The following is a 61,703-nucleotide window of genomic DNA, read 5'->3' as shown; positions in this document are numbered from 1 at the left end:
CCCCCCCCCCCCCCCCATTTCAATTTAAATAATAGGCATTCAAAACAGACGTGTGTAAGTTTTTAGGTGAAACATTAATTAATGAGTATTAAAGAAGGATTTATGACTATGAACTAAGGTATTCGGACTATTTTTTTTTTTTGCATATTATAGAACAAAATGGATTGATTGACTTTGATACACTTTGTTATTTAATTTTTGATATAATGACCATAATTATAAGATTCTAAAAATTTTATGCTTGAAGTTTATTCAATAAAAACATGTGTATTTTTATCTTTTGCTTACATTTTCAGTTCTGTAAATTGGATTGATTAGGATTACAATATTTGTAGGGTTCATCGGAAGGTATGGTGGTGGTGAATAAAAAGAGCTGAAATCTCAATGATTTTAATATTAGAAAGCCTCTTAGAAGAGGAAAATTTAGTTATGTATATTTAGCCCGGAAGAAAAGGATAAGAGAATAAGATCTTGAGATATGAAGAGGGAAAAAGTTATGGTGTATCTTTCGCTTCTCCAATTCACCGGAGTTAGTAGTAAAGAAGACAAAATAGTTAACTGGTTTTGTGTTAAAAGAGGATGTGGGTTCTATATTAGACTAGATATACTTAAAAACTATTAAATGAGTGATTTCCTCCTTAAATTAATCATTTTAGTTACATTCCTTAATTAAACATGTATCTTGCTTTGTCAATTTCTTGAATACATGTATCTGTCGAGTTAAGCTATGTCACGCCCCGAGGCTACCCCCTAAACGTAACACGATACCTAGGATCACGAGTGACCCTAAGCTAACCCTGAGTCTGGCATATATAAAGCATAGTGAGAATAACTAAGTAAAACATGTATTATGCGGAAGTTAAAGCATCGGATATCTGAAAGTGGGGCAAAACCCAACTAGTCTGAATATAAAATAAAATAAGAGTTTAATACTGATTGAAACAACACTTAACAACTCGAGCTGAATCTACTACTATGTCTGAAAAGCCTCTAACTGAGTCGAGTTGCTGGGACATGCCCCAACTAACTCTAACAAAACTAGAAATAAATAAAGACTAAAATAGAAAGCATTTATTGGCCTCGAAGTATGAGGACTCACCACTGAAGCTGCTGGAGTTGAATCGAGAATCGATCTAAGGGTGATCTGGATGCTAAGTGACCGAACCTACATCATGAAATGATGTAGCGCAAAGTATGCGTCAGTACTTGGAATGTACTAAGCATGCAAGATATAGATATGTTAAGATGAACAAAGTATATAAGTTGAACAATGCATAACTAAGCAATGATATAATCTGAACAAGGATACATATATTTACTAAAGTATAACTGAAAGATAAACTGGATGCAATGACCAAGTACTAATCATCCAGATAACATATTGAACTGTATACTGAAGTAAATGTTGACAATCTGGTCAATGCAATAAGAGTCTGACTGTGAGAGCTACTATTAATCGACATAAACCATGTGAGCTAAACGTGAAGTCCAATGTATACGCCCCATCGAGAGGACCCAATATATCTTGCCATGGGTATAAAGGCATGACTGTGGCATGATCACTAAAATTGATGCCCAACAGAGAAAGCTTCTGAACCTACGTTACACGTAGTTCTAAGACTTTAAGGGTACACTGAACCCTAGTCCAACTCGATGCTAAGTCTACTCCCAACTGAATATTCACGAAGCTAAAATGCACTAAATACTGAATAGCTCAAAATTGACATGCTAACTAAGAATGCAACATTTATATACTGAGAATATAACATTCAAAATCTCAAGCATGAATTTCTGTCTAGTTGGCCTAGCAAGTATAATTCATGAACTAGGATAAATTTACACAAGCTAGGGTTCTGAGTGCTATGCATGGAATTACACTAAATTATCAAGAAACAAGTTATTTAGATCAAAGGAACCATAATCACAATAAATCTTGAAAATCTAGAAACCCTAGGTCTGAGCAGTTTATGAGAATCTGAAGAACTAACTGAATTCTAGGGATCTAATGGGTGAAAGGAACTCACTAGTGAAATCCTACATACCTAGTGACGAAATCTACGGAGAAGTCCTTTGGTTTCCGGGGCTGAACTTCGAAGAGCACCTCTGCTTGTTCTTGGAAGAAACTGACGACTTTTCCACTTCTTTTTGCTCTAAGTTGGGTGATTTTTGAAGAATGAGGGTTCTGGGTATGTATGACTAGGTTATTAGGCTTATACTGAGTAAAACGACGTAGTTTAAGCATCAAATGACGTAGTTAAGTGCCCAACGCATATGGGAAAATACAAAAACAACCCTGACTTAAAGCTGACGAAGTTCCACTCATAAGGGAACTGACAGGCCGTCGTTTGAACCACTGCCCGTCAATTGGGTCGTGGTTGTGGCCCTTCCCAATAGGGCTCTACTAAAATGAGCATAACTTTTTACTGCGAGCTTAGATTTTAGCAAACTTGATGGCGTTGGAAAGAGGACTCAATTATCTTTAATTTGATAGGTCATGGGCCACCTAATTCATTTTGTGTTAAAAGATATGACCATTTGAAGTTGACCCAAAAGACATTTCTTTCCAAATAACTGTCGACCCTCACCAACGGACAGACCTACGGTCCGTAAGTCTAACCACAGACCGTACTGGTCGGCTATGGGTGGGATTAAAGACCGTTAAATCTTGGACCCCAATGACGGGACCCCACCTACAGACCGTGGACCATTAACGGATCGTGGACCATGGTTGTAGGTCTCATCTCCCCAGGACCCGAGGTGTTACATTATCTCCCCTTTGGGAACATTCATCCTTGAATGAAGACTAAACAAGCTGAATATGGAGGGAAAGAGTTGCAATCCCTACCACTAAGTACTAGAAACTGATATCTAACTGAACTGAGTTCCATGAACATGCAAATATGCTGAAATGTAAGGATAATTGAGGGAACTGATATTGAGTCTGAGTTACACAATAGTAGATTGAGAGATTGGAGAGGAACTATTACCTCAAGCTGAAACTGAATCAGAAGGGAAGAGGTGAGGGTACTTGGCTCTCATGGTTGTTTCTACTTCCCTAGTAGCTCCCTATGATGACTGACTCCTCCACGAAACCTTTACTAAAACGACTTTCTTATTTCTCAACCTGCGAACTTGACAGTCAAGAATTTCAACTGGAACCTCTTCATAAGTGTGGCTATCTTTCAGAACCGCACTCTTTAAAGGTATTATCGATTCCGGATCACCCACACACTTCTTCAATAAGGAAATGTGGAAGACTGGATGAACCGATGCTAGTTCTACTGGCAACTCTAACTCATAAGCCACATTACCAACCCTTTTTAGGATTTTGTAAGGACCTACATATCTGGGATTGAGCTTTCCTTTCTTGCAAAATCTCATCACCCCCTTTATGGGTGACACCTTCATGAAAACCCGATCATCGATTTCAAACCCTAAGTCCCTTCTCCTCACATCTGTATGAGACTTCTAACGACTCTGAGCTGTCTTTAGTCTATCTTTGATGAGCTGAACTTTTTCCATAGCCTCATGAAGCGAATCTAGCCCAATCAAGGTTGATTCACCTACTTTAAACCAACCAACCAGAGACCTGTATCTACACCCATATAGTGCCTCATACGGGGCAATCTGGATACTGGAATGGAAGCTATTATTATAGGCAAACTCTATGAGAGGTAGGTGATCATCTCAAGTATCCTTGAAATCGATCATGCAAGCTCTCAACATGTCCTCTAAGGTCTGAATGGTACGCTCTGCTTGACCATCCATTTGCGGATGAAATGATGTACTGAGATTGACCTGAGTACCAAGACCTTTCTGAAATGATTTCCAGAAATGAGATGTAAATTGAAAACCTCTATCTGAGATGATAGACAAGGGAAACCCATACAACCTGACTATCTCATTGATGTAGAGTTCGGCGTAGTCCTCCGCTGAATCTGTAGTCTTGATAGCCAAAAAGTGAGCTGACTTATGACTCTGTCCACTATCACCCAAATGGAGTCATATTGTCTGCGAGTATGAGGTAAACTCGTAATGAAGTCCATGTTTATCACTTCCCACTTCCACGTGGGAATGTTCATCTCTTGAGTCACACCTCCTGGTTTCTGATGTTCTACTTTAACCTACTGACAGTTAGGAAACTTAGCCATAAAATCTGCGAAGTCCCTCTTCATACCGTTCCACTAATAGACTTCCCGTAGATCACGATACATCTTAGTGGCACCCGAATTAATAGAATACTAGAATTATGGGCTTCTGTAAGGATCTGCTACCTCAACTCACTCACATTTGGAACACATAACCGACCCTGGTAACAAAGTATACCATCTCCCCCATGGGAGAAAACCTCTACTCTCTGATGATGAACTGTACCTTTCAACTAAAGTAATATAGGACCGCTATCCTATTTTTCCGTAACCTCCGCTACCAATGAAGATTCTGATCCATTTTGAACTATTACACCACCATCTGATATGTACATAAGGAAAACTCCTAAGCGAGCAAGCCGGTGAACATCTTTAGCTAATTCTCTCTTCTCTTCCTCAACACGTGCTACACTACCCATGGACAGTCTGCTGAGGGCATCAACTACTACATTGGTCTTTCCGAATAGTAGAGCATATTCATGCCATAGTCTTTAAGCAATTCAAGCCATCTCCTCTGACGAAGATTCAATTCTTTCTAGGTGAACACATACTGGAGGCTCTTATGATCTGTGAACACATCAACAACAACGCTATACAAGTAATGTCTCCAAGTTTTTAGTGCAAACACTACGGCATATATATTTGTATATATGCCATATAATAGTATATATATGTGTATAATTTGTATTTGTATATGTATAAAAGAGGACAAGTGACGTAATCGAAGCTAAATTTAAGTTGCAAGCCGTAATTAATTCAAACTATAACTATATTAGTTAATTAACTAGTAAATGTTTGCTTTTTCCGTGTAATTTTCCCAACATAATTNATCAACAACAACGCTATACAAGTAATGTCTCCAAGTTTTTAGTGCAAACACTACGGCATATATATTTGTATATATGCCATATAATAGTATATATATGTGTATAATTTGTATTTGTATATGTATAAAAGATGACGTAATTGAAGCTAAATTTAAGTTGCGAGCCATAATTAATTCAAACTATAACTATATTAGTTAATTAACTAGTAAATGTTTGCTTTTTCCATGTAATTTTCCCAACATAATTTGTATTTAGAGTTTAATATTTAAAACTATAAATAGATATTGAGTTTGGACTCTTGTTATTTTTAATACTCTATTTTATTTTTATTTTTTAATTAATTTTTATTTGGCCCACGGGCTGACCCTACCCATATTTCTCAAGCCCCACCAAATCTGTAGGCTTATTCAGGCCGGGCTAAAAAACGTTTTTCTTAAGTGGGCTCCAAAAATCTTAGCCTAACCTTATCAAATTACGGATTAGGCCAGGCCGACCAATGGACCTAGACCATATTGACGGCTCTGCTTATGATGCTTTGTTTGAGATCCAGAATCCCAATATGCATTGTGGTCGATGAGGACAAATAGGCTCTTGCATACCTACCATATTATCACATAGCTACATCTCAAATTTTCATGATAATATTAATCTTTACTTTCTCCTATAAATAAAAGAAAAAATGCTCAAATATGTCATCGAACTTTCAGAAAAGATTCATCTATGCCATCAATTTAAAATTTGTCTCATCTATACAATTCCCATTTGAGAAAAGACTCATCCATGCCATTATTTGTTTACTGAAAAAATTTCAATCTTGTAAAACCATTTTTTACGATCAATTATGATTCGACCACATCATTAATTTAATCATTTAAAAAAAAAAACTCAAATATGTCATCAATCTTTAAGAAAAGGTTCATCCATACCATTTCAATCAACGAATAATGACATGGATGAACTTTTCTTGAATAGAAATGACATTTATGAGTCAAATTTTAACTGATGACATAAATGAACTTTTTCTCAAAGTTCGATGACATATTTGAGCTTTTTCATTAAATAAGAACCCAAATTATTAGTGCATTTCTCAAACCTTCCTTGTCTAGGTCAAAATTTATCAGCCTTCAAAAACTAACCACCTTGGTGATTAAAACTGCGACTTCATGTAAGCACTTTGAATTTTTAATTGTTCTAAAACAATCAGTTACAATTGGAGATACGTCTAAATAGTCATTCTCCTTCTAACTTTAGTGAAACAAAATCAGTCCTTTCGCGACAACAACGTGAAGCTAAGCCATGATTATGATAAGTGTTAGGACACCCAAAAATAAAATACAAGATTTGCAACTTTAGATAAGAGGTATCAACTACTGTTTTAATAGAAGATATCAGTCCAAAACGTCCACCAGACTGCTAGTAATCTCATAATCGGATCCTTTTCACATCATTTTCCGGCACATTTACATCGTTTCCAGTCCCTCTTTCTGGAATAACTGTTTGTCTTGGCACCTGCACATACAGCATAACATTCGGGATTACATTTCAGAAGACAAGGAAATCTGATGGTTGACCTCCGACTCATCGGGAAGAAAATGTGATTTCAAACTCAAAAGTTCAAATATTTCTCCCAACTAGAATCAAAATTGGCATTCCTTAACTAAGAAATCATTATACTACCCACAAACATATGCAGTTGCATGAACCAAATGTTAATCTAACCATGCACTGCACCAAATAGATTTTGATACACCTATTGCACAAATGGATAGTTTTAGAGAAAATAAACCAAGTCACCCCTAAACTTGTCTGCACTTTAACTTTACATAATTCCTTCCCGCCCTAATCTCATTTCAAGTGAATTATTATAATACAAGTCTCATAATGGCAAGTGCAATCCACACGCACCACATCAAATCCATGTCAAAGTTTATTTAAATTTTGATTTTTTAAATTCTTTTTTTTCTTTTTATTTATTCACAATTTTAGAAAGGAGAATAAATAGAAAAAAATGAGGATTAATCCAAGATTATAAAATTAAAAAAAATCTCAAAAAAAGAATCAAACTCCTTAGTTGAAAGATTGATCCAAGATTCTCAAAATCATCCTCACAAAAAAACATTCAAATTTCAAGACACATTTCCAATATAAATAAATAATAACAAGTGAAAATTAAAATTTGAGATGAAGAAATTATAGATTTTTCAAATAATTTAAGTTCATCCCAATCAACAAATTAACAAAGCCATAATTAGTGATCTTAAAGGGAATAATAGGCGTTAGCTTCCGGAATCAATGTTCTAATTAGTTGTTCCCCGTTAGCTTTTAGCTTTTCCATTTGTTCCCTGGTCATCCCAACCTTCTTTCATTTACTGATTATAAGGGAATATGGGTGGCAATGGCAATGTTTCGAAAAAGGACAAAGAAGGTGGTAGAGTTCGAAGAAGAAGAAAGGGGTGAGGCAGGAGGTGGCTGAGGGCGGCAAAGTTCAAAGAAGGAGAAAGGGGGTGGGGATGAGGGATTTCAAAGAAGGAGAAAGAGGGTGGGAAGTTCTAAGAAGAAGAAGAAGAAGAAGAAGGGGGTAGTGGCTAAGGGCGATGGGGTGGTGGAATGTGAGGAAGAAGAAGGGGTGGGGATGATGGTGGCTAAGGGCAGCGGGATGGTGGTGCGTGAGGAAGAAGGGAAGAAAACTTATTGGTTGAAAAGAAAAAAGGAGGCCCAGTTATTTTTTCTCAGCTTTTTTATTTTTATTTTTATTTGTCATGTCAACCTTTAAGGGTGCATTTAAATTCACTTCAAATAAGATTAGGAGGTAAATAAATGCTTGTGTACTTAAAGTGTTAAAGTAAGTTTTGTTGGCAAGTTCAAGGGTGATTTGGAGTATTTTCTCATAATTTTAATTGGACAACTTTAATACTCTTTTAGACCATTAGAGAAAATAAAGCTTGCTTAAATGGTGATCTTACGTTTTCATCTGGAACAACAGCATATCTCTCCGTAGGTGAAACCCAAGATTTTTCAGCTGAAAAATAGTTTAAAGAAAATATCAGATACATGGTATCATTAAACTCTGTGAAAGACAAACAGAGAGAGAGGGAAGGTGGAGCAGACGTAATACCTGTTGATGGGTCAAATGTTGAAGATCCGATTTGTTGTCCACTTGATCCATCAACACTTAACACTTCTATAATCCTTGGGACATACCTTCACATCTCAAAAAAATCACGAAGTTCAATTTTGAAAGTAGCATGAAAATGTGTTAGTTCACTAAAAGCAGAATGTTGAAAATGGAGAACAAATGCCATCATCCTTGGTGTTACTTTTACATATAGAATATTACTATATTTAATTCCTAGCTGGTGAGATTACACTATTTAGATGACACAAGGGTGTCAAATTTTTCAGAGGACTTCACTTTGTGATACTAAATACTTGGAAAATAAAAATAGTCGTCTACCAACTAAAGAACTTGAAATACACCAGGTGTACGATTTAGAAAAAAAATTATTTATGTGATTATGTCAACCCTGAAACACAAAAGAAAACTTAGTCCTTGGTTTGGATCATTTACAAACACAATATAATCGTACTTTTTGTAATGTTGTGGCTCTCAAAAACCACAAACTAGAATACATTTGAATATACCTGACCCAGAAACTACATTGTCTAAGTTAATTATTTTACAAGTAAAATCAAAAATAGCAATGGAAGTCAATATGTACCGGATTTAATGAAGTTTAGGACCAATGAATGCCTTAAATGTTACTTCCTCCATTTCAATATGTTTGCTTTCTTTCCTTTTTAGTCCGTTTCAAAACGAATGTCCCTTCCCCTTTTTGGCAACACTTTAATTCCAACATTTCACATGGTATGTTTAAGACCACAAGATTAAAGGGTATTTTGAAACATTTCACATATCTTTAATTTAAGACCACAAGATTTAAATCTCTATCAATGACTCTAATACTGGATATGTCTGCAGTTATTACCTATCAACAGACTCCCCATGACCTAGCTGACCATTTGTACCTCTTCCCCAGGAAAAGACATTCTGCCTTTCTGTAACAGCCAGTGTGTGCCTCCAACCGCATGAAATCAGAATTACTTTCTGCCATTTTAGTAAAAGTAAAATGTCAATTGTTTGTTCCCCCCAAGATCTCTCAAGTAAGACGCTAATGACAACACAGAAGGCAAAGACTAGTGCTCATTTCCGCTGAGAACTAGCATACCAGTACCTGGTCATGTGGAAATTTTACTTGAACAGGTGAACAGTGATCACAATTGTCATCAACACCAACTTGTCCGAACTGTTCATGATGCAAAACAAGACACCAACTCAATAGATAAACCAACATGAAGCTCTATCTGATACTAAAAGGATGTTTGCATCAAGCAACAAGCCACTGAATACTGCCTTATGCAAAGGATATGTATGATAGAGAAAAACTGAATTGAGGATCAAGTGAAAATGATTATGAAGCATATAAACAGATCTTCTCAATTCAATCAAGTTGATTACCAGATAAGAAAACAGGCGGTGACAATAGTAAAATTATGTTGGCCAAGTAAAACTATGTTGGCCATCTCTAGCAAATAAAAGTCTGATAAGACAAAACAGATTTGAATGTGAAATGGTGTCTTACACAAAGGCTTTATCGCTATAGTCAAATAAAGCTGGTTGAAGGGAAGCAACAAAGGGTACATGCCAAAGGCAGAAAAATCACAGAGGAAATAAAGCAATCAAGATGCCTGAAATGCAGTATAAAGTATTATAACAGCAGTGTTGACATTGGATAATGAGATTCCAAATTAGTAGCGATGTTAATGTACGAAGGATATAGAATTGCAAAGGTTAAGAGCACTGATATTCTGGAAATACACCCTTTGAGTTTTCTCATTCATTTTTCTACATAGGTTGAAACCCCTTTGGGTGCCTTCCTAGTTACACATTTACCATTCAATTATCCAACTGTCTGCAGCAAGCCAATTGTGGAGAACAGTTTCTCTACAAAACATCATAGCTGTGAGTCGAGTTCATTTAAATAAAAAGGCTAACCAGCTACAGTTGCTTAAAATTCCATATAAGCACAAGGAACCAAAATGGCATGAAGGAAATTACAAAATTATCTTCTGATAAAAAAAATTGTACCAAAAATTTGCATGACAGCACTAATATTACATGTTGAAGATGTGTGTACAAACACTATAAGATATGTCCAACAATGCACCAAGCGAAGGCCCTGAGTGAATTATTTTGACCAACTTGTAAGAAAGAATGACTACATTTCTGATATGAATGAAAACAGACAGCAAAGTGCAGACACAGGCAGGTAGTGCATTAAAGTTGAACATAGTTGCATTGGACATGAGTTTTTTTCAACTACAAGGCTAATGAAACAAGAACCAAACCTTGTTCCAACCCCAACCATAAAGTTTTCCATCAGAAGTAAGTGCCATGGTATGTCTCCAACCACCTGATATCTGGAAAATGACAACTCTTACAATATTTAGATATATAGGAGTACATAATACATGTGTTATATCACCCCTCAATGAAAAAGCTTTTAGAAATACTATAGGGATTGTCATCCCATCTCTTTAATAATTGGATCCGTGGAAATAATAACCAAAAGCCTAAATAATTAAATGCAAAACGTATCTAGATCCTTAGTATTCCCTCGGTTGCAAAACATGTCCTATTTCCTTCTAGTAAGTACTAGAATGATGTCAACATAAAAGATATCTTTTAGAACAGTATGTAAGATGAGAATATGAACAAGTTTACTCGATAAATATAAATATAAAGCAACTTACATTATCAATGTTCTCTTACTATCCACATCAAGTCAAAATGGACTATAAGTTAGGGAAGAGGGAATAATTATTTGTTGCACAGTTGACTCACATCATCTTAACCAGTGTAATTACACCGAACAAAACAAAAGATTCACAAGACATTCAGATATGAACAACTTCACCCAATAAATATAAAACGACTTACATTATCAAGGCTCTCTTAGTATCCCCTTCTACTAAAAATGGATTATAAGTGCGGAAGAGGCAGTAATTATTCACAGTTGACTCACATCATCTTCATCAGTGTAATTACCCCCCACCCCCGGAAAAAAAAAAGATCCACAACACATTATTTTTTGTAAGATATGATTTTCTTGAAGACAGTATCAAGATGATACTATGAGATTACAATGAAAAAGCTAACTTGATTACATTAAAATCCTGGAGTCTTGGACTAACAGATTATGAAATCCATAACAAAATTTCCATCTTTCCAGCAGTACAGATAATGTAGACAACTATATTTCACATATCAAAGCATCATGGATGAAATGGAGGCTTGCCTCTGGTGACTTGTGTGATAAGAAGGTACCACCTCAACTTATAGATAAGTTCAACAGAGTAGTGGTTAGTCAAGAACTCACTTGTTCAGAAGATACATGTTGCGGAGATGAGGATGCTGAGATGGATGTGTGGGCATACTATGAGTGACAAGATTAAGAATGAGGTTATCCGAGAGAAGGTGGGAGTGGCCTTTGTGGCAGACAAGATGAGGGAAACGAGATTGCGATGGTTTGGACATGAAGAGGAGGTACACTGACGCCCCAATGAGGGGGTGCGAGAGGCTGGTTGTAGGGAGTGCGCGGAGGGGTAGAGGTAGGCCAAAAAAGTATTGGGGAGAGGTGAATAGAGAGGACATGGTGCAACTTCATATTACCGATGACATGATTTTAAATAGGAAGAAGTGGAGGTCGAGTATTAGGGTAGAAACTAAAGTAGAGGTAGAGTGTTGTCTTGCCTTGCGAAGGTTTTGGCTTGTTAGTGCCTATCGTGGTGCTAGTCGCACTCTTGTAGTTCTTGTCATATGTTACTTATTGAATTTTGATTATCACACTATTTTGTTGTTGTGATTGTTTATTTCTTGTAGACTTTACACTACTTTGATTATTAACTGCTATGCTTTCTTCAATGTGTTCGTCTTCTTTTACTTGAATTTGATGCACTTAAGCTGAGGGTCTTTCGTAAACAACCCCCACTTCGTGGTAAAGTCTGTGTACACTATACCCTCCCCAAACCCCACTTTGTGAGATTTCACTGGGTATGTTGTTGTATATTTCACAGATTGTAGCTGCTCTCCTTTGCCTTCAAAATGTTTCTTCTTTCAATATAGTCCAAGCTACGCATAGAGGGATTGCTCTCCACATTTTCTGTAGGGATGCTTCTGCACATGCAGATTCCAAACTTTCCACTACATTCCTGAATTTCATTGGACTTGCCTATTGGATTCCAAAATTTTCCATGAACATGGAACAGACCTGCCAGGTAAAATCACAGTGCATAAAAATATAATCCACCGATTCACATGATTAGGCAATCTTTTTTTTCTAGAATTAACTTAACAGATTGCATCTTTTGAATAAATACATGAACTTCCCACGTCTCCCTGTCAAGAAAATTCCTTCTAAATTCAAAGTTCCATCCAATATCAGAGAATATATCTGCTAGGAGGACTTCAGAACTGTTGTCAAGTCAATATAAGTTGGGGGATTGGTCTTTCAGCAAACCAGAACCATCCCAATTATCCATCCAAAAATTTGATCTTTTTCCCATTTCCCAACCTCAAGCCAACATACTTCTTGAATTCCTCCCAAAGGCAGCAAAACTGTCTCCATACGGAGTCTTAACTGCTTTAGGTTCACAGAAACCTTGTCTCCCAAATTTGACATCTTACCACTGCTTTTTAGTCCCATCATTTAACCTCCAAAGCCATTGACATAACAAGCTCCGATTGTGAGCTCTGAAGTTTCTAATTTCCTACCCCCTTCCTTCTTATATTTAGTCATAATATTTCATCTTACTAAATAATACTTTCTCCTTTCTGCATTACCTTCTCATAGGAACTGCCTTCTAATTTTATCAATTTTCTTTTCCAAGAACTCTATTGGATAATGTCTGATTAGTAAACTAGGATGGTAATTTTGGAAGTCTTTAGAGGATCCTGTCATGTGTCTATTCACACTAAAATCAACAATCCAAGAACTAAGGTGAGCAGTAAAGACAATACCCGATTACAAACAATTAGATGTGGCAACAGAAGGTAAGCCAAGTTTGATTAGGAGTCGGCGAAAATGTTGAATTCCATCCTAAAGCGGTTTTTCCTGAAGGCGTTTCCCTGAGTGTATCCCCATTTTATGCAATATCAGTCAGATCCCTTGCTGGACCTACATGTTTTCCCCCATGACCTCTTGTTGGCCAGACTCACAGCCCCTTTCTTCATGGAAGATAGGTCTAAGCTTGGACAGAAAGAAGATTCCCTCGCCCGGTCTGCCATGTAGTTCCCAGCATGTCTCCTTTGTATGCCTTGGCTTTCCACAATAATCACAGATATATTAGAAGTGATCACCATTGGTTGTTCATCAGAGACACTTAAGCGGTTAAGCCAGGCTTCTTGGTTGGAGCCTGATAAAGCATGACACCTCATCTACTCTCTCCCTATTAAACATACGAGTATGTATCCTCAAGAGAAGGAACAAGAACTTTACCAAGAACTTGAACCCTAATCTTGTCATACTTTTGGTTCAAACTGGCCAGAAAGTCATGCATCCATTGCTATTCAACTAATTCTTGAAATAGGAGTGCATCCTCAGACCTCAGTACTGCTCTTAGAGACTGATAATAGTATATCTCCTTCTATAACCCACTCATTCAGAAAAAGAATCACTGATGGTCATTCAAAGATTTATGCGTCATCTCCCTAGCGAGAGTTGGTATGTTTGGTTGAATTCCAGATTTTCAGTTGTGTCAAGCTATAAATGCTATCTGGAAAATCATGGGTGCAGAGTGTTCAAAAGTCATGTCATAACAAGTGAATTCTCAAAATCTCATTGACCAATATCACATGCAGTAGGTTGTTTCTCCTCTCCATTAATATACCCAAGCAATTTTCTAGATTTTGTATAGAAAGCAAACAAGACCTTGACCAGGCAAACTGAAGAAAAGTCTATTGTCTTCGTGTCCCCCCTAGTTTGAGTAAACTCTAAAGCAAGAAGTTACAGAATCTGAAACAAAAAAGGAACCAAACTTAAACCTGTTACACCATCACGTAAAGTAAACTCTACTCAAGTTTATTACAAAACAAAATATCAAAACACAAGTTCAACATAAAGAAAAAATATAAACCTAGCTAGATGAACACAGAAGAGACAGAAAAGAAACTAGGGAAGAAATGAATTGCAGTAACTTTTTAAAAAAGTTGAAAGTGCCTATTGTGAGTCATGCCTGTAGCTTCAGGTCAAGGATTATATTCACACCCAAATACTAGTTTTTAAATGGCACTGGAAAAAAAGAAGATATAAACTAATGATTTTAGGTTATAATTTACCCTAAAACTTATGTCCTAAAGCTAATCCAGGTTATGTAAGAAATATCCAAAAGTGTTGAAGTGCTAAAGAAGTATAGATCCTTAAACCAAACATTTTAAATAAAACTCAAGAATGATACAGTTGAAAGGGCGCATGCAGCAAGCCCAAAACCCGTCCCATTGCCATCCACCCATCCCTACTTATCAGAAAAGGCAAACAGAGGACAGCGCAGAGGACATCTAGTCACTATTAAAAGACTATATGAACTAGTGAATACTGATGAAGGAATGTTACATCACTGCCAGTATTGCCCTTCAAGGAAATGAAAATCAGAAGAGGATGACGACATGGACCTCAAAATTATTTTGTAAAAAAAAAGACACGTATTAAGAACTCGAATAAAAAATTCATCAGTGACATAAAGAAGGAGCTGAAGAAACTCACCATTAAAAGAAAACACGTTTCAGAATCTAGTCTTATCATGAACATCAAATGAAAAATGTCCCTTACAAGTGTAAAGCAGGAATCTTGACAACCAAAAAAAATGAAGAAAAGTTGTTCTAGAATTCTCCATTTGGAAAAGTGAGTTATGTAATTCCTTATAAGGATAATAAATGAAGGAGAGCACAATTCAAGCTATTTCTAGTCTAGTTCGTATTGTCCATGTTTTACATCTTCATGCAGAACCAACGGACATCTCCACGCATAAAGTTACTTTGTTAACCGGCTCGTTCTAAAAGATCAATAATGATGATGGGATTGATATTTTGGAAGTCATATTTTAAGCACTTCTTACCTAATCAATTTAAGAGTCTTTCAAATTTTAAACTCTTGATTTTTACACAACCCAGAGTAGATCAAGTACTTCCTGATAAGGGGGAGTACATTATGAATACATTGAGAGCGCAACAAAATATATCCATGGAAAATAATTTTCCTTAAAACAGTTGTTCCAGAGTGCGAATTGGGACATGTTAGGCATGTAAGCAATGACAAAAATCACCTGTTTTCAGATTTTGGCTCCCACATCTCAAGCATGCACAGAAAAGACCAAATAAAATCCTACTATGTAAGCAAATTATGGACACATCTTTCTATTCACGTCTTTCATTGGTAAACTCCTCAAGTATATGTAGTCAACAAAGTGTCTCTTCTTGGAATGCAGGTCATGATTTCATTGGACTGTCAAATATTTTTGCTTGAAATTAACATGTACACTTTCATCTGCCTTTCATCTCTTATAAATTTCCGGGTACCTAAAATCTATTACTGGACATATGCATCAATTATAATTTATTATTTCCACAATAGCTAAATTGGGGAACTATAATGCAACGCTTCCGAGCTTACTAAGTAGTATTTTTAAAAAACAGAGTTCAAAAATGGTGAATACCATGCAGATAAACTAAGGGGTCGTTTGGTGTGATGGATAAGGGGATTTAATCCCAGGATAAATTTTAAGTACCCTTTATTTCCTTGTTTGGTTGCAAAGCTTGGGATAACTTATCCCAGGATTATGAATTAGTACCGGGATAAGTTATCCCTCACATTGGGTGGTATAGTAATCTCGGGATATCTTATCCTGGGATAAAATAGATAAATGACAAATATATCCCTATAAATCCTTTTTATACATCATTTTTCACATTTACGTATATTTACATTATTTTTAATGCCATGTATAATAATATTTACTACTCCTTATTTTTATGATAATTATTCATATTTTTCTATTAAAAAATGACACTATATAAATATATTTTTATTTATAAATTTATTTTACTAATTCTTATGTTTATTTTATTTTGATTTCTCATAAATTTTCTTCTCTTTAACAAACTTAAAGAGGGAAATTCTATTTTTAAGCTAAATAAGAAAAACGTTATATTTTTAAATACACATGGTACTTATCATGGGAATACATAAATGAAAATATTTACGTTAAATAAAATAAAAAATTTATTTTAAAAAATGAATAACTAAAGCTCACAAAGAAAATATAAAAAAAAATTAAATAAAGTGAAAGGTAAATTTGTAAACAAACAACTTATTCATAAAATTTATCAATATATATTATTTTGAATATAACAAACCAAACACTCAATAAGAAATAATCCCAACACAACTTATCCCATCATAACTAATCCCAACATAACTTATCCCAACATAACTTATCCCATCATAACTCATATTCAAACCAAACGACCCCTAACAGAATTTATAGCCAGGCGCTTTTAACCATGGAGATGTCAAATTTCAGTCAAAGTCAATGCAGGATTTGAGAACATTATACAAATATTTTGCAAGGATATTCAGTCAGGTATATTGTTTGGATTATGCAGCTATAAAGTATAAAACAATAACTTGTAAAGAGGGACAACACCATTCCCCAGAAAAGCAGAAAATAGAGTGAAACAGTTCCCATTAAAAACTTTCCATCTATATCTCAGAAAATGTTGAGCAGAAAGTTTTCATATAAAAGAAAAAGTACCTGAGAAGTAAAACTTTCATGCAAAGCTTGAACCTTGTGAGGAAAGAGGTGATCCTCAAAATCGCCATGTCCTAGTTGACCATATTTGCTCCAGCCATATGTATATAAAGCACCAGAAGAGGAGACACAGATAGTATGACGCCAACCGCATGCAACAATGAACATCTTTTCTCCCTGTAAATCTAGATATCAGATGAGTAGACGGGTAAAAAGGAGTGCCACCAGACTGCAGAAGGTTATATCAAACAGTCTGTACAGAGTGTTATTGAATACCTATCTCAAGAATCAAAGCAAACAGAATAGTTCACTATGAAATTCAACATAAAAGGATCTATAAGCAAAATTCAATATTTCAGCTCTATAAGCGATATATAAAGTCAGCTCCGGGTAAAGGATTACTCTTCGAGGATCAAGGTCATGAGCATATAACTGGATATACAGACGCTGATTCAGCAGGATCACCCTCTGATAGACGTTCGACATCCAGATATTGTGTTTTAGTAGGAGGTAATTTGGTGTCGTGAAAGAGTAAGAAACAAAGTGTGGTTGCTCGATCTAGTGCAGAAATCTAGATATCGAGCAATGGCAGTTGCAACTTGTGAGCTAGTTTGGATCAAACAGTTGTTGGGAGACCTAAAATTTGGCGAAATTGGTCTGATGGAACTTGTGTGTGATAATCAAGCGGCCCTTCAAATCCCATCATATCCAGTGTTTCATGAAACGAATAAGCACATTGAGATTGATCGTCACTTTATCAGAAAAAAGATACTCTCAGGAGATATTGTTACGAAATTTGTGAAGTCTAATGATCAGCTTGCAGATATCTTCACCAAGTCCCTCACCGGTCCTCGTATTAATTACATCTGTAACAAGCTAAGTACATATGATTTGTATGCACTAGCTTGAGAGGAGTGTTAGAAATAAGTATATACAATCCTACTTAGAATAGGAATAGGAATCCTAGTTGGAAAAGGAGTCCAATATAGTGTATAAATAAGGTCTCGATGTAATAATGTAGATACTCAATTGGATAATATTTTTCTCCACAAATCCAGAAGAACATTGAGCAGAACAAAAATTCTGATACAAAAACAAATTTGGAAGCAAATACTCTGTCCGTTACAATTTGTTTGTCTTAGTTTGACTTGACACAAAATTGAAGAAAGTAAAAAAAGCTATTGAATCTTGTGGTCTTAAGCTAATCAAGTATAATGTAACAAAATGCCCTTTAACATGTCATGTGGGACGTTGGAATTAAGGAGTTGCCAAATTAGGAAAGAGGCATTCTTTATAGACAGACTAAGAAAGAAAGAAAGACGAATAAATTGAAACAAATGAAGTATTAAACTGTGTTGGCTGCCAGCAATACATCTTTTTGAGCAATAACAGATACACGTTAAACAGATTCTTGATTACCACAAAACAAAGTCTAAGCTCAGTAGTACAATGTGGTCACAGTAATCGATAAATAGCCTGATAGTAATCAACAGAAATATTCCATACAAGATGCCTACCACATTGGCTGAAACTTTTTCTGGAACCAAGCGATCATTTCGGTCACCTAACCCCAGATTACCATATCGACCCCAACCCCAACCATAAAGTTCACCATCTTCTGTAACAGCAGCTGTATGTTCCGCACCAGCAGCAACCATCTTTACAGGTATTCCCTGCAAAAGTGTGTTGTGAGTCAAGTAAATTTCATATATTCTGGTACCAAATCAAATGTGATGCACCAACCAAAGAAAATCAAATTCTTATCAATCCATTCATCCAGAATGATTCATGTTTTACCATTCAAGAAAAACCAAAAATTTCAATTACAAAATCAACTGTGTCCACCCTTGGATCACTAATAAATAAGAGGCATATCATCTACATCAGGTTTCGGCTGGAGTTACATAGTGATCTTTGCAAAATGAAAAGCAACAAAGAAACGACAACTCAAATCAAGTAATCTCAGAGAAATATTCTCTCATTACGTGGGCAATTTGAAGTTTATTACCACTATATGAATAAAGCTATTAATTTACTAGGATACCAAACATATAAGCTAAGTGAATCCATACACTTGGCAAAGAATTATACCATCTTTTTAAGTTACTATAAATGCTACCAAAAAGTTTGTGAAAGAACAACGATACTAACTACATAACTTGACAAACAATTAGCAAGGAATACCTTGAAAGCTTCAATTTTTCGAGGCACAAGAGAGTCCTCTGTGGTGCCAAGGCCTAGTTGGCCATTTTGATTTCGCCCCCAACTGAAATTGAATGCTAATAGTATTAATACTTGGGATTCCAGTTTCCAGATGAAAAGAAGCAGCTTTAGAAATAATTCTTATATTTTTATTTTTTTTTTGAAATGGAATAATTCTTATATTAAGAAAGCATGTCCGAAGTTATGCAAACTAGATTGCTATATCATATATTCAGAAAATACATAAGAAGTGTTCGGAAACTAGTCACGAAAAAGACGAGACGGCAATATAAAAATGGGTATAATATAAGAGAACGTGCAAGGAAGTGATTTCTGTCCGTTTAGTTTGAGCAGGAAGTGGAGACAAAAGGAAATAGATGTCTTTTTATTAGGGAAGAAAGAATTGTATGCTTTCCCTAAGTAAACATAATATAAGCCAAAATAGAGAACTTCAAACTTTCTCTTTTTATTGTTTGAAAGTTTTACGAGAACTCTTCCGTTTTAACTAGTAGTTCTTACTTGTTATGTTCATCAAATAAGAGAGCTTCAGACTCCCTCCAAAACTTCAATGTCATGTTTTACTTTTTATGATTCAAATCTTAAGTTGGAAATTTGTGCCTGCTAGCTAGTATGTTACATGTAGTTTCTTCTGTTCCAACTTTTAAAAAAGTGGTTCTAATCATCAAAATTTTTCTTTAAGAAAACAATTAAACACCTTTCTTTTCATTCTAGAAATGGCTAAATTCTTGCAGGCAATTAATAATTTTTAACTTAAAGTAGCAAAAGGTGACAGATGAGAGCCACAATTTTGTAGAATAAACGATTGCCCCAAGTTTGCAGAAATATCTGAAAGTAGAAGGGTTGATGAGCGACCAATGCACTTTAAGGAAAATAAACAAAAAAATGAGACCAGAAACCTGTGAGTCAAGTATTGATAGAAGATTGACGAAGATGGTAAAAATCACTGAAGCACCTAATGTCGATTGGATAAATGTAATAGCAACACTATTAAGGAAACAAAGCGAACATAAAGTCTTTATCAAAATAAAGAGAAAAGAAATGTGCATAAGGTTTATCAGATCCACCAAAACTAGAGCTCAAGAGCAGCAGCAACGAACCTCTGCACTTCCCCTTCCATGGTAACAGCAAGACAATGGCTATCTCCACATGCAATCTGCTTAATGCGTATACCATGAAGTGCTTTAATTGGTTGAGGAGTGAACAAATCACTGGAGTTTCCATGACCCAATCTCCCAAAATCACCCCTACCAAATAAAAAAGAAACAATGTCTGCTGATTTGGTCCAAATGCATGATAACAATTAAAAAATGTACATGCATCCGGCATACAAGGTTAATGTTCTTCATACTTCCATCACACAGATTATCCTTGGCAAGATGCAAACGCATATTATGGTCAAATCAGAGCAGAGCAGAGCACTCACATTTCTGCTTGTCTCAGTAAAAACCATGAAGAGTTGCTAAGTTGTTGTCTGGGAAAACTAAAAGCAAGTTCAGAGATAAGACACACTATTCATAGGTAAAACACTCATCACGAATCTACATATATTGGATAATGAATGGCAAACTAAATTTTGTACCGAGGTCCTGCAGCTTTGAGTAATGTTATTTAAAAACTTCAGCATAAAATTTCCATCATCGTTCTTGAATCCATCAAAATTCCTAGATTACCATTTGGCTTCTACTTCTTTTCATCCATCATGGTCACCATTAAAATAAAACTGAAATGGCTTAGAAATCATGGTCACCACTATTTTGCAAATATAGTAGCTTGATTCACAGTGCCGGCTCTTGCTTGATAAATTTAAGGCACATGCCTTAGGCCCCCAATTTTTGGAGGCCTCAAATTTTCATCTAGAAAAAATTATGTGTTAATTTTTTTAATTAAAAAATAATTATTTTTACTTAAAATGTATAATTTTAAACAAATATATATTATTTTATTATTTTTAAGGCCAATCAAATAGAAGAAATTAAGAAAACATTATTTTGTATGTTTACATTCTCTTCGCTAACACTCGTATTATTTATCTTTTTAAAATTCTTTTGCACTTTCTTTTTAAATTTTTTTGATAAGTTAGAGTAATACACTGTCAAAAATATAAATAAATAATCGAAAAAATTCAACAAAGTGACTTACAATTTTTCTTTTGTTTGTTTCTTCTTAAATATTCAAGTATTACATAAACATATTAAAGTAGGGTTATAACTTATACCAAGTTATCAATTTCTTGTATTAGATTTTATGGTTCTAATTCTTATTTTTATGTAAAGCTTGTCAACTTATTACTTATAGTATTATGTTAACAATTTTATAATGATTGCCTCAGCAAAAGAATATTTTTCAATGTTGAATTGATAAAATATTNAATATTTTTCAATGTTGAATTGATAAAATATTACTTAAAATTAATAATTAAAAATGACATTCGAAAAAATACATTTTAAGAAAAGACATCAAGTAATAATTGCACTTAAAAAGTTTTAAAAAATAAAATACTATATTTGATATTTATATAGATTTTAGGCCTCAATTAAAATTTCGTTTTAGGCCTCAAATTACGTTGAGCCGCCCCTGTTGATTCACTCCTTGTAACTATGTATTTTGATTCTCTTTTCTTTCTTAGAATATGTACACTTTAGCTATTTAAACCCCAATCGCTTGAGGAAATAATCAAGCTGAGTGTTTGCTCATTTTTTTCTTCTTGTCCTATTTTTCTCACAATAAAGCATCATTCTCGAAGCCTGAGGTCTAATTCTGACATCTACCACTCTTTTCTTCCTATTTCATTCTATTAGTTTAATAGTCAATGCATATTGTCACATCTTTAGATGTCCAATCAAACTGTCGCAATCTGCATTTGTATTTGCATCTTTTGTGCTGTTATAATCTTTATCTTTTTCATGTTCGCTTGTTTCTACAAATTTAGAGATTTTTCTCACATTGGCTAACTTTTATGTTTAAATTAACATTAAGAAGATAAGGTTCTTCGGCATGCTCAAAAAAGAATTTGCAATATGTAGAACAGGTGGTTCCATGAATAGCTTCCTCAAGTTGTGTATAAAACGGCAGGAGTAGTTAGGATAAGATCTTTTACTCCCTCCACTCCATATTATATGATATTTCTAACTTTTATATTTAATCCAAAGTTGATGGTTTTTTACCTGATCAAAAAGTTAATAATATATTTTCAAAGTTACCCTTATTTAGTTTGGGCAAAAACCTTGGTAGTTTTCAAACAAATCCAATGTTGGGCCAAGCCTTGCCAACCGGTAATAGCCGAACGCATAAAAGGGTTAAGTGGATTTTTAAAGAACAAAGATACCATATTAAATTGGTGGAGTATTATTTAATTAAGGGCAATTTAGGGAAAACACCTCTTACTTTCTAAGAGAGAGTGTTTCTTAAAGGGTGTGTCCAAGCTAAAAACACCATATAATATGGACAGGAGGGAGTAATATCCAAACCACAAAAGTATTAAGAATTGTCATGTATGTTCTAACAGCCAAATTCCTGAGGCAACATATTTTTAATAGCAAACCAAGAATTTACCAGTTATCAACTTTCACACAGATTCTAAATTTCATTTCATCATAATAATACATTAAATAGAAATATTTGATGGAAAGAAAGCCTACCATCCCCAGCTATAGACTTGCTTTAAGGCCTCCGAGTAAGCAGTTGTATGATCAGCTCCACAAGTGAGAGATACTATTTCCTGCCCATCCAATGCACTCACCTGAGTTGGAGAAAATCGATCTTCAGCATCCCCAAGGCCAAGCTGTCCATCCTCTCCTCTTCCCCATGAGCAAACAACATTTCCAGCTGCAATTACATTGATTACATCAACTACCCATCACACAGAAAAGCTTGATAATTTGAGTTGGCAGCTTAAGTACTGAATCAAGCTCTTCTATTATGCAGTACTGCCTACTACAACAACAGCATACCAGTGTGATCCCACAAGTGGGTAGGATGTATGCAGATTGCAGAGCTTATCCCTACCTTTTGTGGGGGTAGAGACAGTGGCGGAGGCAGCATGTAATGAGGGGGGTCATCCGACCCCCCTCGGCGAAAAATATTGCTATTTATACATGGTTAAAATTATTTTTTAGATATGTATAATAGATGTCGAACCCCCTTCCACTAGTTCGTGTGTTTACTTTTCAGATTTTGAACCCCCTTGTTAAATTTTCTGGCTCCGCCACTGGGTAGAGAGCCTGTTTCCAATAAACCCTTGGCGCGAAAGAAAAAAGAAGAATTTGAAGCACGGTAGCATGAAACAATGACAGCAAAATAATACAGCCTACTCCAAATTTAAATTAAAAAATAAGGCGTCATGCAACAAAACATAATTAATTGATTGGAATTGTTATAACAAACATTTTGAAACCAGCTGAAATTAAAAGAGACATGTTTGAGATCCAGTTTGAGTCGATCTAAGTTAATTAATTATGCTTGGGTTAATCAGTACTCCAGAAGAGCTACCTGAAGCTAGCTACTGTAGTCAAACACCAAGTCATCAGCATGTATTAGTGGGAAGGTGGGGAAACTTTTATGCATCAAGTTTGCCAGAACAGAGGCAGATACCATTGCATATATGATGAAAATGGAGCAGAGGAAAGTTGCAATCAGAAAACAACCAGCTATTCAATCTGTATCAGGTCTGGAAAACAAATTGAAGATGGAGATAACAAATTTAGAGATTCTCGTGAATTTTGACCATGCCAGTAGTAGAGGCAAAGGAACATACCGACTTTTACTTATAGATGAGGAAAGCTCATATAATGGAATGTTAGGGGTCTAAATGGAGAAACAAAAGAAGAGTCCTTAGGTCTTTGATTCGGAAGTGGGTAGATTATGCAGTTTTGGAGGCTGATGGAACTCAAGGAGGTATCATTGTTCTATGGGACAAGAGTTGTTTGTCAGGCAAGGAACTTCTTAAAGGAATTGACTCGGTTTCCATTTCCTTCACCTGCCTTAACAATGATTTAAAATGGAAACTGTGTGGTGTTTATGCTCCTTTAAACAGACAAGCAATGTATGGCTTGAACTATCAGCAGTAAGGGGTTTATTAGATGATCTGTTGATCGTGTGAGGTGACTTCGATGTCACAAGACTTCCTTATGAACGCAAGCACAACCAGAGGATTCTAGTCAGCATGAAAGAATTTCTGAGTTCATAGAGGAACTTGAATCAATTGATCCGCCACTTCACGAAGGCTCTAACACTTGGTCCATGGAGTAAAACACCACCACCGCTTCACGGATGGATAGATGTCTGTTCTCGGCTGACTGGGATGACAGATCTGCTCCATCAGACAAGCTGTCTGATGCAGAATAGGAAAGAGCAGGAAATTCAATGGAACAGCAACTACAATGGCAGAGGAAATATAAGAAGTTAGGCTAATATTAGCTTATTACAGCTAGGGTATATTTGATAGATGAAATCCATTACAAAGACCATTATAATATATAGTATTCTCAACCCTAGATGATTCACCATGCTCCTCCTTAAGATATAAAGAAGGTAAAGTACTATTCTGCAGAAAAAGGTAAAAGGACTGGATAGGGACCCTTCTAGTAATTATGGGGTCTAATGTGTAAATAACATAACTTGAGCTAAGAAAGTAAAGAGGACTAAACTGTCTATTTAACTAATGATCTTTTAACTGACTTAACGGCTATGTATCACTTTGCAAGCCTGAGGTACACCTCCCATGAGCTTCTATCTCCTGTACTGGATGCTCCTCAACCTCAATCTGCACCACTGTCTTGCCAAAGCCTTTCTTAGACCTTACACCTAGTGTTCTTTCAGCTGGACAATGGCAACATAACAGGTCTTATTTTAAATTTGAAAACATGTGATAGGAAGAAGAAGGTTTCGTGGAATTGGTACATGGGTGGTGAATTTCATTCCAGATTCGGGGTCAGACAGATTTTATTTTCGCAAATAAGCTGAAAATGCTTAAAGGAATTGAGAGAATGGAACAGAAACTGTTATGGTAATCTGGAAAAGAGAAAGGCCAAGGCCTTAAAATCAATTCAACAAGTAAAATTGCAGAAACTAGGAAATACAGTGAGAGAGAACTGTTGCACAAGGCTGATTTGTCCATGGATTTAGAAGAAATTTCTTGGAGACAAAAATCCAGGTGTCTTTGGTTTAAACAAGGGGACAAAAACACAGTTTTTTCACAAAAAGGCCAATGCACACAAACGTTACAATCACATTGACAGGCTAATGATCCATGGGGAGCTTACTCAGGACAACGAAAGAATTTGCAATGAGATCTTGCAGCTTTATGAAGGCTTATATTCAAAAGCATCTCAGCACAAGCTTTTCTAGGATACTGGGAAACTTCCTGCCATTTCAAGGGATGATAATGAATGTTTACAGAAAGAATTTGTGGATGAAGAAGTTCTCGAGGTGATCCAACAATGTGCATCTGATAAAACGCTGGGGTGATTCACTATGGTTTTCTTTCATAAGTATTGGACTATGATCAGTCCGTGATTAAATCTTATTGGTTGTTTTTACTAGATTGTATCTAAGTTACTAGTGGAGAGGCCCAAGAAAGTCATTGATAAGTTGGTCAGAAGCTCTCAAATGGCATTCATAAAAGGAAGACAGATAACCGCAAAGCTCTCATTGGCTCATTGCAAATGAATGCTTAGACAGTAGGCACAAGCAAAAGAGAGCAGGAATTCTATGCAATTTCAACACCGAGTAGGCTTTTGATCACATACATTGGAACTTCTTGTTAGATCAGTTGAGGGAAATGGGTTTGGAGAAAAAAGGATAATCTGGATACACTTTTGCATCTCTACAGTCGGGCTTTCAGTATTAATTAATGGCACACCTCAAGGTTTATTTCAAACACAAAGGGTGCTTAGATAAGCTTATCCCCTCTCACATTTCTTGTTCATCCTGGTTATGGAAGGGCTCAGCAATATCCTTCATTTCATTACGGAACAAAACTTGATTAGGGTCTTCACATTCAGGGTAATAAACCAGAATGACCTTTTATCTCGCACATTTTCTATTCTGATGACACATTGATTTTATGTGATACTGAGGCAGAGCAGGTTTTGTAATTAAAACTCATTTTGATGCTATTTGAAACAGTCACAGGGCTTCGCATTAACCTGCAGAAGAGTCAATTGTTTTCGCTAATAAAGAGTCCACAATTTGGTGGAGATTCTTCGTTGTAATATAGGATCATTGCCTTCCCCATACTTGCGTCTTCCATCGGGCTACAAACACAAGTCAATTGTCATCTGGAACAATATTCTGGAGAAATTCGAAGAAAGTTATCCAATTGGAAGAGACAATATCTACCTTTAGGTGGCAGACTGGTGTATAAATAAGTTTTTGGATGCCTTACCCACTTTGATAGCATTCATGGAAGCTTAACAATAAGTAAAAGGATGAAGTTTTGGAAGCTCCAAGAAGACCCATGATACAATCTCAAACCAAGGAGTCTAATGAGTTGCTTAAGTGCTACAATTACTTCATGGTCCAAGTTGAAGTCCACAAAGAGGTGGACTCCCCCCCCCCCCCCCCCTATGCAGCTCAATCTTAGCCCAAATTGAGCTAAAAAACCTAGGTATTTGAGACTCAAATCGGCCACCTTAAGACTTGAGCCGCCCTTCCTCGTTTCTAGCCTCTAGCTTCTTTTTTTAAGGCTTGGCAGCCACCTTTTACTTCTATAAGTAGGAGTGATTTCTCTCATTGTGAGATACTTTGAATTGATGAATGATATTACTTTGAGAGCTCTTTTGATCCTTCGGTGACTTTTACGTTGAGATTTATCGTTTCAGTCTAAACTAGCTCATAGTTCAAGATAGTAAGATAATTTCTTCTTTGATATCTCTAATTGCTTTTTGGTATTCTTAGAAGGCAGTTAGTATCCACTCCTAATTGTTGTCTAATGTTTACTGAAGAAGCAGTCAAGATCCAAATCTATGCTTTAATTTGTTTATCAAGGAAAGGCGTTTGATTCCTTTTATAATCAATATGTTGTTACTTGGATCTTATCAAATCAAAATTAACTACTTTCTCAAAATTCGTGTCTCTCTTTTACCTTGAATTTTCACGTATCTTTTTTATTTCTCCTTTTCTTTAGTCTACTATTGTCCTAACAAAAAACAAAACTAACAAACTCAACTCTCAATTGAGAAGGGCAAAAACATAAGGGAGGAAACTGTCCAATAAAAAATTTCCTGTAACTTACACTGGGCCATGATGCTATTTAAAAAAAAAATTGTTAATCAACCTTAGCAACTTAAATTTGTAATGGTGCATAACAGCATGAGCATAACAATTGCACCCCTTCTTGAAGGACGTTGTCTTTACCATTCTCATTTAGGGAAAAATAAGGCTAGACATTTGGGAACTCAGGCTAGAGGAATTTGGGTTGCTTCTCCTGGCAGCAAATTATACCACAAGTGGAGAGATGAATCAAATTTTGCATTTCTACAGCCAGATTCTCAACTTTGGTGAATGGGAGTCCATGTGGTTTTTTGAGAATTCGAGGGGTTAAAATAGGGAGATCCATCATCCTTTATCTGATTCAGCAAAATGATGGATCTGACGGTCATTGGAGGTTTATTGAACTGATTTTCAATACTTTGTTTAGAGGGCATAGTAATGTGACGGTTACACATATCTTATTTACTGATGATACTTTGATTTTCCTTGATGCAGAGGTTCCTGACTAGATTACTTCAGACAGAATTTTATTTAATTTCGGTTGTGTCAGAACTCAAAATCAATCTAAAAAAATGTGAGATCACTGTTGTAGAAGGGAATACTACTAAAGAGATTGAATAGTAAGGTGGGCACTTTTACTGACGGGTGGCTGATCTAGGATTTTAAGATTATGGTGCTCGAGTCAAAAAAGACATGTTAAAAGTGAGATTCAATCTCGGGTTCAGCAACAAAGAGCCTTAAGCACCCACCCAAGAGCCAATGAACCAATCAATCATTCGGTCCCTGTATGCTCTATGTTAATTTTATACAAATACCTTTTAGTTTCTACACAGATATATATATTTTGAGACGAGGTTAATGGGTGCTCGAGCACCCGGAAGACACTATGTGGGTCTTCCCCGGATCATCACACACACCCTTGGAGTATCTGCATGACCCCTCCAAGACCTTACTTATGGTGCAGCGAACTGCCCCTTTTTTTTAATCTATTCCATTTATATTACTACATAGTTTATTGAGAAAAAAGAATCTTCAACAAGTCGTTTTATTTGAAAGAAAACATTCTAACACTTTACCTTTTGTTAGTCCATTGTGACCCCCTATAATTATTTTGTGAAGATATAAGCAAATAGCAGTTTAATTTAAGGAAAAAAAATACTTGGATGAGTGCCTTTTAATAAATAATTATTAATTTTAGTTATACTTTTTATTTATTACCATTTATAGCAATACATAACAATACTATGTTAAATCTGCAATATGTATTAAAAGTGAATTAAGTATGCAATATATATGTATTATAATTATTTTTAAAAATATATTATGCTTGTTTGGTAAAAAGTTGACACATTGTATTATAAGTGTATTAAAATGTGTGATAAATGTATTATTCATTAATAAAGCTTGTATTATATGTGATTAATAAATTGTTCTTTGTAATATGTATTAAAATTGTATTATAAATATATTAAACATGATCAAGTAAAAAGAAAATGTTATTGCTATAAATGATCAATATTTTTTATTTATAGTATATTTATGTAAGTTACTATTTTGGAAATATATTTGTTCATTTAAATTATAAAAATTAGCACAAGGTTTTGATTTAGAAATTAGAAATAAATTAGCATGATGGGCGTTGTAGTAGGAATAATTGTAGTTGTAGATGAATAAAAGCGGTGGGAGCAGAGATTACCATTTTACCCATAGTATATTTAATAACGTGGACCATTATTGTCCATGCAAATTCTAAACGCCTTACCCACTCAACCTCCCCCCCACCCCCTCTCTCTCTCTCTTCTTCATCTCTCTCTGTGCATCTACTACATTACTTGCAGAACAGACGAACGAAGGGTGAAAAAAGCTAACCAATTGGAATATAGACTAATTTGATACAAGAGTATTTCCTTTCCTTTAAGTTGTATTGTATAAAGAAAGAAAGAAAGAAAGAAATGGAAATATAGTTAGAGAATGGAAGGGTGAACTTACAGAGAAGAGCAACGGAGTGACTAGCTCCAGCGGAAATGAGAAGCACTTTCCGAATCGGCCTAACTGCTATATCACTATTGCAATCGCCACCTCTTCCGTCCGCCATTTTTGACCTATGTACCTTTTGCTGCTTCTGCTTCAGTAATGTGGAAAGATCTACAATTATTATTTATGGAAGGAGAAGAGAGCAAGGAAGAGGGTACACACTGAATTTATATATTGTGATAGAGACTCCACATGTTCCTAACTCCTCTCCTCCCACACACACATGTGCCTAACTCGTGTCCTTGCACATGGACCCACTCTTTTCATCAATTGTGTATATGTAAACCAAAAACCTCGTTTGGTTTGAGGGAGAAAGATATCTGGAACTTGTCTCGAAAAGTCAGTTACACGTTTAAATTATTATGACAATCTATTACACATTTTAATTATTCAAAAATGAATTTATTACCACCCTGAGACGTGTAACTGTAACACCACTCTCACATTATGTGGTGTATTACACTCGCTGCCATATCAGCGCTACGTCAGCGTCATGCCATAAATTATAATTTTTTGTTTTCTTTTCTTTATTAATTAATTTTTCTTTTGTTAACTATATTTTACTCTAACTAATCCTTAATTAATTGTTTTAATTCTCTAATAATTATATCTTCATCATCACTTATTCCACCAATTTTCAATTCTCATTTCATTGGAAAATCATATTCGACCCCACCTTCATTATTGATTTTATTTTTCACCACCACTATATCACCTTCAATTCTTCTTCTTCTTTGTCACCCAACACCAAATATCACCACCACCATTATCAATATCAATTTTTTCTTCTTCACCACCTTCAATTACCTCTTTTAGTGTTTGTCACCCGCCACCCATCACCACCAAAACCATAAAGCTGATATTACCACGAAAACGAAAAATTGATTAACAACAAAAAATTCTTTAACAAAGTAAAAAGAAATGAAAAAGATAGAAACAATCAATCAAATTTTTTCTAGATAAAATACAATTATTCACTAACAAATCTATGAGAATTAATCTAATTGTGAATCAAAAAAAATTGTGCTTTAAGATTGTGATAAAAAATAAAGCAGTGTGATGAAAATAAAGAATGAAGAAGAAGAGGACAATGGGTGGGGTTTGAAGAAGAAGAGGTGTGGGGGGTGGGGGTGGAAAAGAGGATTCTAACTTTTTTTTTTTACTTTAACTTCAAACTGACGCTATTTTTTATTTTTGTTTTACTTTTTTGCCACGTCAGTTTTAGGGAGTAAGAAAATTCACTTTTGAATAGTATATGTGTGTAATAGGTCACTATGATAGTTTAAGCGTGTAACTGACTTTTCGGGACAAGTTCAAGGGGAAATTTATGTCTTTTCCCTTTAGTTTGAAGATAAGTTATATTGAAATTAATTATGACAGATAAATTATGTTAGTATAAGTTATGATGAAATTAGTTATGTTGAGATTATCTTTAAGGGGGTAATTTTATTATTTTACATTTTTATCCTGGGATAAGTTATCCCAGAATTAGTGTTCTACCCACAAGTATGATAACTTATCCCAGTCATAATTATTAATCTTGGGATAAGTTATCCCACACTTTGTAACCAAACAAATAATTGAGGGGTACTAAAAAGTTATTCCAAGATTATTTTTCTTTATCCATCACACCAAACGACTCTTTAGACTTTTACTAAGCACACCATCTTTCATGATTTTGTAAGCTCAAGTAAGTCTTTTTAATATTAGATAGCTAAGGTAATGAAGAAAACATGGCTTCTATATTGCTTGGAAGATTGCTTGCTTTTGCTTGTTGATTTTATAAAGGGAAAAAAGTTTGATATACCCCTCAACTTTGTCATTTAGAGCTGATATATCCTCGTTATGAAAGTGACTCATATATACCCCTACTGTTACACAAATGTCTCACATATACCCTTTCCCTCAACGGAAGTGAAAAAAATAATTTTAATTTAATCTTTTAATTATTTTTTTGAAAAAATATATAATCCATATGGGGTATATTTAATCCTCCTCACATGTTTTCTTTGTTGACTTTTTTGTTTCAACGACTAATTTAAATTTATTATTTTGATGGTCAAATTTATTTATATTTCACTAGTTTTCTTGTAAATTTATTATAGATGTCATATTGTTTTATTTTATTTTTACAAATACAAAGACTAAATTACAATATAGCCAGAAAAAAATAGTTTTAAATTTTTTCTTTACACTAAAGAATGAAATTAAAAAAAGAAAAGAAGAAGTAACTCAAATAATGATAATCAAAGAAGTCAAAAAATAATTTTTGTATGAAAAAGATTAAAATATACCTTGAACTTTGTTAGAAGGATCATATATATACCCCTACATGATTTTAAAAAAAATTAAAGTCAAAAAAATAAATTTAAAACTAATTTTTTCACTTCTGTTAGATGAAAGGTATATATGTGAGCTCCTTTTGTAACAGTAAGAGTATATGTGAGCCCTTTGTATAATAGTAAGGGTATATATGAGCTTCTTTCACAACGAGGGGTATATCAGTTTTAAATGATAAAGTTGAGGATATATCAGACCTTTTCCCCTTTTATAAATGGATGTCCCTCTATTTATACTACTAAATTAAGTGCTATTATGCAAATAATAATTACTACATAAGCCCCTACATATTTATAAACAAGCCCTTGTTCTAGAGTTCTTTACATGCATAGAATATTCCAAGGTCTTTCAAGAATTCTTCCTAGATATTCTAGAGTATTTTCAAGAAACTCTTCATGGCTCTAAAATCTCCACATAAATGCTTATCGTGTAAGTTTCCACATACACAACTTTATTTCACCTAGCGCCTATGTGGCAGGGTGATGTGGCGGATCATCACACTATCTTTCTGATGTGGCGACAACCGTGGCGCATTGATATATCATAAATTCTCGAATCTTATCTTTAAATTGCAACAAGTCTTCATACCGCTCCCATGTGGCTTTTTGTAGTGATAGAAACATGGCAGTAGCCTTTTGCCCTTGTTTTCGCCTACACTGATAGTCAATGATATTCTTTAATTCTCAACCATGCGAGGTGGTGATAGTAATGGGTGCATGACTCGATTATCCTCTGCGTGGGTCATCTTTGTCTTCATGGTATGACTTAAGCATGTTGGCATGGAACATGGGGATATGGAGGTATGTCAAGCCTGTATGAGATCTTACCCACCTTGAAAAGGATCTTTAATGGGCCCTCATATTTGCGAAATAGATTGTGGTGCATGCCTCGTAGTTCTTGAACTATCTTGGGTTAAACTTTACCATGACCCTGTCCCCAACTCTATAGTCTATGGGACGCCTCTTGTGATCCGCAAATTTCTTCATCCGCTTAGCTAGTACGTTCCGAACAATCTTACTGAGTCTTGGAAATGCACTGTCATGGATCGTCCACCATGCTAAAAGATAAAAGTAGTCTTCTTCATTCGTAAGATTTTTCGATCTCGATAAAGATCTCTAATAAACATCTCTAATAAACATTTCTTCAAAATCACATTAGTTAGAAAAATCAAGATCAAAATACCCTCTCATGTAATAACTAATTATGATTATCTTCTTTAGCCTTAGAACTTTGAAGAATACGCTCACACGTAATAACAAAGACTATCTTCTTTAGCCTTAGAACTTTGAAGAACACCTATTTGTTCATTTGTTTCCATAAATATATATGTGTCATACATTAATCTAGTGTGCAATTTAATGTTATTTTTATAGTACAAGTTTCACAAAAATCTTCTTAATAAGTGTTTGTGCGCCACGTAATTTATATTCATGGTTAAGTAGAATAAAAGTTAAATGAATTTGAGTAATAGATAAAATTATTAAATTTCTCAATCATACTTTCAACAACCATTTTAAACATCTCAATTATTTTATATTCAATAAATTGTCACGATCTGATTTCTCATATCATGATGACACCTATTAGACTCCACCAGTAGGTAAGTCTAACCCTTAGATCTGAGACATAAGCAACAGCTACCACACAGAGGATACTCAATAGGAATCAAAATCTAAAAACAAAGAAAAGAAAGAGAAATCAACAAAAATATTATGAGAAATCATCCTCAAGACCTGTTATCGGTCAGAAATCGAGCATCTAATCAAAATAAGAGTACAAAGCTTTTACAAATACAAAACAAGTACATGTTGTCTTTGAATACAACATAAAGACTTTTCTAGCCAAGACAAATGGAAACCGGTAACTTCAGACGCTAGGAGCTTACCCAAGTCTCCAACTCCCAAAGCTACTCCACACTACTTCAAGTAAATGTCGAGACCTTGTACTATGATTTGCAGGGTGTAGAAGTGTAGTATGAGTACCAATAAGCGGTACTCGGTAGGCATCGCCTGACTGAGCTCCAAGATAAAAACAAGTATAATTAACAAGCAATAAGGAGAGTACAATAGAAGTAACTAAACATGAGATATAATAAGCTAGACAAGAAATACGGAGAAGAAACAGACACAAAGAATAAGAAACCGAGTCAAGAATGTACCTAGAAATGCAAGCCAACAACCTACTCACAAGCAAACTATGATACAAGAGTCAGCTACCCAAGGTCAGGAGGACTAATATCCACAAATATAAGATCACAACCTATTAACTATTAGATCAACAACATATGAGTACAAAAAATAGTCAAACAATAACCTAACTAGACATCCATAAGCCCAAAAGGTATAAACAACAAACACAACACAATCGGTCCCCACAAAATCGGAGGGTGTAAACAACAATCAATTATACTGGTGATAGGTGATGCATATGAATGTAGGATATACAATAAAACCATTGGTAACCATCAGTAACCAAGTATATACACCTACTTGTCCTAGTCACCGAGGTAGGACCCATGCAACTCCTCTATCGTGTACAATGAAAGACGTGGCTAGAGGGACTCATAGGGGATGCAGAAAGTCCGTATACACTGCCGGAGCCCGAATCCAGGTCTTACAACAAGTCATATCCATTGTCGTACTAGATGATGAGTAGCCAAGCCAAAACCATGCAAGAAAGAGCGTCAATGCATCAGCTAGTCAAGTAAAAGTTGAGCACATCCTAATGTGAGGCCAAAAATATATATTTTTAATCATTATTTGCCTCACATTTATTATTTGTATTTGTCCTTTTTTAGCGTGAGTTTTATGGATTGTGTTTAATAGTCTATTCTTGAACTTGGGAGACGAAAAGGTAGATAGAACAAAGAATACAAAGATCTCGATCTCTCTTTCATATCACTTATTCAGACTCGTGTTCAGGATTGACAGTCGGATGAACACCGAGCTTGGTTACGAATCAAGATGAAATACAAATGCTCGCCAATTGAGTGTGTTGATCCCCGCTCAATGATGTAGTTAGACAGTTAATTGAAGTAGGCGATTAGAGGCCGAGAGATGATGATCATAAAATCAACCTTGTAAATCAGTAATTTGATAACCTTAGTTAATTCATTACATGAGATGCGATACATGAAACCCTATGCATGCTGCAACTCTGGAATTGTCCCAAACATTGTAAGTTAATTTTATTATTCAATTCTTGCATTCTTTTGTTTACAAATAAAAATCAAACACTTTTGGCACTCTTAAATAAATAATTAGACTGGATAATTTAGTAAAATAGTTAATCGACAAGTCCTTTGGGTTCGATAATCCAGCTCTTTTAAAGCCACTATATTACTTGTGTGACCACGTACACTTGCGTGTGCAATTGAGAGCAACAAGTTTTTCACACTGCTGTTGGGGACTTGGAAATTAATTATTCTTCTAGGTTATACTTTTTCTTTTTACTTATTTATGTTTTTTATATTTTTTATTGTTATAATTCTTTTGAACAAATATTTTTTTCCTTTAAACATCCCATATGCCTATTAAGTTACAAGTAGGAAATGATTATGTCCTCGACTCCCATAAATCTCAAAAACCAGTTTAACAAGTGATCTAGGTGGTACAAGCCCCATTAAAACTAGTTTAGAATAGTAGCCGAGTGAAAACTGTATTTCTCTATGAATGATAAAGATGCACCAATGCATGAGTTGGGATGGAACCACAAAACACGTGAGAATGAACAACCAATTCAATGCATGTCATCACCAACATTCAAACAAGGCACTTGCAATCACATATATAAAACAAACCCTACCACGCTGCCAAGGTAGAGAACTAACATGGAATCCAACTGGTCATCAACCAAAGCCTCGAGCCAAATAATATTACAACAACTCTATAAAGTACAATAGGCCTACCACTAAACAACACGTGAAGGGATCAAGAAGAGCTTTTGAATTAATAAAAGGGAGAAATAACTCAAGGAACAACGCCTTACCTCAATCACACCACTCCCGTCTATGACTGAGCACAACTAACACCAACCTATGACTACGATGAACCACTAAGATCTCAATCACTAACACATTATATACAAGCCCTATAAAGAGAAACTCACAACTATAAGGGCGATAAAACACACTCTAAGACATCTAAGGCTCAACCGTAGCCTAAGGCCACAAGTATCAGTCCTAACAAGGAAAAACATTCTAAGGCATAATACAAGCAAGACTACAAGCCTAAACTAAGGATCCCGACACCCACAATAGGCCCAATGCTCATATGGGATTCACGAAAAGATAGAATAGTAGTAAGAGAGCTAATACCCAATAAATATAGTCCTAAATCATGTGCAATTCATGTTAAACCTTATCTAAAAGCCCAATTAAAAAGTAGCCCAAAGCCTACCTCAAAGCTGATCACACGCACTCTAAATTTACCGCACAAGATCTATTTTCTTTTGAAGCACCTCCGATCACCTCCATGCTAACAAATTATCGATCATAATGTCAATATGGTCGTTTAGACACCAAATTCACAATAATTTGAGATGGACCAATAACTGAATCAAAATTGAAATATGGACCCACACTAAGAAAACTAAAAATTGACTCTGTTAAAAGATCCTAATTTACTTACCGGTCATGTGTCCCAAAATGGGACATAAATTGATGCCCAAAACAGTCTAAATGAGAACATGCAATTTAACTCACTATTAAAGAGACATGGCATCCCCTTCGGGGGTGAGAATTACCTCAAAATGACGCTTTCCACACTTCCCCCAAACACTCCAATGCGTAGCTACAATCAACACAAACACCGAAAACTCAGAATCTCCTAATTTGGAGCTCTCTAGCTCCTAAAATCGATAGAACACTAAATGGGATCGAGCTGATTCTCGATTGGTCTTTAATTAAAAGACTAGTCTACAGACCTTTGCAAATGCGGAGGAAGGGGCCACAAATATCGTGGGTCAGCCCCACTGGCCTTTCTGAATGTGGCATCTAGCATGCGGACATAGAAGACAACCATCAGTGGCATTCGCAAATGTGATATGCCACACACGATCGTGATACCCAAGACCTTAACTATCTATGAACACAATACACAACATACGAATGCGGGAGGCTAACACACTAGTCTCTATGAATACGGCCATAGGCCAATGAACGTGAAGAAACAATTGGATGCAAATCAACTATGGACACAAATTTCCTAGAGGTTGACGACAAGACCAGTGTTTAACATGATTGAATCCCATTATGAAGGAAGTAGTGAATAAATAAGTGATCAAATGGGTATATACTGACATCTTATATCTAATCTTAGATAGTAAATGGGTGAGCCATGTTCACTATGTCCTAAAGAAAGGTTGGATGGAAGTGATAACTAATGAGAATGATAAGTGTGTTTATACAAGAATTGTTATATGGTGGCACATATACATTGACTATAGAAAGTTGAACACTCCACTAGAATAAGATTGATACTTACCCCTTCATTGATCATATGCTGGACAAATTGAGATGATAGAAATATTATGTTACTCTAACGGATACTCATGGTATAATCATATTGCAATATCTCTGAAAGAGATATAGAAAACAACCTTCACATATGCATGTGACACCTATGCCTTCAAGAACATGCCATTTGGGTTGTCTAACACATTACTACATTTTAAAAGTGCATGATGACTATTTTCTAAAAAATGGCGGAGGACTTTGTTTAGGTATTTATGGAAGATTTTTAAGATTTTGGGAGTTTCTTTGAAACATGCCTTCAAAATTTAAATTTGTTTATTGCTAGATATATTTGGTCCTAAATTGGGAGAAATCCCACTTTCTAGTAAAGAACAACATATTGTTAGGACACAAGATCTCAAAGAAAGGTCTTGAAGTGTATAAAGCAAAGATAGAAGTGATTGAACAACTTATGTACCTAGTGTCTATTAGAGGAGTCTAAAGTATTTATTGGGTTACACAGGTTTCCACAAAAGATTCATCAAGGATTTCTCAAAGTTTTCTAGACCCTTGTGTATGTTACTTGAAAAAAATGTAAAATTTATTTTTGATGCAGATTGTCGAAAGTCTTTTGAGAAGCTAAAGCACAAGTTAGTTACTGCACTCGTGAAGATTACACTTGATTGAATTCTAACTTCTAAGATGATGTGTCATGCTTGTGATGTAGAGGTGGGTGCAATATTGGATGAACCGAATGAAAATGTCTTTAGTTAGATTTACTATGACAACAAGACCTTGGATTGTGCTCATGACAATTACATGATGAAAGAGAAGGACTTGCTTATTATTGTTTAAGCATTCAACAAATTTTGGTCCTATCTTGTTCGGGCAAGAGTAGTGGACAACACAAATCATACTACAATTAATGCGGTACCTTTTCATAAAAAAAGACGCTAAGCCTAGACTAATTTGATCTACATTAGTTAAGTGTTATGTGGATGGTAGTTTCTTCACATTGATTTGGTCTATGGTAAGCCTAGACTTGTCCCGCTCAGAAGAAACTACCATGGTATGTTGACATTGTCAATTTGTTAGTAAGTGTGTGTATCCTCTACATGCTATCTCTCAGCAAAAAAGAGGCTCTACTATGATTTCCCAATTTTATATGTGGGATGATCCTTACTTGTTGAAGCAAGGTCTAAACCCATAGCAATTAGATGATGTATTCCCCCAAAGTGAGGTAAAACAATTACTCAAAAGTTTCCCCTCTTCCGCTTACAGTGGACATCATGGTGGTGATAGGACAATAGCTATAATGCCCCGTACGTTCCAATACATATACGACTAAGTGAACTCAACAAAAATATTCGAACTCGAGCTAGATAGTAAAAGTTTGTATTTGTTTTTAAAGTGAAAAGTGTCCAACTGTATAATAGTGTTAAGGTAAATTACATAAACTAAGATATGGAAAATGATATAAAAATAAGTGAGGTTCTTACTTGACTAAATTAAGCTAGTAGGTGACAAGTAGGTGCATCACTTACTTTGAATAATGGGGCAAATTGAAGCCTACATTAAGTGATCAATATGAGGCCCATATTAAGTGAAAGAAAAGAAAAAAATAAATGAGAAGAATGGCAGTCCAAGGCCAAATTTTTCCAAGCCCACAAGAAATAATTAAAATATCCAAGTAGGTGCATCGCCTACTTAAATGCGTGACATAAATTAAAGAAAATTGGTGGTTGCAAATGAACAACAAGAGGGGTGGCATTTTTTTTGCCTATTAAGGCCAAAAATCTGATACAAATATCTCACTTCCTCTCATCCAAATTTTAAGTTTCTCAAGCTCATATATTTCTCTCTCTCAAGATGAAACATTCGTCAAAAAAGTCCCACTAGGGTTCTAAGTGTTTTTCAACCTGTTTATTCTAAAGTAGCCACTAAATCACCTTCTCTCTTCGTAATGATCCTTCATGTCATTTTATTCTTATTTCATTCTTATCGGTGTTTAGAGAGTTCATATAGTAACTCTAAGTAATTGATGACTTGTTGGGACTGATAGTTCAATCGTTCGTTTGGTTTTCGTGTAAATTTCCATGTTTTTGAACTCTTGGAACTTGAACGATTAACATTGGTCAAAACTTCAGTAGAAAACTGCAAAATGAAATTCTGACGGTTTTATTAGCTTTGGAACTTTAAGTTTGGTCCGAAAGGACCTTCGATGTGGATCTTGAAGTTTTTGGGCTCCTTTTGAACAACGTTATGGCTTATGGATTAAAATGGAGTTTGAGTGTGGTACCCATATTTTGTTGAGATGAACTCAATTGATAGTTTCAACATCTTCATTGAATCTAGAATTCCAAATTTGGTAGGGTAGCATATCCCGTTTGCGTGTATAGGATTTGAATTGAATCTCAAGCACTCTGTCGAGAATTTTGAACTTTGGGGAAACCAGATGATGTGCATTAGCTAATGAAAACCCCATTTATCCTTCATGTTCACTGCCCCAGACTGCATTTGCATTGACCAGTGGCCCTAGTCTCTGCATTCGCGAGCCTAGCGCCACATTCGTGGAGGCTTGATGAGTTAATTATCGCGTTCGCGGGCCTTATGTCGTGATCACGTAGGCTAAGGGGATAACCCTTCAGATTCATGGGCTAGACACCGTGTTTGTGATGCATTAGGGTCTTGACCTTCCACAATCATGGATTGGGTCTCACATTCGCGGAGGTTATTTAACTAGTCTTTCAAATAAAGACCATTCGGGATTTCACCTCCCATTTCATATTTCAAGTTACGATTTTGGGTGTTGTGGAGCTCCAATTTAGTTGATTTTCATTGATGTGTATTGGGAATTTGCATGGAATTGTGTTGGAATCACTAGAGAGGCATGGATAGATATTTTTGCAAGTGATTTCTTATCCCAAAGGACTATTCGAGCCTCTCTAATGGTGTTTTTGTGATCGTTTCTTGCATAATTTGTTTCTTTGTATTGTATTTGGTATTGTGCCCATATTTGGTGTACAAGTTCAATAAGATAATTTGGACCCATTGACAGAGTCAATTTTGGAATTCTTAATGTGGGTCCCACAATTTTGTTTTTGACTCAATTTTGGGCCCATCTCAAATTATTCCAATTTTAGTGTCTAAATGTCTATATTGACTTCGCTATCATGTTTTTGGTAGCATGTAAGCGATTGGAGGCCATTCAGAAGGGTAAATCTTCATAATTGTGATTTTGGAGAGCGTAGTTTACATTTTGGTAGGCTACAAGTAACCAATATTTAGATTAAGCTTGTGAATGTAAATTCATGTTGATTCGATATAATTGGGATGTGTTTGTAGCTGAATCATGCTTAGTTTCTAGAGTTCATGCATTAAACTTATTTTTGGGAGTTCAAGTATGCCTATTATTATTGTGTGATTATGTTTTACCTTGTAGCTTCTATGTTGTTGTTCATGTTGTTATTAGTAGATTGTTATTGGACTTAGCCTAGGTGTTGGCTAGTGATTACCTTAGACTTACATTTTGGAGCTTATAAGCCTTAGAGATTCTTCGACGTCGATTTAGACTGCTTAGCTTCCTATAAAACGATATAGAAGACTTAGGTATGATGTATGGTCCTTTGCTAGAAGACAACTCAACTCATATGACCTTTTATCCATAAATTTCCCTTATTCTTGACTCAGGCGTGGTCATTGGTAATTTCAACATTCATTTGGTTGTTTGGGATGGATTTTGGATACTATAGTATGGACTGGTTTAAGGTCTATGTGGGCATATCTATCATCCTGGGTTTGATGCCCTTGTCTGTCTTCTTTCAGCCACGGTTCGAGGCCCTAATTAACATGTATTTTTATCTAGGTTCAAGGCCCTGGTATGCATCCTTAGTCAAGGTTCGAGGCTGTCACGACCCAAGGGTATACCCTAGATGCGACATAGCGTACACGACTCCGAAAAGTCTCATACAAGCCTCATAACATGTCATTGCAATAGATAATAGAAATAGTACGGAATTAAAACTTATTTAAATCCATACAATCGAAAATACTCATTTAAAACATCGGAAGTCTATTGTCTCACATGGCCATCTAAAACAATATCTTGAAACTAATGTAGGGTCACAACCCTTTACAATTGAAAGACTAACAAATGTCTATTACATGAAAGAAAAGAAACATCTAAACACTTGTCCTTGATCTATGAGGACATACCACTTAGCCGTGGAGGAATCTCAATCCAAGCCCTTGAACTAGAGTGAAAGCAACTCACTTGCCGGAACCTACACTTGTAGTAAAATAGAAGAAATATGGGTTAGCACAATTAAGTACTAAGTATGATAGCCATGCAAAAACATGCTTAAAACATACATTTTATTTGAAAGTCATGCTATGTGCCAATTTGATAAAACTTCATGAACATGAGTATAAGAGGCATAATATACAAACATAACCAATATACAAGTCATTTCTTCACATTAGAACATAATCAACCTCATAAGACATTTCATTACATTAGACTTTCACCTCAAGTAACCCAAGCCATACCTTGTGCAATGTATGAAAAGCGTCCCATACCACCATCCACACTAGATACCACATTAAGGCCACCAAAAGTGAACTTACCATTCATCCTTCCCTCTTTACACAATACTCATATATAAGAGATATAAACATTTCATAAGTCATAACAAGGAAGTAACTCATAATACAATCCAAGTATAGCATGCATAATTACATTTAGACATTTAAGTCAACATTTTTCATTAGCTTCATTAAGAGCACTTTCATTCATTAGTCATGAAGACATTAGAGAACTCACTATAGCCCTATCAAAGCCTACTCGTGCAATGCATGGATGGCATCCCATACTACCACCCACACTTCATAAAACCTCTCAAGTAAATAAAGTGCACATCTCACATGATGGGAATAAGCATTTAACCGACATATACCATGTGAGCTAGACATGGAATCCGGTGTCATGAAGCCCCACACCGTAAAGAGGTGGTCTACTTGCCTAAGGTAAGACTGGTAACATTTAGCTTAGGTGGATCCACTAGCTAGGACCTATGTGGGCACATAGTTATGGAATAAGAAAGATGTTCATTGAAATCCGGCCTAACGTAGGGAGAACTTCCATCTTACCATATCCTCTCGGTACTTAGCCTACATTTCCATAGAGTATTTTCATTCACATTACATTATTGTACTTGAAAGGGCAACCAATATTAGGCCTACCGACCCAAGGTACGTTGCACATGGAAGGGCCACCAACATTAGGTCTACAGCTTCAAGGTACATTATAAGGATAACTCATTGACTTTCCAAGAAAGGGCCACCACCATTAGGTCTACCGCTTCAAGGTTCATCATTTCACACAAGAAAGGGCCACCAAAATTAAGTCTACCGCTTCAAGGTTTATCATCACATTAGTTTCTAGACTCACTATAAGGGCTACCAACATTAGGTCTACCGGTTCATATCATAGCCTAGCATACTTCATCATTCATTTAGGAAAGGGCTACCAACATTAAGTCTACCGATTCTATGATCATTTAGTCAATACACATTCATCATACGAGAAAAGGATGCCTTAGCCTACCAATTCAAGATACTTCATTCAATCTCACATTCATCAATACAAGAAAATGATGCCTTAGCCTACCAATTCAAGGTACAATATTCACATTACTTTCATTCACTCAAGAAGAGGATGCATAAGCGCCTACCAATTCAAGGTATACATCATATAGAAGAAAACCCTTCACATTCTATCATCATCATTCATGAGTGTTAATTGAGAATATGCTTCCAGTCATAACACTATTACATTCTAAACATGATCACAATGCTTTCATTGAGATCACACATATATACTTCACATCATAATCATACATAGATCCTTCATGAACTTGACTTTCAAGGCTATGAACCAACATCAACCCATATCTAAGATAATACAATAGATAAGGAAATTGACATGATTCAATAACTAATTCAACATAAACATAAACAAATCAACATACTTCCATGATCAATCAATTCCCAATCACAAATCACAACTTAGGATTTTGGGGGAAAACATGGGTTCATAGAAGAAATCATCTTAATTCACCATTAAAACATCAATTAAACCATGATTCATCACTTAAATGCCTTTTGAAAAGGTTTGGAATTGAACCCATACATAGATTGAAAACTAGGGTTATTGGGGAAAACTTGGAGACTTGAAATCAACTTTGAAATTGGCTCCTTGAAAGAAAATAAGTCAAGGATGAAGACTACCATACCTTATATGGAATAACTCCATGAAAATCCCTTGAAAAAGATGAAGACTTGACCTTGAGAGCTTGAATCCTTCACCTCCAATGGAGGTTTCTAAAGAGAGAACTTTTGGAGGGGAGGGGAGGGGAGGTTTGTATTTTGGGTTTTGAAATAATGTGTTGTATATATGTTTTAATACTTTAAAAACCCTTAAAATATCTTAATAAACCAATAATAACCGTCCATTAACTCAATTAAATAATTAAAGAATTTACCAAACTAACCCCTCACTTGGCCGACTTTGGACAGCAAGCAGGTGCCACCCACGAAACACCCACCCTCGGACTGTGGGTGGGGTCACAGACTATTCTGTCACCTTCGTGGTTCGTTTCTGCAACATGGTTTTGGGGGGCCTTGACCTACGGAGGCCATCCACATGCGTGGATGGACCTACGGGGCGTAGGTCCCCATCTGTAGGTCATCCCAAATTTCCAACTTTTTGGTTTTCTTGGGGTCTTGGGGTTTAGACTTAGGGTCCTCCTCTAGGACCCCTTGGGTGGTCCTAGGGGAGTCGTACCTTGATGTTTAACCCTTAAACTCCTCAACCTAAACCTGGGACAACATTCTACCACATGAAACCCCATTACAACTCAAACACACAATCGTTAGGCTCTAGTTTCACCTATTCATTTTACGGGTTGTTGATATACCGTGAGTTTATGGTATTTCTAATGCATTTCACTTACAAGTTGTGTGTGTCTAGGGCCTTTTTGTATTGGTTTTGATGTGTTTTTATTATATTTTGCAGGAAAGATGTTCAGGCGCGGAAGTAAAGAGACAGTTGAAAGAAATGCAGAAAAAGTGCATTCACGGAAGTGATCTACGGACCATAGGTCCATTGATGGTCCGTAGATCAACAGGCAAGGCATGGAAGGCAAATCAGGGAAATCTGTCCAAGGGTGGAACCACGGTGGCCATTGATGTCTACGGACCATATTGTTGATCCGTAGATTGATACTGCGAGGGTTCCAGTACCTGATTTTTGAAGATTCTAAGTGTCGAGCCACGGAGGGGGATTGACGGACTGTGGATCGATCTACGGTCCGTACTACAGTTCCATCATTTGCTTCAGAGAAGCTGATTGGTGGAAGCTGAAATATTTTCCAAGTCCTGGCTGACAGAAGGGACTCACANCAAGGCATGGAAGGCAAATCAGGGAAATCTGTCCAAGGGTGGAACCACGGTGGCCATTGATGTCTACGGACCATATTGTTGATCTGTAGATTGATACTGCGAGGGTTCCAGTACCTGATTTTTGAAGATTCTAAGTGTGGAGCCACAGAGGGGGATTGACGGACTGTGGATCGATCTACGGTCCGTACTACAGTTCCGTCATTTGCTTCAGAGAAGCTAATTGGTGGAAGCTGAAATATTTTCCAAGTCCTGGCTAACGGAAGGGACTCACAGACTATAGATTCATTGACGGTCCATGAGTCAGTCTCGTGGAATGAAGACGCGCGCCTGAACAAACGTTCCTTAATTTGTTTCCTTTTTAACTTAGGACTTGTTTTCTATAAATAGGGTATGTAAACCTCATTTTAGGAGGTTAGACATTATTATTCTAGTTTTACTTTGTGACTGGGGAGATTAATTGGCAAACATAGCAATTATTGATTTTCTAAGTTCGTTTTGAAGATTTTGGTTTTGCAAATTCAAGTTGAATTTCTGGGTTTATTATTCTCCTTATGTAAGTTCATGATTTCTTCTTCTAAAACTATGAATTGTGTTCTTGCTAATATAGGTAACTAAATCCACAACTAGGGTTGTGTGAACCATGAACGATTAACAACGTATGAATAGTAAATGAGCAATTCTTGACTAGTATTTTGCATCCATTGATAATTCTTTTGTTCAAAAGTCTTTTTAACGGTGGCCAACGTTAGAACTCGCCTTGTTACTACTTGCCGGACCAAGGAGGTAATTAACGAGAAAAGAATTATCAATATAGATTTAGTATGATACTATTTAATAGTCTAGTGTCGATTGGTGTGAAGTAATAATTAAGCCAAACTTCAATTATGATGGCTAATATGAGGTATACGTAAGGGTTAGTAAATTATACACACCTAGTCAGACCAAGGTGCGGGGTGAAATTCTCTAGATGCCGGACCAAGGATTTAGAGATACCTAACTTATCACTTTGCATGTAATACATAAGGAAATGATTGTTATTACTAGGATTACTGCGTTATGAGCTTGTGGGGAACACATATACCCTAGTTAATTCTCTCATCTTGATAACAACGAAGATTGACTTTTGTGTATTGATCATTTATTGAATTTTTACAATTTGTTTCACAAATCACCCCCCATTTAATTACTTGTTTGTAGAAGTAATTTGACTAATTGAATATAATTGTTGGTTAAAGTAAGGTCTAAACCATTTTCCTCGTGAGATCGACCCGAACCTATAAGTTGGGTTCTTTACTTGATAGCGATCGCTTATGCTTCTTTAGGGAGGTGTAATTTGAGCGTATCAAATTTTGGCGCCGCTGCCGGGGAATCTTGGCTTTTAGATTTATTTTAACTACAATATTGAACGTTAGTCAAATATTTTCTAATTTTACTTTTTCTCTTTGTTTTTGTCTCTCTCAGGTTCTGACTCTAGTGTATGCCAAGTTCACGGAGCCAGGGTGAACCACTTACTCCTTACGATCCAGAGTTGAACCGCACTTTGCGAAGAATGAACAATCCAGGAGAAATCCGATCGGAGGAAATCTAGGTGATGCAGTTGATTTACAACAACCGAGGGTAGTTGGTAGGGACAATCAGATTCCAGTTGACAATCAATTGGGAGATGCATTGAGGGTGCAAGATCCACCAGGCCCACGACAACATGACAATTATCAGGGAAACGTCAATATAGCAGACTTAGATGGACTTATTGTCCTACCCCCTCTACCTCTAGGGCACACATTTTTGGTGACTAGTAGCTTGATGCATATGCTTACAACAAGGGGCTTATTCTCAGGATTGCCATCGGAGGACCCACATGCTCACTTAGCCAAGCTAAGGGTGGTTTGTAAAAGTTGTGTAGGTAGACCAGACTTAGATATGGATGTAATTGGATTACGAGTGTTTCCTCTATCACTGACAGGCGATGCTGCAGTATGGTTCACTGGGCTTCCTTATAACTCAATCTTTACATGGGACCAATTGACGGATGTGTTCCGAGCAAGGTACTATCCAGTGTCCAAGAAGCTAAATCACAAAGATAGGGTCAACAATTTTGTAGCATTACCTGGAGAGTCTATGAGTAGCTCTTGGGACAAATTCACTGCGTTCGTAAGAGGTGTCCCAAATCACCGTATTGATGATGAGTCGCTGAAGGAATTTTTCTATCGAGGTCAGGATGACAACAATAAAACAGTGCTTGATACTATTTTAGGAGGTTCATATGGAGACTGCACATATGCACAGATTTCTGAAAAGCTGGAGAAGATCTCTCGCAACAATAAAACATGGAGCACTAGGAGGTCAGATACTAGGAAAAACACATTTTCCATTCAGAATACAATCACCCAGTCTACGGATGAGATTCGTGAGGAGTTGGCTCAGATGAGGACCGAGTTGGGGTTGGTATTGAAGCATGTGAGTGGAGGTGCAAATAAGGTAAATGCTGTGAATTACTTGACTAGAACGCTACCACCAGATGAAGAGTGTTACTATGGAGAGGATGCTTATGCGATGAATGATCAGACGGGGGGTTTTTGACCAAACGCCTAAGGATCCAATGCGGAAAATTAGCGCCACGATCAAGGAAACCAAGGTCGAAACTATGGAAATTACAACCGAGAGGGTCAAGATGTCCGGGATGGGAACTTCAATCGCGACAACAACTACAACAGGAACAACTATGGCAACAGAAACGATCGGGTTGGACCTTATGTTCCTCAAAATTGGGAATCTGGTATTAGGGAAGCTGGAGGCAATATGGTGCATATTGAAGATATGATGCAAAAAATGATGAGAAGGTTTGATGCAACTGATGAGAATGTGAAGGAGATAAGAAACTACTTGTCTGGTATTGGTCAAAAGGTTGATGCCCATGTAGTGTCAATAAAGCACCTAGAGAAGCAAATGACCCAGTTGTCTACTATAGTGAACCCACGTCAACCTGGTACTCTTCCCAGCAATACTATCCAGAATCCAAAGAATGACGATCATTGTATGGCAGTTACTACTCGAGGGGGTAAGCAAACCATAGATCCACCTAGGTCGTGTGTGGTGGAAGTTGAGATTAGGAAAGAAAATGATGTGGTAGAGGTTAGAGAAGAGTCTGAGAATACGACAGAGAAAGAAATAGAGATATCTCAGAAAGTGGTCCCCATACCTAGACCTCCACTACCTTTTCCACAGAGGTTAGTGAAGAAGACTAAAGATGGTAAATATCGCAGGTTTATTACTATGTTGAAGCAACTTTCCATCAACGTTCCATTAATAGAAGGTTTGGAGCAAATGCCTGGGTATGCAAAGTTTATGAAATATGTGTTGACAAAGCAGAGGTCTGTAAGTTTTAAAGATGGTGATAGATTGCAGTATTGTAGCGCTATTGCTACAAGGTCTCTTGTGCAAAAGAAAGAGGATCCTGGTGCCTTCACGATTCCATGTACTATTGAGCTGTTACACTTTGTTTAGGCATTGTGTGACCTTGGAGCTAGCATCAACCTCATGCCATTGTCTATTTACAAGAAGTTGGGTCTAGGGGACCCAAAGCCCACTACTATGCGGTTACTAATGGCTGATCGAACTGTGAAGAGGCCTATTGGTGTACTCCATAATGTGCTAGTGAAAGTGGAATCTTTCATTTTTCCGGCGAATTTTGTGATTCATGACTGTGACGTTGATTTTGAGGTTCCCATCATCCTTGGGAGACCATTCCTTGCCACTGGGCATGCATTGGTTGATATGGAGAAGAGGCATATGAAGTTCAGACTGAACAATGAAGAAGCAACTTTCAATATTTGTAGATCCATGAAGCAGAGTGGTGAGCTCCAAACTGTATCTGCTATAACTTACAGAGTTGAGAGTGGAACAAAAGTGCAAATTGAAGAGCGACTAAGTGTTGAGGCACTAGCGGTAGTTATGATAAACTTCGAGAGTGATGGTATTGAAGAGTACGATGAGTTGATAGATGCAGTAGATAAAAGTGAATATCAATCAAAACTGAAGAAGTATGAGCTAGACATGAAGAATCGTGAGTCCCCACCCATGAGACCATCTATTGTGGAGGCACCGAAAGTGGAGCTTAAGGCTCTACCACCACATTTGTTGTATGTATTTTTGGGTAGAGAAAATACTTTGCCGGTCATCATTGCGGCAGATTTAAATGCAAGACAAGTAGAGTGCTTAGTGACTGTGTTAAAGAGGTTCAAGCGAGCTATTAGATGGACTATTGCGGATATTATTGGGATCCCTCCCGGTATTTGTTCTCGTAAAATCTAACTCATGCCAGATCATAAACCTAGTATCGAGCACTAAAGAAGAGTAAACCCACCTATGCAAGAGGTAGTTAAAAAGGAGATCATCAAGTGGTTGGATGCCAGAGTTATTTATCCCATTGCAGATAGTAGTTGGGTGTGTCATGTTCAATGTGTGCCCAAGAAAGGTGGGATCACTGTGGTTCCTAATGAAAGAAACGAGCTTGTTCCGATGCGGTCCATGACTGGATGGAGAGTCTGCATGGACTATAGGAAGTTAAATGCTTGGACGAAAAATGACCATTTCCCCATGCCATTCATGGATCAAATGTTAGATAGACTTGCTGGTAAGGGTTGGTATTGTTTTCTTGATGGTTATTCGGGCTACAATCAGATTTCTATAGCTCCAGAGGACCAAGAGAAGACCACATTCACTTGCCCTTATGGAACTTTCGCCTTCAAACGGATGCCATTTGGTTTGTGTAATGCTCCAGCGACATTCCAGCGGTGTATGATGTCAATATTCTCTGATATGGTGGAGGACACTATTGAAGTGTTCATGGATGATTTCTCTGGGGTAGGTGACTCTTTTGACCGTTGTCTAGATCATTTGGCCGAGGTGCTGAAAAGGTGTGCAGATTGCAATCTAGTGCTAAATTGGGAGAAGTGCCACTTTATGGTGAAAGAAGGAATCTTGTTAGGCATCGAATTTCGGAGAAAGGTATCGAGGTTGATCGAGCAAAAGTTGAGGTAATAGAAAAGCTTCCACTCTCTGTAAAAGGTGTTAGAAGTTTTCTTGGGCATGCAGGTTTCTATAGGATGTTCATTAAGGACTTCTCCAAAATTGCACATCCTTTGTGGAAATTGCTCGAAAAGGAGTCTAAGTTTGATTTTGATGATGCTTGTCTGAGAGCATTTGGAGAGTTGAAGGAAAAGTTGATTACTGCACCTATCATTATCTCACCAGATTGGGGACAACCGTTTGAGGTAATGTGTGATGCAAGTGGAGTGGCGCTTGGTGTGGTATTGGGACAGAGGCGAGAGAAAATACTCCATCCTATTTATTATGCTAGCAAAGCTCTAAATATTGCCCAGAAGAATTATATTGTGATTGAACAAGAGTTTCTTGCGGTGGTTTTTGCATTCGAAAATTTTTGATCCTATTTGTTTAGTACTAAGGTCATAGTGCATACTGACCATTCTGCATTGAGGTATCTGATGGCGAAGAAGGATGTAAAACCGAGGTTGATTAGATAGGTATTGTTGCTGCAAGAGTTTGATTTTGTGGTAAAATATAGAAAGGGGACCGAAAATCAAGTTGCCGATCACTTGTCCAGATTAGAGGAAGAAGCTATGCTAAAGCTTGGTGATGGGGCTGAAATTAATGATACTTTTTTCCAGATGAGCAGGTTTTGGCTACTTCTCATGATCTGATTCCTTGGTTTGGAGACTTTGCTAATTATTTGGCAAGCGATTTGGTGCCTCCGGATTTGTCTTTTCACTAAAGGAAGAAGTTTATGCATGACGTGAAGAAATTCTTTTGGGATGAGCCTTACTTGTATCGTAGTTGTACAGATGGGATTATTCGTCGCTGTGTGCTCGAGGTTGAGATGTTGAGTGTACTTGAAGCATGCCATTCGTCGTCTGTGGGTGGGCATCATAGTGGTATTCAGACTGCACATAAGATTTTGAAGTGTGAGTACTACTGGCCTACCATCCACCAAGATGCTCATGATATCGCAAATTCGTATGATCGTTGCCAAAGAGAAGGAGGGATTTCAAAGAGGCAAGTGCTTTCTATGAATCCCATATTGGTAATAGAGTTATTTGATGTATGGGGCATTGATTTAATGGGTCCATTTGTGAGTTCACATGGGATGAAATATATTCTTGTTGCGGTTGAATATGTATCAAAATGGGTGGAAGCAGTTGCACTCCCCAACAATGAAGGTAAAAGTGTCATCGTATTTTTGAAAAAGAATATTTTTTCTAGATTTGGTACACCAAGAACAATAATCAGTGACAGAGGTTCTCACTTTTGTAATAAATTTTTCAAGGCAGTACTTGAGAAATATGATGTCCGCCACAATGTAGCCACTCCTTTCCACCTGCAGACTAGTGGGCAAGTTAAAGTGTCCAACATAGAGATTAAATAGATTTTGGCGAAGACTGTAAATGCTAACAGAACGGATTGGTCAAGGAAGCTTGATGATGCTCTATGGGCCTATCGCACTGCCTACAAGACTCCCATAGGTATGTCTCCTTACAAACTTGTGTATGGGAAGTCTTGTCATTTACCAGTAGAGCTAGAGCATAAGGCAATGTGGGCAATGAAGAAACTAAATTTGGATTGGGGCGCCGCATCCAATCAGAGAATGAAAGACTTGAATATGCTTGATGAATTTCGCCTAAAAGCTTATGAAAGTTCAGCCTTGTACAAAGACAAGATGAAGCGGTACCATGATCAAAGTATTGAAAAGCGAGAATTTGTGGTTGGTGATCTTGTGCTTCTATTCAACTCTAGGTTGCGCTTGTTTCTAGGCAAACTCAAGTCCAAATGGACTGGGCCATTTTTGCTCACAAAAGTGCTCCCCCATGGAGCGGCTTGAGAATAGGGAAGGAACAAGGTTCATGGTAAATGGGCAAAGGATCAAGATCTATTTGGGAAATGCTGAGAGTGTGCAAGAAGTGATTGAGGCCTACTATCTTGATGAAGTCTGAGTAATCAAGAGACCTGCGTCGTGCCGCGACGTTAAATCAAATGCTGCTTGGGAGGCAACCCAAGATGTACAATCTAGCCAACGATAGGTTTTTGTTTCCATCTAGCAGTTCTGTGTTTTAGTTGATTCTCTGTATTAATTTAGATAGGTGTTTAAGTTTTAGTTTTTTAGTGTTGGCTAGAATTAGCATAGGGTCCGTGTCTAAAAAGTGTCTAGAAAATGTTAAAAAAATAACCTAATGGTTGCTACATGTGCAGGGACGAAATGAGAAATCTGCAGAAAAAGGTCTGGTGCAAAGATCTACGGGCCCCATTGACGGTCTGTGGTGCAATTCACGGACAGTAAATGGTGTTCGTAGATCCCAGGTATGTTCTGAAATTTTTTCAAGTTAAAATATCATCGACGGTCCCAATCTACGGACCGTCAATGGACCCACGGATCGTAGACGGGGTCTCGTGGGTCCAAACTCTAAGGCTGCCTTACCCGACCCGGACCCCCCTATTTAAAAAACCCCAATTATAAATCATTCCACTTCCCTCCATTTAATCCCACAACCGTTTCGTAACCTCCCAAACTCCATCAATCACTCAATAATCACTCATCACTCCCCAAATTAATCTTTCCTTCCTTTTTCTTCAAATCCCTAAATTCCCTTTCCTCTACAAAAATTCCCACATGGTCCGGTGTTCAGGTTAGTAACCAAGAGGTAATTCTTTGGTCTTGCAAAGCCTAGTGTCATCACACAATCACCCCACTCCTCGTTGCTGGTAAGGTAATAGACTTTCCCCTCACTTTGAATTTCAGTTCATAGATTGAATATAGAAAGTCAGGAGTCGGGTCTTGACTTTGGGTAATTGGTAGATGTAATTACATGATAAAATTGGAAGTTACAATATCCTTGAAACGATAGATAGTGATTGTGTTGCCTTATTGTATGTGATTATAAGTCTAAATGTAAGTTTCGACTTAGGGTTCCAAATTTTGTCTTAAATACTTGGTTAAAATGATTAATCAGAATCCCGAGAATGACAAACTAGCATGATTCAATGTTGAAATACATAGTTAGACTAGGATATTGTTGAAATTAGTCTAAGATGTGAACTAGAAAATAAAATAATTGGCTGAAACCTGGCACAGTTCACATCCACGATACCCCGTCTACGGACCGTAGATCCGTTTACGGACCGTGGACTAGATTCGTGGTTGGATGCATTTGTAAATTTCACCAAGTGTGAAACCACGGATGTGGACTACAGTCCGTAGATTAATCTACGGACCGTTCTGCACATCCGTGGTTTCCATGTGTAACCAATAGTGTTGGTCTTCTGATCGACAGAAGGGTTCCACAGACTGCAGATCAGTCTACGGACCGTAGGTCTCCTCCGTGGATAACCACTGTAGCCTCTGTCTGAAATTTTCATGGGACTGTGGTACTGTTTGTTTATAGTTCTAAATCTTTTTTAGTGTGTTTATGGTTAGTTTTGGCACTAATATCGCTTCTACAGGTACGATGGCACCCACGAAGCTAGTCACCTACTCAAAACAGGGCAAGTCAAAATCTGTTGCCCCTAGCTTCAGGTTAATCGATGAGGACACGGACACGAAAAAGGATCCAACATACGTTCCTCCCAACACAAGGACTTCTCCCACTGCACCTCGAGCCACCAGAGGCACCCCCAGAAGGTGGTTCCCAACGTAGTCATTGTCTCCCAGTCTGATGAGGAGCACACACTGAATGAGTCACCAATTGGGTCCACGTCTAGTTCTGAGTCTGGCCAGGCTTCGAGCTTTGAGTCTAGCCATGCTTCAGGGTCCGAATCTGCCCTTGCTACAGGTTCCAGTGCTAAATCAGCCACAGGGTCCGGTGAGAATGATCAAGCTGCCTCGTCTAATGAGGCCACTAGCTCGGAGTCCGTACCTGCACCACGGAATGATGATCCTACTCTAGTAGCCGGCGAGCTAAATAGATGGTGAGTAGAGGACCAATGGCAAATTTATCGGGATGCCAAGATGATAAATGACAAACAGAAGATGGCCCGACCTATTACAGATGAGCGCAGAGTCCTCACGGGGAGTTTGCATACTGTCCTGGACATCTACCAACTTTTTAACCTTCACAAGTGTGACTGGATTGCTCGAGACCTAGGGACATATAGCGAGGAGATTGTGCGGGAATTCTACGCTTCTTATGCTGCCACTCTCTGTGGTTCGATTTCCAAGCGGTCAAAGCCCCTAGCACAAGATTCTCTCACTTCCACTATGGTCTGAGGTTGTCCGGTGTACATATCACCTGCCACCATCAGCCGCTTTCTCTATGGTCCTACCACGGGTTACTCTTGGTCACTAAACACAGCGGAGTTTGATTACAGATGAGACATCGTGCAGAGTGGCACTTTCCATAGGAATACTGAGCAACGAGAGGCTGTTATACTATGGTTGGCTAAGTACATTGCTGCAAATGGAGAGCGTGCGAAATGGGTTGCCACTCCACGGTTGGGTATCGAAAAGGCCACATTAAATTTTGTGGCCGAGTTCTTCTGGCTGTTGGTGTGTAACAGGGTGTCGCCTACAAAAGCTGACAACCAACTCACATGGGACAGAGCGGTCATGGTTGCAACATTGGTAGCAGGAGTGGAGATTGACTTTGCCCGCATGCTGCTGGCAGAGATTCACGAGAGGGCATTCAAGACCTCCACTACTTACCCCTTCCAATGTTTGATCTTCCAATTGTGCAGGGACTCTGGAGTGCTGATCTGGCATTGTGATATGTTGATATACCCTACAAAGACTTTGGATATAGGCCTCATTCGTGATGAGACAAACGTGGCGGCACCTCGCAGAGAGCCCAGATTGAGTTACCTCCCTTGGGTGCTGATCTTGCAGACACGGTGGGGCAGGCACAGGGCGGTGACCCCAATATACCATATCACATTGATACTGTCCCGACCTCTTTTTCTTAGGCAACTAGTATGGCTCCTAGCTCATCCTGATCCACACCACAGTTTGGGGCTGCTGTTGTCCCGTTGGCCAGAGTACATAAATTAGAGGCTCATATGGCCACACTGCTGCATCACATCCAACCTTGGATGCAAAAGTCGATAGCAGAGTCCGAGGCCAGAATCGAGCGAAGGATGGAGGGCATGATAAACTGGAAGGTCCAGGCCGTTAATAAGTGTCTTGATGTCTTTGAACTGAGAGTCCTTGAGCGATCAACCCCGACCATAGATCTATCCTTTTTTCAGTCCGAGTTAGCCAGTCTCTGGGCCGACGTTTATGCCATTCTTGCTACCTCTACAGTTGAGCCTCAGGCTGCACTTACTGCGTTGGCTGATGACACGGTACTGGATGCTTTATTCAGTGGGACCGCCGAGGAAGAGCCTAAGCCTATACATACTAAAGGTAAGAGGCACCGTTCTAGTCGCACTGAGGAGGAAAATGCCCAAAAAAGATTGTGAAGGCAAGAGAAGGCATCTAGGAAGGCTTCTATTTTAGATGAAGAGTTGCGCCAACGGAGGGTGCGTGAGAGTGTTGTAGGGGCATCGAGCTCTGCCCCAGTTGTAGAGGTCCCACCTGTTGTGAAGGTCATTGTGAGCACGACTGTTGGTGCGGTGAGAGTGATAGAGAGCACTACTGAGGGTGCTATGATGGATGATGTGGGCACTACTGAGGGTGACCCAACTATTGTTCCAGTGGGCTCCGGGAAATCGAACCCACCCGCTTGTTGATGATTCACCGGCACTATGCGCCACAGGTTTGCTTCACCCAATCCATTTTCTTTTACTGCTTTTGTATGCATTTGGGACAATCACATCTATTTTTGTTGGGGGTGGGGTAAATGGATTGTGAGTGATAAGGTGAAGTCTGAGTAACCCAACTCATAAATCCTCTCTTGTGGCATGACTTAAGCTGAAACTTGAACTGGGTAATCTGGTAATTTGATATTGAAACTATGCGCCAAAAGTGTGTGAGAATGGTTGAGTGTTCAAACAGTTTTTGTGTAAAACTAGAACTCGCTCGGTTAGTCCTGCTAAGACAATTCAATCTAGAGGTTAGGAAGTGATCATAGGCCATTGTTCTTATAAGTCCACAAATTGCCTAAATGAAGGATCCAACCAAATGAAATAAATGCTCTCTTTGATCCAAATACTTTGAGCCTAAAATTAAACCATTTCTTTCTAAACCCCGAACTCACCTTCCTATAATCGACTATGTTGGCCCCGGTCCCTCCTTGGACATGTGCACCTCGACTTAGGCCAAAAGCCTAAGTTGAGGGTGGCTAATGTAAAAAGTAACTTCAATCTTAGCCTTGACCCGACATTGGGTATTGTGCACCTCAACCAATGGAAAATCCATAGGTTGAGGGTGGCTATGAAAGAGGAAATCGAAAGAAAAATGGGTATGAAAAGAGTTTGATGATGATAAAGAGAGGAAAGGATGTGACTTGTTGAAAGCTAAAAGAAAAATAAAATAAAAGTAAAAAGAGCTACAAAGTCTAAAGTCACATCCGTGGTTGAAGAAAATCAAGGGAAAAAAGATAAAACGGTAGGATGGCAAAAATAGGGTAAAAAGAGGTTGAAAGCCTAGTGTAATGTCAAGGAGGGCAGAAAGTCACTACGAAGTACCCAAATGTACTATACCTGACCCTGAGCCTACGTTACAAGCCAAGAAAGTCCTATAGTGATCCTAGAGTCTAGTTTGAAGAGTCTAAGCAGTGAAAATAAGGGCAAGCCTATAGTACTGAGCACTAACTGTACTTAAAGTTATTTCTGAGTGTGAGAGTTGAATGAATCCTTGTACTCAAATTCATAAGTCATTGTGCGAAAGAAAAGGGATTTCGTTTGAAGTAAGGCACTTTGTACATTGTCGGAGAGTTGATACCTTGGTGATAGTGAAACAGTGTATGTTGTGTTTTGGTTGGTCAATCATTGTCATGGATTGATCTGCATGAATCAGCTTATCGAGTCTAAGAGAACAAATTTGTACCCAAAAAGAGAGTGGGGTCGAAAGCCATGTGATTGCTTGTGCTTGAAATGCTTGCTTCTATACAAGTGTCGTTTAGAGTCTTAGTGTGTCGCTTGAGGACAAACAACGAATTTAAGTTGAGGGTGTTGATATACCGTTAGTTTACGGTATTTCTAATACATTTCACTTACAAGTTGTGTGTATCTAGGGCCTTTTTGTATTGGTTTTGATGTGTTTTTATCATATTTTGCAGGAAAGATGTTAAGGCGCGGAAGTAAAGAGACAATTGAAAGAAATGCAGAAAAAGTGCATTCACATAAGTGATCTACGGACTGTAGGCCATTGACGGTCCGTAGGTGATGGCCGTAGATCAGCAGGCAATGCATGGAAGGCAAATCAGGGAAATCTGACCAAGGGTGGAACCACTGTGGCCATTGACGGTCTGTAGATTGATCTACGGTCTATACCGTTGATCCGTAGATTGATACTGCGAGGGTTCCAGTACCTGATTTTTGAAGATTCTAAGTGTGGAGCCACGGAGGGGGATTGACGGACCGTAGATCGATCTACGGTCCGTACTGCAGTTCCGTCGTTTGCTTCAGAGAAGCTGATTGGTGGAAGATGAAATATTTTCCAAGTCCTGGCTAACGGAAGGGACTCACAGACCGTAGATCCATTAACGGTCCGTGAGTCAGTCTCGTGGAATAAAGATGCGTGCCTGAACAAACTTTCCTTAATTTGTTGTCTTTGTAACTTAGGACTTGTTTTCTATAAATAGGGTATGTAAACCTCGTTTTAGGAGGTTAGACATTATTATTCTAGTTTTACTTTGTGACTGGGGATATTAATTGGCAAACCTAGCAATTATTGATTTTCTAAGTTCGTTTTGAAGATTTTGGTTTTGCAAATTCAAGTTGAATTTCTGGGTTTGTTATTCTCCTTACGTAAGTTCATGATTTCTTCATCTAAAACTATGAATTGTGTTCTTGCTAATATGGGTAACTAAATCCACAACTAGGGTTGTGTGAACAATGAGCGATTAACAAAGTATGACTAGTAAATAAACAATTCTTGACTAGTATTTTGCATGCATTGATAATTCTTTCGTTCAGAGGTCTTTTTAACGGTGACCAACGTTAGAACTCACCTTGTTACTACTTGCCGGACCAAGGAGGTAATTAATAAGAAAAGAATTATCAACATAGATTTAGTGTGATACTATCTAATAGTCTAGTGTCGATTGGTGTGAAGTAATAACTAAGCCAAACAACGATTATGATGGCTAATATGAGGTATAGGTAAGGGTTAGTAAATTATACACCTCTAGTCAGACCAAGGTGCGGGGTGAAATTCTCTGAAACTCTCAATCCTCGGAACATGAGGACTCACCAACCACTTGAAGCACCCAATATATGTCTAGCCATGAGTGTGTGAGCTAGGAGCATCGGACCCTACATCTATGAGATAATGTAGGCACACGTATGCATTAATACATGGAATGTACTAAGTATGGGGCATTATGCATAAATATGGACATGATAACATACTGGTTTAAATCATGTAGACATGATCAATATTTGGACATTTTAAACATAAGGGAATAGAACATGAAAATCATAGGATATAATCAATGCATTTAAAATAAAGGATGTAAGAAAAGCTTTGAAGAAAGACAATCATTTTTATGGGATCTTAACTTTAACCGACAATAAGACCATGAGAGCTATATCATGGAATCCGATATATCCCTCATACTAAAAGAAGGGGATCTACTTTCCAAGGTAGAATACGAACATATCATCATTTTCTAAAGTGGATCCACTAGCTAGGTCATTTGGGACAATTCTACGGGGCACGTAGTTTGGGACCAGAGGTTGCTACTAGTGACTACCCTATTTGAGCCTCCATCTAAAAGCCCTCTCGGTGCTAAGTCTAAATCCCAACGGAATGGATAAAATTCAAATATCGAAATAACATAGGAAAGGCAATGATCAATACCAATCCAGATATTTCACGATCAAAACATAGAATAGCTCCGTAAACATAATTCAACATAGACAAGAAAACCTTTCACCAATGTAAATCTATATGTGAGAAATACCTTTCACAATCATGATCATAATAGTACGTGAGAAATCCTTTTGCCAATAGAAATTACAGTTTCCTTTCAAAGCATCCTCATATCATTTACAACAATTTCATAAAAACATGCATATCTTCGTAGGTTCAGAATTCATACGTTCATGAGTTCATCATAAGTTCATAGTTGAAAATAATAATTTAGGCATGTGTCAGCATAATTTCAACTAAATATCATATATTAACATTGAATCATGCACTAGAAGACTTAATTACAATAATTAATCACATTTGAATGAAACCCATAAAGATTGAATTGAAACCATAACTTAAATAATTGAACTTGAACTTTCGAAATTGGAAACTTTGGGGACCCTATGAAGGAAATGACTCCATGGGTGAATACCCACATACCTTGATGTTTGAAGCCAAAAAAGAATGGGCGATTGGAGACTTGGATGAACCCTAACTATTCTTCTTCTTCCTTAGTCTTAAGAGAATTTGGGGAATTTAGGAGAATGAATAGAAAAATGGCGATTTAAGGCCTAAAAACTTTATATAGGGCTTAGGGTAGAAGGTAAAACGACGTAGTTTTAATTTAAAACAATCAGGGAAAAGACTTAAAAGCCTTTTAAAAATGTTGGACTCGACCTACTGTTCCGACCTATAGACCGTAGGACTTTCTACGGTCCATACTGATCAATCGTAGACCGAGTAATGGGACCATGAATTCACATATCTTTTGACAGAACACTTCTATGGCTCGTAGGTCTACCTACGGTCCATAGACACCAGTCATAGAAACCAACTTTAACCTTCAAAATTTCACTAAGTCTGAGACTCACCTATGAGACCTATCTACGACTCGTACATAGGATACGGACCATCCTAGTGAATCGTAAAAAAAGTACTAGGACTTGATTTTAGGAAAAACTATTTTCCCTCTTCTTACGGTTATCATCTAAGGCCTGTAGAAGCTTCTACGGTCCGTAGATGGGAACCTTAGACACAACTTGCAACCCAAAAGACTTATTTTCTTTCTTTTTCAAATTCTAAGGTGTTACAATATGTCCCCCTTGGGAACTTTCATCCTCGAATGAAACTCAAGGCATCATAGGGAGGGTAGGGGAAGAGATCTAACAACCTAACAAAATGCAGCTTCATCAAAAGCACTTAATCAAAAAGCAACATCAACTCTAAGCTAAAACATATCCAAAACATCATTTTTTAAGGCATACTGCAAATCAAACTCAATGCACATAGTCATGAAGAAATCAATCAAGTTAACTCACTTTCTCAAAATTCAAGTTTTCATGAGCATGCATGCATGCATGAGGAAACATGAGAACAACTAAGACACATGAAACCAAAAGGATGAACCATGAGGAGCTAAATGCCTCTAGCTAAAATAGTATCGGAGGGAAAGATAAGGGGATAATGGGATATCATATCGGCCTCGGCCTCCCAAGTAGCACCCTCAACCCATTGATTCCTCCATAATACCTTTTCAGATGCAACTTCCTTATTTCTCAATCTATTAACATGCTGATCCAAAATCTCAACCAAAACTTCTTCATAAGAAAAACTCTTTTTTATACTAAGACTCTCCAATGGTACAATAGAAGTCGGATCACCAACACATTTCTTCAACAAAGAGACATGAAAAACCGGATGCACCGTTGCTAAGTCATTAAGCAAATCAAGTTCATAAGCAACTTTACCAATACGCCTCAAAATTCGATATGGCCCATATAACGGGGACTAAGCTTTCCTTTCTTTTCAAACCTCATTACACCCTACATGGGTGAAATCTTTAAGTAGACCCAATCAACTACATCAAATTCAAGCTTTCTCCTTCTAACATCGGCATAGGACTCTTGTCAACTTTTAGCCGTTTTCAAACCGAACTTTCTCCATAGCCTCATGTACCAATTCGGGACCTATCAAAGAAACCTCACCTACTTAAAACCATCCTATAAGAGATATAAACCTCCTACCATAAAGAGCCTCAAATGGAGCCATACCAATGCTTGAATGATAACTATTATTATAAGCAAACTCGATCAAAGGCAAATGATCATCCCAATTACACTTGAAGTCAATCACACAAGCTCTTAATATATCTTCCAAAGTTTGGATAGTACGCTCCGCTTGCCCATCAGTTTGAGGTTGAAAGGCCGTACTAAACTTAACACGAGTACCAAGACCTATTTGGAAAGATTTCAAAAACTGAGAAGTAAATTGGGTACCACAATTGGAGATAATAGATTAGGGCACTCCATGCAACCTAACCATCTCCCTTCAATACAACTTAGCACAGTTTTTCATCGAATAAGAAACCTTGATGGGAATGAAATGAATTGACTTCTTTATATGCTCTACTATAATTCAAATCGAGTCGTGTTATCACCGGGTGCTTGGTAAACCAACAATAAAGTCCATATTCAAATCTTACCACTTCCAAGTAAGAATACTAATGTCTTGGGACAAACCTCCCAGCTTTTGATGCTCAACTTTCACTTGTTGACAATTAGGACACTTGGCAACAAATTCTGCAATATCCTTCTTCATCCCATTCCACCAGTAGATCTCATGCAAGTCACGGTACATCTTTGTGGCTCCCGGGTGAATAGAATACCAATAACTATGGGCTTCTGATAAGATTTTCTCTCTCAAGTCATCAACGTTGGGAACACACAACTGACCTTGATATCGAAGCACACCATCTCCCCCCTTGGGTGAATGCCTCAACAGACTTTTTGAGCACCGCTTCCTTCAATTCAACAAAAATTAGATCAAGACCTTGTTTGACTTTTACATCCAACACTAAGGACGATTCTAAACCATTATGAACATAACACCACCTTCATTAGAATCAATTAATCGAACAACCAATCAGGACAATCTATGAACATCTCGAACCAACTTATTTTTATGTTTCTCCACATAAGCAACACTACCCATAGATAGTCGACTAAGAGCATCCGCCACCACATTCGCCTTATCGGGGTGATAGGGAACACTCATGTCGTAATCCTTTAGCAATTCAAGCCACCTCTTTTGGCGAAGATTTAGATATTTTTTCTTGAACACGTATT

At 37.2% G+C, this 61,703-nt stretch overlaps 1 protein-coding gene across 1 annotated transcript; it reads right to left on the bottom strand.

The window, feature by feature from the left end:
• Positions 1–6,119: 6,119 nt before the first annotated feature.
• On the bottom strand, positions 6,120–29,472 carry LOC125868548 (ultraviolet-B receptor UVR8). Its single transcript, XM_049549174.1, has 12 exons — positions 29,261–29,472; positions 22,699–22,885; positions 20,158–20,304; positions 19,022–19,103; positions 18,355–18,510; positions 16,841–17,014; positions 10,382–10,453; positions 9,208–9,279; positions 8,962–9,080; positions 8,091–8,176; positions 7,939–7,994; positions 6,120–6,484 (listed from the first exon to the last, which is right to left on the bottom strand). Exons 1-12 carry the CDS (start codon positions 29,364–29,366, stop codon positions 6,398–6,400), a joined length of 1,344 nt encoding a protein of 447 aa, XP_049405131.1. The 5' UTR covers positions 29,367–29,472; the 3' UTR covers positions 6,120–6,397.
• Positions 29,473–61,703: the final 32,231 nt, after the last annotated feature.

This window comes from Solanum stenotomum, chromosome 6 (assembly GCF_019186545.1).
Source record: "Solanum stenotomum isolate F172 chromosome 6, ASM1918654v1, whole genome shotgun sequence".
NCBI lineage: Eukaryota > Viridiplantae > Streptophyta > Magnoliopsida > Solanales > Solanaceae > Solanum > Solanum stenotomum.
This window is presented reverse-complemented; position numbering and strand designations above follow the sequence as displayed.

Coding starts and splice junctions, on each gene's coding strand:
- LOC125868548 (XM_049549174.1), bottom strand. CDS start 29,366: ATGGCGGACGGAAGAGGTGGCGATTGCAATAGTGATATAGCAGTTAGG. Junction 22,886..29,260: donor TCACTCCGTTGCTCTTCTCT/GTAAGTTCACCC, acceptor ATGTAATTGCAG/CTGGAAATGTTGTTTGCTCA. Junction 6,485..7,938: donor CTGTTGTTCCAGATGAAAAC/GTAAGATCACCA, acceptor CTGTATGTGCAG/GTGCCAAGACAAACAGTTAT.